The sequence below is a fragment of the Genypterus blacodes genome, unplaced genomic scaffold (assembly GCF_046128005.1).
Source record: "Genypterus blacodes isolate CSIRO-AG114 ecotype Tasmania unplaced genomic scaffold, CSIRO-AGI_Gbla_v1 ptg000152l_1, whole genome shotgun sequence".
NCBI lineage: Eukaryota > Metazoa > Chordata > Actinopteri > Ophidiiformes > Ophidiidae > Genypterus > Genypterus blacodes.
Window position 1 is genome coordinate 608053 of NW_027466954.1, and position 68612 is coordinate 676664.

A 68612-nucleotide genomic window follows, 5' to 3' on the forward strand; every position below is an offset into this window, starting at 1 on the left:
CCAGTGGAGCTAACAGGCGTTCGGACGGGAAAATGGGAGATAATTATTTAAATATCCTGTGTCGTTGCTGTTGGTGCCCGTTCCTTCCGCGTACATCCTTCTGTGGTGTCAAATGTTTTCCTCATGTCGGGAATAAGGCCCGTCATGTCGTTAATCCGCCATTGTCAGCCGCCGCAAACATTTAAGCTTCTACAGAAAAATAACGACGTTGCACACGGGCCCTGAAGTGACCACCGTTCCCTGTTTCCAGTGGTCGAGAGGGATCCGCAGGTGGTTTGACACAGGACGCAAACGCATCACAAGGTAAAGCACACGCACACACACACAGAGCCGCAATGTCAGACGCGCAGAGAGAAGCTTTTATTTTGAAGGCATGAAATGTAATTTATAAATACAGGAAGTTGGTCTTCACAACAACAATACAAGTATTAAATTGCAGGTCTATTTAATTTTAGTGTATGTACAACGGTAGTATTCGATTATTATTATTATATACAATATATTTGTATAAGTATTTAAAATAACACTGCAATTCAATCATGAAACCTGTCACGCAGTAATAATAGACTGAATATTCTATACAACTTCTGGCTAAGCGCCTCAAAAAAAAAGTGTAAAAGACGCAACATTTTTTTTTATGCAGACGTCTACACTATAATAACACAGTAATAACACAGCTACACCAGTAGATGGCAGCAGCAGCGTGTTGATCACCAACACTGCAATTTATTGATCAGCAAGTAAGGGATACATAATACATTACTACAGTACACTCAGAAAATCTCTTCTTAGTTTCAACACACAATTCTTTTCACCTATAACCTATAAATCAATTGTCTCTGACTTACAGATGTTATTTCCAAAGATCATATGTGATATTTCTATATCTAGGTAAATATAGGACTGCAAACTTCTAAACTTTATCAAGACACATGACACAAGAAAACTATGATTTGATTTGAAATTTTCTCTTTGTCTTTTAGGTCATACTTTACAAAACAAAATGAGGCAAATCACCACTTAAGAGGCAGATTAGATGTATAACATTATATTATATTCACATACAGGAATCCTCCATTAATTATTAATCTTCCAGCTCTTCATTCAGTGTCATTCCGACTGTGTTTTGTTGTTTTACTATTGTCTCAGCAATTGCAATCAGAAATACAGCTTTATTTTGTATATTTATTTAACCTTTTCTCATATAGTATATTTTTTTATATTCTTTCTGTTTATTTTCCATGTTTATATTTCAATAAACCAAGATTATTTGTCATACTTTTCTAGATTTTTCTGACGTATTTTCTTTTGCAGACCAGAAGAAATTTGGTAAAATTCCTGAAATAATTCTTCAATGGAAACTTTGTGCTAATTGGTGTTTAGCTATGGAAGAAGATGAAGTGGCAGATTTCAGGTTTGCAGTTTCAAACATTATTCCCCAGTTTGTTCAAACTCCGCCCAGTCGGCCTGGCAATCATCCAGCACAGAGGTGTGGTTCATCAGAACACCTTAAGTTGGTTTCCACTGAGATCCAGAGCCGCCACTGCTTTCTGTCGACAAAGCAAAACGCATCTTCAAAGGCTGAACGTCTTTGAAAAAACAACAACATTGAAAGTATTCCCAAATCAACTGAGTCAAACTTCAAATGACTTTCAAACAAAACTCATAAACTTCTGAACTGAACCAAGCATTATTATCTGGCTGCATGTGTAAACTAATTTCAATGTGATGCAAACATGTTTCAGGTCTTACTTGGAGCATCTTGAGTTGATTTTTTTCTTTGCTGTGATCCAGAAACCTGTTCAGACATTTTTGACATGTTAAATAAAGAGGCAAACATGACATCAGAGCTTGTGAACAACAAACGAGGCCTTAAAAAGATACATCTGCTCTGACAGCAACAGGAATTGATCCCAACAGATTTGGGGAGTTGATAATATGGCATGAATATGAATAAAAAACAAACTTCAAACTGCATAAACTCACCTTTTTCTTGGATCCTACAGCACTCAGGGCAGCAATTTTGTTTTCTAAATCAGACACCTGCAGAGAAAGAAGGAAATAACATGTAAACATTAAGGTGAAACTCTTATGTGTCGTCATCATCATCATCATCAACACCACTGCAGGAGCAAACATCCATCAGCTCAGGTCTGAGGCCACATCCACCTCGCTCTCAGCGCTCTGGACCCTGGCAGCAGTCAGGGCCACCACGTCCTCCAGCTCTGACAGCTCAGAGTCTGTGGTGCCTCCAAAATGGTTTTTGGTGTTCTTCTCCAGAATCCGCAGTTTGGTCTCTAGTTCATAAGACTGACCAGCTGCTATGTAGACCTGTCAGGGAACACGAACCACAAAGACCAACGTCACTCAAACAGCTGTTGATTGCTCGTCTGTCCACTCATCACCAGGGCTGGGTACCATGGTGATTATTCTAACCTGGATCCCAGGGTTGGTTATTGGCCATTGGTGTTAGCTAAATTTGGTACAAACATATTTATATGAACGTTTACAAAGGATGATGACTCTGATAGCCAAACCTACAACAGACTTCAAACACAGCAGCCAGGGAGAATGAAAGCCAGAGCAGACTTTGGTTCATGCTTAAGAGACGAGTGGCTGCGTCAAATGCCTCCTACACACTACACCACTTTCAAAGTTGTTCGCCGTATGTGTCGGTGTCTTCAAGTCATAAGGTTTTATGCCATGATCAGTAACACGGAGACACCCAATGCAAGATCGCTCCCCAAGAGAAAGCCTTCATTGGCTGTCAGTCACAATGTGATTCACATCACATGTTGTGGAGTGGACATATTTCTGCGTTTCCCGGGATTCGGCAATGCCTCAGCGAGCCTTTCGAATCTCTTTGACCAATTTACATGCAAGGATCCAAGCAAGCATAAATTCAGAACAAAGTCGTGTTGTGTGAATGAGGCATTAGTTTCATCTGTAGACAAATGCTGGTTAATAGAAAAGAGGAATGAGGAGGAGTGTGCAATCTGTGAATCTTACATTTTCCTCAAGTTCCCTGAAAGCATCATCAGCTCGCTTTACGTCAGTCCCCACTAAGTGGGATCTGTCAATCGGCTCTGACAGGCCGTACTCGACCATTGCATTTTCTGTGGCATTAATGGTTCTCAGGACCTCAGTGGTGAGGTCACAGAGGGCAGCGGCGGTCGATCTCTGAAAGCCATGTAAAGGGACAGATGTTAGCAGCTGGAAAATAACCACTGGACCATGCAGCAGCTACCAGCCTGGCTGCCAAAACCTCAATGCACCTGGATTTGATTGCTCAGCACACCCCAGCTCGACCAAGCTTCAGTTCTCTCAACTCTCTGGAGCCTGAAGTCATTTTTGCAGGTTGACTTTGCATTGAATTTGACTTCAATTTGCCACAATTGTCTCTTTAGACAGAGAGAGAATGCTTTTTCAAACCCCTCACCTGTCCCAAATGGAGACACCATACAAGTGTTACAATGTCCTTTCACAAGCGACGTTCCCCATGGGGATGGACACCGATCTCCCACCTAAATAGTGTGAACTGACAAAGCCTTTCAGATCAACTCCAAAATGTATTCTTCTCTCACAAATCTAATGCAGTGATTTGGATTCAAATAGTATCAAAAGAGGCTGACGGAGGACGGAATCCGCTACCATGTTGTCAGAACAGCCTTATTTGAAACCACCTCAAATTCGTAGTCCTAGAGTTGACGCAGGGAAGAGGACCCAGACATAGATCTGCAGACAGCTTAATGCAAGATAGCCCAGCCAAACAAGATGGCTCCCAATCATGCAGGACCAGTACAGACCTCAGGCCTACCTTCTGAGCCTCGTTGGGCATCTCGTCACTGGAGGAGCTCACTTCTTTGTCCTTCTGAGCGTTGCTGCCAGGAACGCCGTTGCGACTGCCCTTACAGCCAGCTGCACCCTTGGCCCGGGGTTTCTTTATCGCCTCCTCATCTGACGACAGGCCTTTATCACCGAGGTTCCCTGCCAGCTCGGTCAGCTTCCTCCTCAGTCTCTCCTCTTCGTTTTCTTCGGCCGGAGACGTGGCCTGACGGGAAACGCAAGAACACACGAAAGAAACACACAGCTGAGAACAGTACATTAACATTAAAGGGATAATCCTCAACTGCTCCAAATTCTACATCTATTTTCCATGCTGTTTTTTGTTGGACTATGTCATTTATATTGATTGTCTCACTTCGTCAGTGGGGGTAGTCATCTTCTCTTCCAGGCGACTCAGGAGGCCCTCGATGGTTGACATGCGCTTGTTCAGCTCGTTCATCTGCAATTAAAACCCAAAGAGTTCAGGTAATCAGCAGTATTAGCAGTCGCAGCAGTTCCACACACACAGAGGAATACGGCAACGTACAGGCGGGTGCTGGCCCAGGTTCTCCTGGGACGAGGCTCTGCTGTTGCGGCGGCGATTTGGCGGCTGCTGGTACATGGGCGGGTAACGCTGGTACTCCTCCTCATCCGAGGTGTCCACATACTGCTGGCGGGCCATGGCGGAGCTGATCTTAGACAGGGAGGGTGTACGGACCATCCTGCTCTCCCCATAATCCTCTGCTCAGAAAAACGCAGTACAGATGCGCTGTTATGGAGAGTAAACTGGTGAACAAACTAGAGTATTCCTTTACTTATCATGGAATACACATATTACAGCTCACTATCGCTTCAACTAGAGTAAGAGTCTATATCATGAGGCTGTCACTTACGTCAATGCAAAAACCCTCAACGTCTGTCTAGAAATACTAAGTCAAGGATTTTCTATTTCAAAGTGTCTAATGTAAAGATTTCCTAAAATCGTAGCTCTTCAACAGGAATATGGATTGACCAACTTACTGACTGGTTGACTGTCTGACAAATACACCAGCCTATCACCAGCTTGCTTGTCTCTGGTCCCACCCTCAGCCCCTGCCTTACTCTTAAGCCGTTTGTGTGCAGTGTGTACTCGGTGTATTCACCAGGTCGCATGGCGTAGCGGTCCAGGCTCCTCCTGCGGTTCATACGGTAGTTGTACATGTCATGTGGATACTCCATGTCGTTCCTGTATCCACCTCGCTCCTCCTGCATGTACTTAAAAGGGAACACAAGAGCCTGGTTCACCAGTTCATTACCAATTCAGCCTGAATTCATTCTTCCCACACTTGTTTGTCAAGTGACCAGTTCCTTGTCTTTTTCTAACGATTCTAAGATGTATGCAACGCTGAACAACAGAAGGGATTGGGGTCGGCTTGGGGTTTGAAACCAGGACCTCCTGGCAGTGAGGCAGCACTAACCGTACCTTTACAGAAAATAACCATCATGATAGTACAAAATCCAATTTCATCAGTTTATAATCTACCATGGGATGCATATGATTGATTGCTTTCAGATTGTTGTTTTACTTTTGAAGAAAATGACTGAACATTGAAAGATACCCATGGCACAGAGTAAACCAATATTTTGAAAAAATCCTGTAAGTAGACAGCAAAGGTCTGGAATCATATTCATGTGATTTTTAAAAGCATGAATGTCTTCCATAACTTAGAAATACTTAGAACTATGAGGTGCTTGTAATGGCTGAGGGAGCAGTGAGCTCATCCTGTTTGCTGAAGTGCTCTAGAGAGCCTCTGGGGGTTTTTTTCAGTCACATGCTGCTGAGGTTGATGAGCATGCCAGACCAACAAGCAGAGCAGCTGATCCCAAGCATTAACCAGCAGCAGGGAGACATCAAGGAAGTCAGCTGCTCTGCTTCCTTTGTTTGGAAAGAAAACTCAGATTTGCACTATTGGAAGTTGAAGTTGTCCTATTTCTGGGAATTTCCTAGAATCAAGTAGAACATTAAGAATGATTTATTTTCTTCTTTTTTTTTTTAGAGAGATTCTTTTGCATATTTTTGAATCATTTTAGAATGTTTTTTGAGATTCCATCCTTGATTATTAAACGTTTTATGTTTTTACTTCACAATCACACGTCTAGAAATGGCAAGATTTTAACAAGCCAAAATTTACTGTTGCAAGACTTTTATTGTGAAATATATACAGGAAGTTTTAAAGAAATTGCAACTGGTCGGAATCAATGAATTAGTCATTCTTGCCTGGTTCAAAAAATATATTTAAAAAACGTTATTTTGATTTGGATTATTTTACATTAGAGCCTCTAGATAAACTGTAAATTGAATGAAGCAAAAAGAAAATTTAATAGATAATTTTTCTTTTTATAATCGGGCATGTTGCAGTATTCAGACAGTAAATGTGGGTCACTATGATGATAACCAGTCATTATTGTACCTGGATGGACTGTCGGCGAGAATGTGAGAAATATTCCTCCTGATCAAAGTCCAGAGGATGAACAGAGAGCAGGCGCTTATTCTTCCGCATCTGGAAAGAAAACAAGAAACAAAGAGGAAACAGGAAGTAAACCCTCTTCCTGCCTCTAGGAAAATGAGGTCTATTTTGCTTTCCTTTTTTTTTTTTTTACCATTTTGTAGCGCTGTGCCTCTGCCTCCATGTGGTCGTCCTCATTTCCATTATACATGTCTAAAGGAAATACAGGATTTTATTTTACCTAAAGGTCGCTGACCACTAGGGACGCTGTACAGTTTGTTTAATTTTGTTAATGCTGTGTGGTACAACTTGTGTTTTGTGAGTTGATTTTTTTTTAGTTTTCTCAGTGGCGTATAATTGTTGTTGTTGTTGAGTTTACTCACTGTTACGGAAATCCGGCATGCTCTGCGTGTCATCATCACGCCCACCTGGAAAATAAAAACGCCGTCTCTTAGCATGTAGCTTTGACAATAGGAGAATGCCATACTAGACCATTATTTCACGAAATCTGATATCTTGTTCCACTGTCATACTGATTGGCTAGCACTAGCTCATCTCCCGCCACACAATGCTAGTTGTCTAAATTAGATTTTTTATTAGAAATGTCTATGTAGTGCATTGGCGCCTCAGACTCACCGTCTCCATTTAACCTTTTGTACAATGATCTCATGACCTTTGCACTGCCGAATCGCTTGAAGCGGTTTCGTACATTGTCATGGTACCAACCCACCGTGCCGATTTTCAGCACCCTGCAGAAACACACAGTTAATACGCTCCTCCTTTGTACACGTTTGTGGATGGACACCTCCCCTGCCCCTTGTGTCTAACCTGGTCATGCGGCAGTTGTCGCACACCCAGCCGTGCTCCTTCTTGTTGTAGCGGCTGCAGGATTTGCACGTGTACATGTGGCAGTCCAGACACTGGCGCTTACTGCTGACCAGGAACTTGAAGGGCTGCAGGCAGCGGATACAGACGGAGTCAGCCAGTTTGCTCTGCGTACCCAGCAGTTCTAGCTTGGTGTCCTCCTTGTCAATCTTAGTCTTCAAATCCCTGAAATTGAAAGAACATAATGTTATATAGTAATATTGTGTCCCTCTGTTAAATTACAGAGGGACACTGGCTGACACAGTTCAGGAGTCCACTAGCTCCATCTTTTTTATTTGTTGTTTGTCATATTACCAAGGAAACGACAATTTCACCGTGAGGTTAACTCAAAATCTTTTGCTCAGTTACTGTGAAAGAGCAGTCTGTTCTCTGTGACAACATGTGACGCAACAAAACCAGGGAGCTGATGCAGACTTAACAACATAGCACAATGTCCAAGTGGACTTTGTTTAAGGCAAGTTTATTTGTATCACCAAATATCACATGCACATCCCCAGCCCAAAGCTCTCTAAGCTCTCCTGTCATGGATTTGATTGGCTCCTTGAACTCACGATCTGGCTTTCTTATTGGCCAGTTTGATATAGGAATGATTTCAGTTCAGTTCTGATCGTTGGCCAGGGCGGCAGTAGCTCAGTCGGTAGGGATTCCACTTGGGAACCGGAGGGTCGCTGGTTCGAGTCCGGTATGGACCAAGTAAGTGGACTGGTAGCTGGTGAGTTGCCAGTTTGCCTCCAGGGCACTGCCGAGGTGCCCCTGAGCAAGGCACCGAACCCCCAACTGCTCCAGGGCGCCGAATAATGGCTGCCCTGCAATAATTGGAAGTCGCTTTGGATAAAAGCGTCTGCTAAATGACCGTAATGTAATGTAATGGCCAGCTGATATTGGGTTTTTTGGACCAATAAGCACAGACTTGAGGTGCAATAAGTAATTGTTATAGCTAATAAAACACATAATTCGATAGAGAGAGAGATTACAGCTGTACATTACTTTGTCCAGTCCCTCGCCACTCGGGATAAGATATGACGTAAGGTGATTTGACCTCGACCCCGCTCTAAACAACAGCCTCGTTCTAGATAAGTCACACTTGTTAAGCCAGAGACATCCATGCGTGTAGGAAGTATTTCTCCCAGGGGTTGACGGGAGTTTGAGGGTGTTTTGGGAAGATGGTGGAGACAGAGAGCTCCTTTGTTATGGGAGAAGAATGGCACCTTCACGGCGCACGGTGGACCCGCTGCCTTGTGACCGAGCCGTGATCAGCTGTAACAACAGCCGGCATTCACGGTTGCATTCCTCAACGATTCACACGCAGACAGCTGATGGACGGCAAATTTGGTTTCGCTTCATTCACACATAGAAATGCTAAAAATGGCTGGAAGGGCGGACAAACTGTGCGGATGAGACGGATAAACATGAAAATACTTGCCGTGGCGCCACCTGTAGTTCAAATGGCAGTCAATTTTGTAGGATCACAGAACTGATATATGCTTGTTTAGACTTAATTTAACTTCGCCTACAGTGAATTTGCTTCTACAGCCAATTGGAATGGAAGGTATGGAAATTTGATTTGGATTAGTTGCAGAGTTTTGTGGTGTAGCTCTCTGGACCTACCCCAGCCTCTCCTCCTCTTTCTTGCGAAGGTTGAAGTCCCGTTGGATCACATCCCACACGTGTTTGGCCTCCTCGTCTGTGAGGCGGGTCAGGTCCAGTTTACGCTCCATGATGCTGGGAAACCACCGGGTTAACTGATCCAAGACGGGATGGGATGCAGCAAGAACTCACTGACGGCAGAACAAGAACACAAAAGAGATGAAGGATTGTGGACTCAGTTGGACCCTGATGCAGAGTCCAGAAACAATATAAACGAAAAAATGGCTGATAGAGGATTTTGCCTGGTCCCGTTTCTCTGGAATCTGGCGTCACTTTCTTGATTCTTCAGAAATTTCTGAAACAAGGTGGAAAACACCAGCCACATCAGATTTAGATTTCATTTGCACATTGTTGCGATGATTCCTGATCAGACTTTCAGGACTTGGTAACAACCAAAATGACTGGTGAATTCTTTTGACTGGTCTGATTCTTCAAAGCGATGATGTTTAATAGATATTTGTTATGTAAATGTGTCTGTTATCTTGAAACACATCTAATAATGTAGAAGAGAAACAAATTATCCTTGGAGAAGAAAAAAATCATCTTCAATCATATCAACTTTGTAGAATTCTTGCGTTTTTTTTAACTAAACCTAAATCAAACCTTTTTCTAGAATGTTATTGAAGGTCGAAATAAAGGCAAAATTTATTTTCCAAATGACAGTTAGCCACTTTTTATATTGATAACAAAAATAATTTTAATTTGCAGTGTTGCAAGCTGATTTTTGAGATTATTTTTAAATTAAAGTAATGAGAGACTCTTACCGCTCTTCCTCCTCCTTCACATCCTCCTCCTCTGGCTGATGTGTGTTTGTGCAGATTCCCAACCAGATAAATTCACCAGAGCTCATCACATGCCCCTGCCCCTCCTCCTACACACACACACACACACACACACACACACACACACACACACACACACACACAGGAAAGTAGCAATACCACTGTGGATAAATACGCCATTATAAGTAAAACTCCTACAATCAAGCGATCATGATTTTATTTGGGTAACAGTAGAAGAATTCACAGTGAAATGAACAGGAAAACGTATATATATTAAGATAAACATGTTCCAAAAAGTAATACTGGATTGCATAACATTTCTGATAAGTTTTTACATGTAGATAATGTAGTCACAGAAAGTCTAGATTTTTTTTTGCTGGTTCCCTCAAACCTCCTCTGTAATTTCAGTTTGAGGGGTCATGTTTGCTGTTCACATGTTTGTCAGAAATATCCAGATTTCCACTGAATAAAAGACAGACTGGCAAAATCAGTAAAAGTAAATGACCAAACTGACTTTAGTGGAGCTTTTGGCCCTGAGGGGTGCACTGTAGTCCAGGCTGGCTCACATGGCACAGACGGTTAATACCAGCAGACCTTTGGAAAGAAAAACCCCGTTGTGAAAGGGGACCCTGAAGAACATTAAGTCCTTCACACCTCAGACACACAGCCACTACACAGAGGAATTTACCGAAATATGAAGGAAAACAGGGAGGTGTTGTTTTATTTGTAATCCAATGTGAATGAAAACTTGCTTTCCCAACTCTATTATCTATAAAGCAGATAATAAAGTTCATATCCTCATGGGGTGAACGTCTCCATGTGACTGGAAGCTCCATTAAGCAGACTTAGACATGGTTTATCATCCCTTTATGCTCTTTAGTGTTGTCGCCCCCTATTGTTCATTGTACGTCATTACAACCCCATCTTCCTTTTTATTATCTGCTTTTTCTCAATTACTCAGTTAAATCTTTGTTTTATGGATTTTTATTTATACGTTCTTTGCTTGTCTGTTTAAAGTTTTGTCCCTTTCGTTTGACAATGAATTCAGATTCCCCATAAGACTAGTCAGACAGTGTGTGTGTGGGGGGGGGTCAGAGGTAAGTCTGTCCTTCAGCAGCTGGGCCCCAGGCTGAATCACAGCTCTAAGTTTAGCCGGGTGGCTCTGAGCCAGGGGAAGTCCTGCCTGCTGGGCTCATTAGGCCAAAAGAGAAACCCACATCAGATCACTTCAGACTGTACCTGAGAGAGGGGGGCTGTTATTAGAAATGAGGTCACGTGTAGGGTGATAGCGACTCTCTCGGCCTCTCTTCTGCTCTGTGTCAATTTATCAAAGCATCAAAGTGTTTACAGGCCTCGTCCATGTTTCCCCTTGCAGACTCTCGGCTTGTTTCGGTTCATGAAGTCTCCTCTGAGCCTCGTGACTCTGCGAGGATGATGATGTTTCTTTCACGTCAAACATCTTCAGACAAACAGCGCATCTTCAGGATGGGAGTTGAAGCTTTAAAGGGTGGAATGTGTTGCTGTATAATCTCTGAAGTAGAAGGGAACCAATGACTAACTACACACATTCAGATTTACACAAACACACACATCATCCCCCAGCCCCCCACCCTCACCCTGTGACCAACATTTTCTGCAGCTGTTTTGTTGTCATTAGTTGGACATGCTTGTGATTGTTGGGTTTGTAATGAGCCTTACAGCCTCTGGGGGGGCGACAGACTGCATACGGGCTTTGAGTTCTGTCAGATTTAGTTTCAAACTGGTGCAGACTGATTCAGCAGTCTGTCTCTTATTTTGACTCGGCATTTCATGATGCATCTCTGGTCTCAACATGTGTCCAAGTCTTGTGCTCCTTCTGCACGTTTGGTAGAATGTGAGCGTGCCTCACCCCACCCAAGGGTGTTCAGTAATATTTATGTGTGGTATTGACATCTGAGCCAAGCAGCCATATACATGCTGAACACACACACACACACTGGGGGTTAAGTATAGTGTACCTGCTAAACTTTGTGTGTGTCAGTGTCTATGTACTGTATGTTTGCCTCGTCTCTCTCTCTCTCTCTCTCTCTCTCTCTCTCTGTCTCTCTCGCTCTCTCTCTCTCTCTGTCTCTCTCTCTCTCTCTCTCTCTCTCTCTCTCTCTCTCTCTCTCTCTCTCTCTCTCTCTCCCCCCCCCCCCTTTATCTTTACTGTGAGTGTGTTTCAAGTGATCCTGACAGGCTGTAGGTTTATCGCCGTCCCTAAATCCCCCTCGTGGTCTCTGAGTGCAATCAGCTGCTGTTGTCGAGGGCAACAAGGTCGTTCCCACAAAGGACAACGTCGGCATTTGCTTTCCTCATTCCACGTTTTAATCAAAGATATTTTCTCTCTTTTCTTTGACTCGATGAAGTTTGTTTTCAAAGATCTTCAGTGAAGCGATTTAACACACTGAAAAAAAAACTTCTGTCCTGAGATGGAGCCTCTGTAGCGCCACCTGTGGGCCAGAGGACATAAGATTTAGCAGGATATCTCCGATGGCACTTGGTTTTTAATTGTTATTGTGTCATAATTTGAAGTTTGGATGACATTTGTTGGAGGAGCGGTGGAGGAAATGGGCGTGGCCTTGGCTCATAAGAGATCCTGGGGTCCTCATGACCCACATGGTCCCCATATGCACACAAAGACCAATCACTTGTTCCATTATTGGGGATTAGATAGCTACAAATAACAAAGCTACCAACTTCACTATGTTTTTCAGTAGCTTGACAGTAGTACAGCTATTTTTCACAAGTAGCTGCGTGAGAGTGTTAATGACGCCCTTTATCAAAAAAATAAGAATGACATACATTGTGTTACAGACAACGTTTTGACAACAGCTTTCATCTGAGGACGGCGTCAGAGCCAATCAGGTCCCAACAGATGTAGACTTGGTCTGTTCTGGTCTAGTCCTGCTCCAGTCTGAGCTTATCGGACTCTTTGTGAGTGTGACTTGATGCGGAGATGGAAACAGGCCGGCGGTCAGCGGGTTTGTCCTGTTTGTCTGTTTTGGTGGTGGTGTTTGCGTCGCCCTTGGCACCTCTACATTCGTGAAGAGGCCTGATAATGGCGACGGGCCCCTCTGACCCTTTTTCCCAGGAATACTTCAAGGCAGCTGGGACGCTTTGCTGCTGGGTCAACCTTCGAAACCTGACCACCACCACCGCCACCACCACCCTATCTCACCACCGCCCCTGCTCTTCAACACAGCTATTCCAGTCCTCTCACCCAGCTCACCCATTCACCTCGGTAAAAATAGACGCTATTTTCACCAGACACAAGACTAAGTAAGGCCAGGAGGCATTTACTGACCTATGTAAATATAGGAAAACATTCACTACGCTAAATAAAGAGCTTTGAATGAGTTTTTCATTTGGGAAACTCCCTTAGAAATGATTAAGAAAATGAAGAGGAGGCAGGAATAACAATCAAAGTAAAGTTAAACTTTATTCACACTAATGAAAGACAGTACAGATGAAACAGCAGTGCACAATTTGCATTTCAAGTTTTCAGTTGTACAAAGAGACAAAGACACAAACACAATAAATGTATCGATTTCTATTTTTTCCTTTTCCTTTTTTTGTGGAGTCTAGACTTGAATGACGTGCGTGAAGAAAAACCATTCAAGTGTAAACGCCAATGTGATTTGGGCTCCATCAGAATGACACAGTGCAGTAGAAACGTCTAGGAAAAAATACAAAAGTATAAAAAGAAAACTCAAAATACAAAATCATTTGTTTTGTACGTGTAAAAAAAGCTTTCCATTAAATTGCACGGCTCCTTTTCTCCTCCTCCAATACCTGAAGTTACACTTTCTCAAAAAGCAGCATCTTCCTCTCCTGCAATAGAATCTCTATCTCCTCAGCTCGTTTTTGCCGTTTTCCCTTGAGATTATCTCAAACTGATACGACAGAAACAACTGAAGATTGAGATTTGTTTGCAGCGTCATCTTTCTCATTTCTCCTCTGTTCATCAAAAGTCGTTATCTTATTCCTGTTCCTCCCTACGTTTACTCTCTCCCCACACCCCCCTCTTCCTCGTTCCCATCCTGTCCAAAGTCGATCTGAGCCAGCAGAGCTTCGACATCCTCGGTGTCCACCATCAGGTGGTCCATGCTTTCGAAGCCCGGCTCGGGCCTCTGCAGCTGGGGTCCCCGGGCCGTCTCCTTGGCCTGGTCGATGAGCTCCTTGGCGCTGATGAGGAACTCGGCCATGCCGGTCTTCTCCATGCTCTGCGACACCTTCTCCTTCAGCTGGTTGCTGGCCAGCAGCTGCTCCTTGTATCGTTCAGACATCAAACGCAACGCCGCCACCTTCTCCTCCTCCTGGCGGCTGATCTGCTCCAGCAGGTGGCCCTTGCGTTCCTCGAGGATGGCGTAAAGGAGGTCGAAGCTCTCGCCCAGCCGGCGTTTCTGGAGGTCTCCGTTTTCCTTGATGACCTTGCACGTGTCCTCCATCTGCGCCATGACAGCCTGGATGCAGCTGTTCCCTGTCGCCAGCATCTCCACGGCGTTACGCAGCTCTGACTTTTGGCTCTGGTAGATGGCCTCCAGTGGGGAGACCTCACAGTCCTTGTGCTGCCCAAAGACCTGAAGATGTAAAGAAAACATTCATTTATATAACACAGGATGATGCTCTTTGCTCAACAGAATCCAAACAGACACGAGTCACAGTTAGCATGTGAGGCTAATTGTAATTGTCTTCCTAAAAAACAAACTAAAACATGAATAATATATGATAATAAATTCAGCTTTTGTTTATGTTTAAACTGATTTTACTGGTTTTAGTTACATTCAGTCAAATTTCCCTGTATTTGATCGTCTGGCGGCTCAGAATGTGGAGAGAAAACAAATATCTTATGATGATGTATAATATGAAGATATGTTACCTTGCACATGGAGCAGGTGGGCACCTGGCAGGTCACACAGTAGATGTTGATACGTTCGTCCTCGTGGTCTTTGCATTTGGGCTCATTGGTGTCTTTGTCCTTCAGCGGGGGGTCCAGGGAGTCGCCACCGCCACCCTCCTGCTTCTCCTGCTGCTGCTTGTAGATGTCAATGATGTTCTCCACCAGCAGGTTCCTCTGCAGCCCGTAGACGCCATGGCGGTCCAGCATCACCTCAAAGCGGCACGTTGGGCAGCGGAAGGTCCCTCCCGTGTAGTGGTAGGGGTTCTTGGACTCATAGAGGTCATTGGCGCAGCCGCGGCACAGGTTGTGCTGGCAGGGCAGAATGACCACGGGTTTGGTGAACATCTCCAAGCAGATGGGACAACTCAGCTGCTTCTCCAGGCTCTCCATAGCGCTGACAGGATGCACCACCTGGCCTGTCTGGATATCCATTTTTCGGGTCCAGTTCTTCTGATGTGGTTTTGTATCGAGCTTTCTCTCTTATTTAGGTCTGCCCGGCCGTGAGAAAGCCCCCAGCATTTATACCCCCAAGGGTGAGAAACCTGATCCCTGCCCGACCAACTGAGGCACACTTGGCTTGTTTGTCAGACTGGATTCGGAGAAAATAGATGCCCCCCCGCCCCTCCCGCCCTGCATCGGCACATGCCATACTTAGGCCGAAGCTCCGCCCCTGTCACCTCCCTGCCTTTTCAGACACAAACAGACCCCCACCTCAGCCCCCGTGATGACACCAGAGGAACAACATGTTGCATGATGTGGAGTGTGTGTTTACATATTTGAGCCTTTACTTCCTTACTTTCTTTTTAAAATTATGAAAATGATAATCTGAAAAAATCAGTACAAGTCTGTCACTTCTATCTGTCATATTGTTCTTGATTCTTGCAGAGATCTGTTTTATTCTCTCAAACTTCCTAATACAACTTAATTTGTATTAACTTGATCAATTAGAGATTTTCAAGTTCAACCTCTATTTAACCCTAATTGTGATTGAAAGTTTGGACCAATTTGTTTTTACAGAGAACTTGGATCCAGTAGCACCATCTTTTGGCCAGTTAGAGGGGATTTTGACAACAGAGGCGTGTGTGTGTGTGGTTTGAGCTGTGTGACGTCTGTTACTCAAAGGTTTCTATTATTTGTTTTTGTATTCTGTTATTTGAATTTGACTCAATAGTTAATTGAACCAACAAACCAACAGCTTCTCGGGGTTTTCTGCTGGAGAGTGTGTATGTTTGCCCATGCATACCTACTCTACGTATTCCTGTGTGTGTGTGTGTGTGTGTGTGTGTGTGTGTGTGTGTGTGTGTGTGTGTGTGTGTGTGTGTTACACAACCACAGCGTGTTGTCCACCCGTGTGCTGTAAACACTCAAAGTCATGTGCTCCTGTTTGTAAGACCTCAGCTTGTGCAACAGTGAGAGCTGCTGCGATTCATGGAACTGAGGGTCAAAACATCAGCTGCATGTGTGTTTGTGTGTTTGTGTGTGTATCTGACTCACACAATAGCTCCCCATGGCAGTGAGGATGGAAATATTCTTGTTCTTTTCATTAGAAAGCCAGGTAATGGGCCATGGAAGAACAGCAAACATCACCATCATGTGGCTTTCATTGTTAAATATATTTTAACACCTGACCTATTAGATATGAATTCCTATTCCTATCAGAGGAAGTGATGATGTAATATCTATTCAAGTACAGGCTGTACCTTGCTGCTTTGTCAGAAGACATCCTTGGAATTTCAGCTGGTCCAGAAATCACTTTCACACTCTGGAGACTTCACTTACATAACTGTGACAACCTTTGACCCTGAGCGACACACACACAGACGTACACTCGCACACACACATACGCACACACACATACATACACGCACAGGTACACACACGTTTTAATTTGAGAAATTAAAGGAACACTCGTAAATGTGTTGCCCCGCCCACCAAACTGAAACCTGTCAGTGCTCCCAAATACACTCACACGTGCAGAAGAACATTTTTTATTATTGAACGCATGATGGTACTTCTCACTTTTGACCACTAGATGTCGCACCTTTATAACATTAACTGCCTTCTCTGCGAGTTTAAAATAAATTATATTAACCACACTGTCACAGCAATACAGGTGTTGACTGAAAAATCGTGAGCCTGCCACATAACAACATAACCCTGAGTAATAGCCTCGAGCAAACGATTTCAAAGTAAAAGCCTAGATGTAGCTCGGCATTATTGTGACTTGACAATACATCAATCATACGTTTCCAAATTAACCGGACAAATTACAACAAAAACAACATAACGGGGAAATGGGTTCATATATAAAACTAGAAAACAATTTTTATAAGTCGATATATTCTTTATATTTTTCATTCCAGGGCACATCAATCACACAGTTTGTTACTTTTGGGAGTTTTTATTTGTTTGTTTTACTCCAACATTAATTTGACTGCTGCGATATTTTTATTTGGGCCTTTCCAACAACTTTCCTTCGTTCATCACAGAATGGAGGCGCTGGTTTTGATTGTACACTGTAGTGATTCTCTACAAAAGTCACAAAACAAAAGGTTTTCGTATTTCTTCATTTGCAATGAATTCTAATCTGTACACGCACAACTAAAGGAGTCTAATATGAACTAAAACATGTGAGAATGTGCAAATATGTTGATATGTAGATGTGAAACACGAGACTGAATTGCAGACACAAAACTTAATATTGACATAAGAGTCAATCAACACAGATCATCGTTAAAGTTCGTGTGAAAGAAAGCGACGCCGCCGAATATTATTATTATTATTATTTCTACATACACACACACATCAGTCCTTTCTCTCCGCCTCTTTGGGTCACAGCTCCTACATCAACCCCACACATGACCTCTGCGCTGACATGTCTGCAGTGTCTCGGGAGATGTTTGGAGTCAAATGTGAACGGAAACTGGCAGCAGCTGCGTCATCGGCGCAGCTCAGGTGGCGCTAAAGCTGCTTAGCGCGGACTCAGAGACGAACAGACGGCAGTGAACGCACCACTCCGCTCATCGCTCCGCTCTCCTCCTCCGAGCAGAGCGGCGGAATCACGGCAGCACCGGGACCGGGCCAGCCAACCCCGCACGGTCCGCTCCGGGTCCGGATCCTGGGTGCATGGTTCGGGTTTAGGAACACCAGAGCGCGGCGGGAGTGTGTGTGTGCAGCCGGGTGGAGAGCAGCAGCAGGCGGACAACAAGCGGTTTATCCTCCGGTAAGACGGATTCATGTTCAATCTAGCGGCGGAGCTCACGTGCTTCGCTGTCCCGATACATTAAAAGTTCATATCTCATTAATCTTTAATTGTAGTAATTAATGGAAAGAGTGCTAAATCCTCATTTTAATCTGAAACTAATTACATTTGTCTTAATTACAGACAGGATCGATATGACATCTTAACTTCTTACCAGTCTGAGTTATCTTTTTACATGCAAAACATTTTTGTCAAAGATCCATTATCAGAGTGAGGACAGCTGCAGTACTAGAGGAGGACAGTTGACTGTAAATAATGATTTATTATTAGAGATGAGTTACAGTAAATCATATTTCTATGAAAATCCGCATTTACAAATGTACAGCACAGTTATGCTCGTATACACATTTGTATTTTTAATGCACAAAATCCAAATCTTAAGGGCTGTTCTATAAAACTGTGAGGTAAAGTAGCCAGTCTAGAGTTCATGAGTTCACCTTTAGGCTCTTATTTACATTCTCTATACTGTTTTTATCTGACAGCTGGAGTTGCTACTTACATTTAATTACTTGTTTGGGATTCACATTTTCATGCACTGTGAGATAAACATGGATGTATGCTGGGTAAAACACAGAATAGAAGAAGATAAAGTCCAGTCTTTGATAAAATACTATAGAGCCAACAAACACTGAGCCAGGGCACGAGGACAACAAGGCAATAAAGAGTAAAGTACAAGCTCAGAAGTAAGGGCTGAAACAAATGAAGCAGCAGAGACACATGTATGTCCAAAGAAAGACAGACGGGCAGATAATCCACAGAGCAGGCCGGAGATAAAAGAGACAATCTGAAGACGAGTGGACACGCAAACGTAGACGCCAACAGGAAGCAGAGCAGAGCGAGGATCAGAACAGGTGTGGAGCCGTAACAAGTCAGAGCAGCTGGTTCCATGTAACATGTAACGCCACCTACAGATCCTTCCAAAAGCATTCCAGATGTACACTCAAATCTGATTGGAACCGAAAACTGAATTTAAATCACTTCTAACACCTGATTGGCCGTTTGAGCCGTTAATGAGGAGCGATTCCAGGAAGTTCAATATGTGAAGTAAATGTTTGACTCCTTAAGATAAACAGTGTTCAGATATGTGATCACTTCCTGTACAGCGCCATGTGTCCATGGTGATAAGGAGTTCACGCTCACGTCATGTCGCACCCACAAAGTACTCAATGTGTACTTTGTCTCCTTTGCTTCTTTCTTTATGTGTCCCTCCTTCTTTCTCTCTGTCCTTCCTTCCTTCCTTCCTTCCTTCCTTCCTTCCTTCTTTCCTTCCTTCTTTCCTTCCTTCCTTCACAGTGTTTCTCCTCCTTTTCTCGCTATCCTTACTTCCTTCTCTCTGTCCTAATGTTTCTCCTTCTTTCCTTCTGTACTTCCTTACTCCTTCCTCTCTGTCGTCTTTCATTTTCCTTCCTTGAATCTTTCCTTTGTCATTTCCTCTCCTCCAGTTTTCCTTCCTTCTCTCCTTCCCGCCAATGATGTCTCTCCGCCTTTCCGTCTGTATCTGTATTTCTAGCAGCTTGGTGTCTAGTTTTCTCTTGGATCATAATAACGGGTCTCAGGAAACACAGCAGGGTGCGGAATTCTGATTATATTGGTTTTCCAAAGAGATTATTTTAGCAAGAGGAAAAAATCTACACATTAACTTTGGGCATTTTTGGAAACCAGAGCCACGGATTTGTTTTATAACTGTGTCGACTCATAAGTCCGACTTCTGTTGAGGAGAAGCAGCAGGAAACATCCCTGTGGTGTGTGTGTGTGTGTGTGTGTGTGTGTGTGTGTGTGTGTGTCCGTAACCCAGTAGTGGAAAATTAATTAGATGAGCCGTATACATTTTTGCCATATGCTTAATCATGCCTCCTGTGACCTAAACATCACATGTTACTTATCTGAGCAGTCGAAAACAAGCCTTCAGCATCCTGTTCCCTGGGAAATGTCATGACACACGCACACGCACACGCACACGCACACACACACACACACATAGTGCCTCTGCTTTCCATTCAAACTAGCTCTCAGCTGCTTTGCTTGAAAAGATGTTTGACATCATTGGAAGTGTTTTTCTTCCAGTTTTGCTCCACATTATCATCCCTCTCCTGCACTGTGAAAATCTGAATACATAAGGAATGATAATCTGCCGTTGCTGAGTCACAGCGCCAGACTGTGTAGATTCACACACACAGAACATCTTATTAATCATTTTAAACTGAGCTCTAAATCCACAACCTAATGGTCACTAGTCTTATGTTATTAAATGGCTCTCTGTAAGGTGCAGTTCTGGTTGATCAATCTCTTAATACTGTGTTTGCTGTGTTCACTTATGTTTCACTATGCTGTTGCCAGCAGCTAGCCTGCACTCTTAGCTAGCCAGAGAATAAAACAGCTACCAAGGTGACAAACTGTACAGCAATACAATGAAACAAAGAGACATACAAATGTAAATGTCTGAATAAAACAGCATCCCTGATTCTGCTGCCATTGTATATGTAGCTGGATAGTTGCAAGGCTAGCACAGAGGAACAGCACTCTTTTCTCAGTGTAAACTTGTAATCAGTCCTAAATTCATTGAAATGTAATGTACTTCACTTCGCTTCCTAATGGAGAAAGTAGCTAATTAGTGCTAAAGCTCAAGGTGGACTGAACTTCATTTTATAATTTTATAACTGTGTGATGAGGCGTCAAACAAAATGACACGTTGTTGTTTGGTATCATGGAGCAGATACCATTATGTAATTCTGCAGTGCTGACGCCAAGCATAAATAAAGCCTCTTGCTGCTTTGTGTGTGTGTGTGTGTGTGTGTGTGTGTGTGTGTGTGTGTGTGTGTGTGTGTGTTTCTGCTTCATGGGGTTTAAGAGCAGCGTTGCATGTGACTCCCAGTGGATCGAATGCCCCTGTCAGTTCATATCAGTGTTATCCTGCGCATGTGTCTGTCTGTGTGTGTGTGTTGCATGGTGACGGGTGGACACGTACATACACGCGTATTGTGTGTCAGATAAGATTTACAGCTCCTCAATCTGGTCCTGACAGTTGCAGCAAAGTCCAACAGAAATCTTCTTCTTCTGTTATCTTCAGTAGAAATACAAAGGAAACACATGCATGTGTGTCTGTGTACCATTCTCTTAGCTGCTTCATGTTAAAAGTACAGATGATTCAGGGTCAAAGGTCACAGTAAAACACTTTCCAACACACGGTGAAGATATATATTATCTAACTACGCTCACAGCTTCATATGGAGCATTGCGTTTCCAGATGTTTCCACCTGTTCTCCTGTCCGCTCCTCCTTGTTCTTCTCTCCATGTTAGTTCTCAGTTAGCTTCTTGCCGTTTGCTTGTTCCAGAGTATCTGTATCCTAGTTGTCATTTTGGGCCGAAGCCACGCGACTTAGCCAGCTGCTAGCATAATCTAGTTTGACTTTCCGGCTGCTACTCTTAACACAAAGCCACCACACTCACTGATTTTAAGTCCATAGAACAGAAGTCTTCAACAAGGGTTCCGTGAAATTTGTGGTTATATGTGGTTGATTTTCATTTTATAAATTTTTTTCATATTATATATATATATTATTAATTTTTTTTCCCCACAAATTTAAATATTTTTAGATACACATTAACATGAATCCAACATGAGGCAAATTGGGGAATATTGACAAAATTCGGAAAAAGTTGACCCTGAGGTCATCGTTTTGGAAAAAATTGAGAAAACTTGAAAAGCTCATATCTTGGACAAGCAACGAGCTAGAGGGCTAAAATTTCAGACACAACACCCAGGCTACCATTGCATCAATTGGTGTAAATTTGGGGAAAAATCTGAGAAAATTCAAAAAATTCTGAAAATGTTTACCCCGCGGTCATCGTTTTGTGAAAACTAACTAATTTCAGCCACAGCATCCAGGCTGCACTGGCATCATCTATATGGCACTATGATCATTTGCTGCAAGTTTGAGGCAAATTTAAATTTGGTGAAAAACATTTCGGGAAAAATTTACTATATGTATGTTTATACATGGCACTAGGCCCAGTCGCCACAGAATTGGCAACAGCAACTGTCATTTTACGGGGATAAATGAAGTTGTTAAGTTCAGTAATCGATTTTGACAGTCTGGTATGGCTGTGACAGAAACGTGTGTCGCCCCCCCCGTGCTGTGTGTCCTGTAGTGCACCGACATAATTGGACGCTTTAGTAGTTGTTGAAGGTTAAAAGCCGCCTGTGGGGACGGAGCTGCTGATGAGTCAATAACAGCTTCACTCTTGAAATACGCCTTAACTCTAATTTTACACGGCTGTTTAATCATCGACTCCCTCGGTGCTCAGCTGCTTCTCTGCCCCACATTGAAGTCCATCATGCCGCTGCAGTGCCACCTGCAGGCCAAAGGATGTCTTACTTAGCAAGATCGCTCAGGGTCGATACGTTCATGTGTCGTCTAAATCTTATATAATCTATTTATGATTGTACAATGGTTTCAAGAATCAAACAGATAATGTCAGGTTGATAAGTTCTGAGCCTGCTGTATTTATTTGCCCTTGATAAAGGGAAATACCCCTTGAGATAAACCAAGGTGGGCGGAAACATAGCAACATATGACAAGGACTTGAAGGAAGAATGCGTCAATTAATAATTCATATAATTCCTGAGGGTTCTTTTTTCTTATCTGAGGTAATTGATTCTAACTTCCTGAGGTACCCAAGGCTGTGCCTTTAAGACGACGCCAACATGCATTGATTATATACTTGGTGGCTGCTAACACTGATTGTGACTCTGTGATTCTGAGTTGGAGCGGCTCACTACTTATCAATCAACTTGTTTCCCTGGAACTTGTGGAGGTGTTAAGTGTCAGAGTCAAAGTGTTGGTATCACTACACAACTTCATTTGCGCAGGATTTAATGTGCATACGTCTGTGTGTGTGTGTGTTTGTGTGGGGGGGGGGGGTGTCATACACTCCTGCAGCGAGTGTATGACGTCTTTGATTGAAGTCAACTCTGTGGGCAGCACTATGAGTCACACCCAAGTATTCCAGCTTCATTATGCTGCTGTATGGATTTAGCTGTCAGCTCCTGAACCTTCACAAACCTTTTCAAAAGGAATCGGCTCGGCTCAGTCGGCAGGGAGCAGATTGGATCTGATTACTTGTTATGTGGGTGGGAGCTGTCGTCAGGACAACAGGTAAAGCAGATGTTGTGATTGGCCGGGGCCTTGAGAGAGTCAGTCTGGCAGGGGTGGGGGGGGATGCATTAATACATCTGATGAACCTTTAAGAATGTGTGCAGCATTGATGTGGCTTGTGATGGCATTTCTCTTCACATTTGCTCATTTCTCTGACACCCAAGCACCCAATGCATGAAAAGTGGTGCATTCGAGGGAAAACGTCAGAACTTTACTCTGGTGGGAGTCAGACAGACCGAGCGGTGCTGGAATGTGTGGGTTTTGATGGAGCGGGGAAAGCAAGTGGTTTCCCCTCAGCCTCCAGTGTTCAGCTCAGCTTAGTGGCTTATCGGTTCTTTGGTGGAGGAAATTTGAACATGATGTCTGGGTGAAGGCCAGGACAGATGTTACTTATCGTGTTCATTTGCTTCTGTATTGCATCAACAAAAAACTTGGTCAGAGCTACTGTAGACCCTGGAGCCACCTATGTTGCCTCACACTTCAATCTCGGTCTCACCAGAGGACTGAATCTCGTTTCTCATTTCCTGAGAGTCTTTTACTAAATATAAATAGATATCAAATAAATATGAGGCCTCCTCTGGAGCTCTGTCAGAGACCACCGGGCTCTCTGTGACCAGGACCGATGACTTGATGTGATTTGATGGGACTGATTCTGCTCTATGCTGTACCGAGTCGTGTCATGAAATCAGATTGAAGTTCTCAGATGTAGTGGACTGCTGGTTTCATTAAGATCAGTTCCAAAATAGTGACCTTTGCTAAATTAAATTGTCTCTACGGGTAAATGGTTTATGTAGTGGATGATGTTGTTTGTCAGTTTGAGGGAAGAGTTGTGACGTAACGGTCATGCTTGTGGAGGATTGTATGGCCCCTGTAGTTTACACTTGAACATGAATGGGTCACGGTAGACGACGTGACTGGACGGGTCACTCAGAGGTCCGACCAGTCACGTGTAAATGCTTGTTTGCGGGCTTTCCCTCGGACTGATTGAATGAGGGATGTAGTGATATGATTATGATGCGCAGGGAGGAGGGGGGGGGGGGGTAAGTCTTGGGGGCAGTCTTCACAAACGCTCTTTCTTCCCTCGTTGTCTGAATTATCCGCATGACCGTTTGACGGAATCTCGGCCAGACCAGAGTTTGTCGCCAAACTTCAATACGATAACTGACGGAAGCAAGCGCCGACCTTCTGTGTGTCCTGTCACCTGATGTTTTTTTGATGTCAGCGTGAAATCCATTTGTGCGATTGGTTTCAAAGGACAAACGCTGTAGAATGGGGGAAATAAGTGTGACTGTAGAAATAAGGATTGCAGTGTTTTATGTGGTTTGTGCAAATTATTGTAGTCTGCATGGTTTCAAATTGCTTCATTTAGATGTTTCTTTTGTAATTTATTATTTTTATTTAGCCTAACTCAACTATTCAGATTACATGTTTTAATATTTACCGTATTTAAAAGACAGTCTATATCAAAGGTGGCTTCTAATGTTAGCCTGTGCATTTTTTGTACATTTTTGCGCCTTTTTTCTGTCTTTATGTGTCTTTTTGTGCCTCCTTTGTGGCCAAACTGAGCAGCAGCTTTAGGATAAACCCTCATCAGGTCCTGTTTTAATCCCCACTGATCAAACCAAAAGCATTATTCTGGGTGAGATTGTTGGGTTAATGCAGGATGCTGCTCTGTGTGCGTGTGTGCGTGTGTGCGTGTGTGTAGTCCTTCTTCACGCAGATTTGTAAACCTCTAAGCTGCCATGTGACTTTGTGACTTCCACTCCTCTTCTTGTACTTGGACTTGGACTTTCCATCCGTGCGTCTTTGCTTGTTGTTTACCATCTTAACAGCTGTCAGCAGCTGTATTAGTAAATTAACATGCTTCATATTATTTTCACACTGTAATCTTATTAGTTCCACATCAAAGATCATCTGGTGCATGTTTCCACACACATTTACTTCACTTAAAATCCCTAAGCTTAAAGGCGTCATTCAGTCTGTATAGTACACTGGACCTGCAGATGCATCCAGTGAGATAAACCCCAGAGTCCTGACTTCTAAGCTTTGTTTTTTGGCTGGTGCTTTACTTCTGTAGCACATTAAAGTCAATGTGTAACATGTTAATGTACCCAGCTACACACACAACCACAGGCCTGGTGCATCTGACCAATCAGAAAAAAGAGAGGGGACCTGAAAGCAAAACGTAGCATGAACACAGGCTGGTCACAAACAATTCTGTAGATATTAGTGAAAGATAAGTGTGATATATCAAAGCAAATAACTTTTGAAGGCAACAATGAACAAGTGAGTATCTAACCAAACAGCCTTCAGAGGACTGCAGCCTGGTAAGTGAATGCCAAATACCTCCAAAACGCACAGTGATGCTGCTGCACAAAAGAGTAGAGATGAATTAATGTTTGCTTTGCAGGTTGAAAGCTTTACAAAGGTTTCAAAATAGAGCCAGAAAATTGAAAATAAGACCTTTTATAAATCTTGATTATGTCACCTGTCGTCAACAATCAAAGCCAGACGCTTGAAAGAGTTCAATCAAGTGTCAATCAGTTTCTCTCCTCTCCTCAGTCCTGCTTCTGACTCTCCTGAGGAGCAAGATACTGTATTAAAGTTGTATATGCATTATAACGATAATAATAAGTGTTTAGAAATGATTCAGATTGTTAATGATATGCTGCTCATCTGGACTTATGGATCCACATGTTCAGTGGTCTCTGACTGATCTGGACTAAGCTAATTAGTGTAATGAGCTTCCAGTGGAACCTTACAGCCTGGAGATGTTTCAGCCTGATGAGCAGAATTATTCACGGTAAATAATCACAGAGGGACATGTGGAGACTTGTTACGTACAGATCAACGGTTTCATTTGGTTATGCTGTGTTATATGCGGAGTAATGTGTCTTTCCTCACAACTCACAAGATGCGTAGACATATACATCATGAAAAAGAGCACCAATTAAAACTAAATGAAAATAAAATGTAGTTCTGTGGGAATGTAGTTCCAATAAAATACAGTTAATTTAATTAAACTGAAACAAAGCAATAATATAAGCTCAAATAATATGAAATACCTAATAAATAAATACAACACAAATATTGAATAAATTATACAACTAAAATGTGAAACAATCAAATGAAACAAAGACAAAATTAAATGAAATGCGGTCTTAAAAAAACTTCCAGCGTTTATTTCCTAACAGGCTGGGAAGTCATGAGGCACTGTTGTTGTTGTTGTGGTTCACGTTTATGTTGTTTGTGTGTTGTTGCTAGGGTGACAGAGAGCGGCAGGATGCTGTGGCTGCTTCACGTTCTACTCCCTGTCGTCGGCTGCAGCGCCGCCTTCGCTCGGGACGCCACACACAGTCACGGTCAGTCCCTGTGTGTGAGTGTGAGTGTGTGTGATATGGGTTTGTTTTGTTCTCATCCTTTTTTGATGAAGCCTTTGTTCAGACTTTGCAGCGTTTGTTCCGCATGGACAGACCGTGAACCTTTTCACAGTAAAGGTCACAGTGAATCAGCTCATGGCTTTAGATCCTCAGTGTGCGTGTCTGTTTGTCGTCATCCAATTTAGTAAAGTGAATGGACGTGTCACATTATTATTACATAGCCACATGTCTCTCGTTCTCTCTCTGTCTCTCTCTGTCTCTCTCTGCCTGTGTGTATGTGAACACTTTTTCTCTCATTAGAGGATTGATGATTGTTGCTGTGGAACATGTGTCTATTTTTGGTTGAAAGCCAGTAAGGAAAACAGCTGCCTGACTGTAATAAAGGTCAGGGGTCAGTTGACGGGAGGTTATCAGGTCTTATAGTATCAGTTGGGCTCTGACAGAAATACAAATGCAGGCCATTCCTTTCTGGAGCCTTGCTCAAGGGCACCTCGGCAGTGCCCAGGAGATGTACTGGCATCTCTCCAGCTACCAGTCCACCTTCCATATTTTGATGTGTGACGCTTTCATCTGCTTTTGCTTTATTGTTTACATGACTAACACAGCTGAGAAGCTCTTTTTTACCTCACCTATTTTCTTTGGTTTAAAAAAGTAGTAATCACTACTCCATCACCTGCTTGGGCCCTCTCTCTCTCTCTCTCTCTCTCTCTCTCTCTCTCTCTCTCTCTCTCTCTCTCCTGACTCCTCCATTACAAAGCGGCGTCTGTTACTAATCAGAGTCGCCCAGTTTACTGCTCCAGCCTGGAGGGGAGAGACGAGTGTTCAGATGAGCAGCAGCACATGATTCTGCCCTGCCGTCTTCTCTTATTGTCTCTGTCCTCTGCGGTGGCAACATGCAAGTTAGAGAAGTGAGATGTTAGACGATAAAACAATCTAGAGGAGAGTGTCTTAATTTCAAGGATACCAGACTTTATTGGTGCTCATAAATAGATTGTCAAGTTTTCCCTCAGCATAGGATCTTCCACAGTTATCCAATAAAAGTTCTTTTCACGTTTTAGTGTGTTTAGTGTGCATGTTGTGCCAGGACCATCATTTCCAGAATCCATCACTTTTCTAGTTTAAAATCATAATCTCAATCATATACTATTTTTCAAGGCGTGTTTGTTTGATATTTGTTGTTCACTTGACTGTCTGTGCAGTACTTTTATTCCAGCCCAGTAGGTGGCAGCATGCACATTTTTTTATACGTCTGCAGACCACAAACAATGTCAACTAAAAACAACAAGGAAAAGGGAGAAAACTTGTTTCTACACTTACAAAAAGAAACCGTATGTAAAGAAAACGATGTGGCCAATTACCTAACGAATGAGATTAAAACAAGTCTCTGTTTGTGTGAATAGATGTTTTTGCGTGGACACGATGATGTCTCAGGGTAGCAGCGGTTGTTGAGTCGTTTTGCTCTTAGTTTGTGAGCCGCTCGCCAATGTGTGCAATCTAATTATCAGTGTAACGCCCTGCTGGACACACACTTACAGTACTGCAGCTCCCATCCTGTGATAAAGAGGAAACCACGGGGGAGAAGAACGTCTGAAAAGGATTACTGCAAAGCTGTGATTGGCTCATTCGTGATGGTTGCCAGGTAACCATCACGCGCAACAAGAAAAGTTTGTGAGCGACTTCAAGTCGTAAGCAACCTGGACAAAGAAGCTCCTGTTGACGAATACAAAGAGACGGTGTATGATATCAGAAGGAACATGGGTGGGTTGATTGATAAATTCTGAGCCTGACACACGGAAATGAGCAAGAAAGGAATATTGCAATGTCTGATTTGAGCTCAGTGATTTGAACTTAAATATTGCAAAGGCTCTGTGAGTTGACAATAGTTCAATCAATCAGGCCAACATGGAATCTTTATGTACTTGGCAGCCATCTTATGGGGAACCTCTACAACTCCCCAAGAAGAATCCCAGAATTTGCTGATGATTGATGTGTAGGTCATTTTATAGAGGATACATTCATGTCCGTCATTATACATTTAGTGGAAATTCAATTCAGAGTCGAGTCAAGATCAAATAAGATAAGCAGATGGGAATGTTTGCTGCTTGCTAAACCCTTGAGTTAAATACGTGACAGATTAAAGTATTTCATTGCATTGAAATTGTAAAGCCATGGCAACGCTGTCACTGGTCAGCAACAAATAAGCACACACACACACACAGCACCACACACAGGAAACACAAACCCTGTGACGCTTTCATTTCAAACCGATTAAAGATTTATGGAAAGATAAGGGCAGATATTTACTTCTTACTTCCGCAGGATACTTTTGATGAAAGGCTCGTATCTCCAGGTTGTCATCAGCTGAAATGGAAATAAGAGCGTAGTGATGAGTCAGTTCCTCAGCAGGTAATAAATGAGATACAGTCACTCCGGCCTCAGCCAATCAGATTTGCCGCAGTAATAAATCAGCCCTGTGGCTTTACTGCCGTGTTCTGAGAAGGATTTTTTTTATCAGAAAATCCAACAAGTGTGTATCACTGAGCTTCTTACAGTCAACATAGAAGGTCTTTGTTTTCCCACCGTCTTTAAACTACACGTCTGCACATTCCCTAATGGATTACGGTTCTGCGCTCAGTGGGTCCTGATTTCTGAGGCACTCATGATTACTGAGCTAGTGTACTCAATTGGATGAGGTCCCATGGTTTCGGTTTGGAATGTGGAATGTAGGACATGATGACGTCTTCATGGGACAATAAAGTTCATGTGTTCACCTCAGGGCCTCCTTTATGTGCATCTGATTCATATGACACTGATGCAGACATTTCCTCGGAAAACACCAGGCTTGTGCGTGTGTGTGTGCGTCACAGTGGTGAGTCACAGGGTTTCCACTAACATGACATTTGTTGATTTCACAGATGTGGTCACCACGACGACAAGGCCTCACATCTACTTCTGCCGCTCACCCAACATGGAGGACTTCACCTGCTGGTGGCACCCACTAGCCAATGTGACGGACAGAGAGGAAGTCACCTACATCCTGACGTATTCCAAAGAGTACGTATGAACTCTGAGGTTTGTCTGAAAGACCCTAGAACCTCAATTAGAACCTTCTATCAGCTATAAGGGTCCACCTGAACCTGCTCAAGAGTCATTTCAATGTGCTGAAATAAGCCCAGAATCTACAACCAGACTACAGGAAACTCTCAATGACCTCTGCAACACCCATTTGAACCACTAGAACTTCCTCAGACAATCTCCTCGGTGACCATTAGAACCTCCCCAAGCACCGATAGAACTTCTTAAGAACTTCCTCATCTGATCTGATCTGATTCAAATCTGATTTTTCTGTTTGCAGTAAGGGGCCCAAACATGTATGCCCAGACTACGTGACCGCCGGCCCCAACAGCTGCCACTTCGACAGCAGCCATACCTCCATATGGAAGATCTACTGTATGAACGTGACCGCCGTCACCGCCCGCGGGAACTACATGTCCCAGGAGCATTGCTTGGACGTGGCAGACATCGGTAAGAAACAAGCAGACGACTGAAGCAGACGTCATGAAGTGTTAGTTTGCGTTACAATTCTGATCAAATAGTTGAGGGTTGACAGTTCTCATATTCGCAAATGGAGCTGCTTCCTCCCATGAGATGATTTATGGCAGCGTCTTTTTTACGTTCCATAGTGCAGACAGAAGCTCCTGTGAATCTGACCTACGAGCTGAGGGATGCTGGCGGGCACGAAATGGGTCACAACACTCTGCTTTCCTGGATGTACCCGGTGCCCTCTGACCTGCAGTACGGCTGGATCACACTGGTCTACGAGCTGCAGTACAGACGAGTCGCTGAGCCGGACAACTGGAAGGTAGGGGCGCTGTGAGAAGATGAAGCCCCAGCGGTTCCAAGTCAACACTGGAGCAGTCATTGCTGTTGTGTGCAGGTGAAACAACCTCTGCGGGAGTCTCACGTGGAGCTGCTCGGTTTGCCCGTCGGCGACTACGTGATCCGCGTCCGCTGTCGATCGCACAACTACGGCCTGTGGAGCGAGTGGAGCTCCACGCTGCTCATGAGCGTCCCTGCCACGCCGACTGCAGGTACGTCACGTTGGGGGGGACTGGACTGTACCAAATGTTTTTGGCAACCTGATGGAATCTTCTGGAACTCTAACACAGATCACAGATTGTTGCATTAAGAGAGTAACTGTGCTGTGATTGGTCCATCCAGGTAAACTCCTGGTCCTGATCCTGGTGACCGGCATTGGGGTTGTGACTCTGCTCACGATTGTGTTTCGGATCATGTCGCAGAGCAAGAGGTAAGACACGCACGCACACACACTCACACACACACACACACACACACACACACACACACACACATTCATTGTTACGCTGAATGATGTGTATGTGCAAGTATGTGCAAGTTATGTGTTATCTGTAACCTTGTGGCCTTGTTTTCCTCCCACACACACTCTCTCATACTACGCTCACTGTACGATGCATTTGGTCATTTGGTTTGGATTCAGCGTTCCCACATAGCGACGGGCTCAAAACAACTGATCAGCAGCCTGGTGTGATTAATCCCAAAGAATGTCAGACAACTTGAGGATCACGCATACTGTGGACATGCACAGATTTGACAGCTTAAATGTGGCATTTTCATTTCCAGTGAATTTAGTTTTCATTGCACCCTCAGAGTAAAACACTACTTCCTGCCGCCCATTCCCAAGCCGCGGATAATTGGCATCGACCTGCTGCTTCTCAAGGTAACACACAAACACACACACACACACACACACACACTTCATCCCTCCTTACGATGCCACCTCCATCTTTTTCCTGGTTTCTCCTTCCCATTCCTCTGGCCCTGACCTTAAACCTCATCCCTGCCTCTCTTCTTCCTCTCTCTCCTTTCTCTCCGCAGAAGGGAAACATAGATGACATTAACCGTCACTTTAGCAGTTTCCATAGTTACAGCCCTCCTAAGTACACAGAGGAGGTTTGGAACCAGGTCAGTGCTGACGATGTGTGTCTCAACCCGCCAAAGGACGACTCGATGGACCCTACAGACCGCCCAATGGTCCTGCGCAACCCCCCACCGGCAGCCACCAATCACGCTCACTCGACCCATGATGTGGCGTCATACGTGCAAAGCCTCCCACCTTACTGCGCGTTTCCCACGGAAGCCTCGGCCACGTGTCAAGACGCTCCTCTGGCGTCTGCGCTGCCAATTATTGTCTCTCTACCCGGAACAGACTACAGTATGATGGGACATCCCGTCTTACCCGTCCAACCACCAGAATCCGTGTCTGCCGCCCGCCCCCCGCAGGATTTCTACACCTGCGTCCAGCTAATGAATGAAAGTGGCGAGGTGCATCTGGTGCCGTGCTTGCCCCCGCCACCAGCATATTCCCCGTCTCACCTGATGGTGCCGTCAGAGATTGGCAAAAGGGAGGAGATGGAAGAAGAAGTTGGCGGGTCCAAGAAGAACGTCGTACTGAAAGAGGGCAGAGAAGAAGAAGAGCGAAGTGAGGACGCTGTACCACTACTTCCTGTGGACAACAAATGCTGAACACACACACGCGTGACCATTCAAACACAACATACAAAGACAGAGAAAGCTGCTGTATGAAATATTTTTCCGCATTCCGCCAACTGAGAAACTGAAGACGTCGTCTTGCTTTGCTCCACCGGCCCCCTAGAGGTCATACACAGTAGGACCACTCAGAGTATATTTATCTGTCGAGTGAAAATTGAGCACAGATCACAAAAACAGAATGCCAAAAATAAGTGCTCAGAAATGTGATGGTTCAATAAGGGTTGAAGTAGGAAGTCATCGAATCCCTGAGATGTCATTTGACTCTGCAGGAAATAATCCATGAGAATATGGAACGAAAACTTCATTCTATAAACACTATACAATGATATATATATAAAACAGTGTACAGTAGTATCTATTATCCCTCTTCAGTATTCAGATTTCTAGGTTTGGTCCTTGTTTTTTCTCCAGCAAAGCTTGAGAAAAGAAGAGGACCTGGACCTGCGGAGCCATTTTTGCTTGAACAGCCACAGGCTCCAGTGTGTGTGTGTGTGTCTGAGAAATGACACTCCACTCCTGCAGATTGAGCGCAAGGCACTCCTGCTGGTTTTGGAAAAGCTGTTAATGTGAAAGTACATACAGTGTTTGCCAAAAATGTCCCACTGGTTGGAAACATACTCTTCTTCATTCCTCTTTTAACTTCAGCAACAACAAACAAACTCTCCGTCCAGAAGAAGCAGTCCAAAGGCATGAGTGTGAGTGTGAGTGTGACTTCTGTTGAATTTTGTTGCCACATGAAGGCAGCGTTTGTTCCAAGAAATGAATAGAAAATTGTCAAAAATGTCTGCGTCAGTGTGTGGAAGCAACATAGACCAAGACACACATACGTATATATAAATATCAATATAAATACAAATATAATACTACCTGCTGTAGTCTAGCACTGTGACATTTTTAAGATTAATATTTTTTTCAGAATTTATTTTTTCCCGCCTTTTAACGCATTTTCAGGAGATTCCGAAATAAACCAAAAAGAACCAGGCACCCCTCAGGAAGATAAACTGTGAATTTAAACTCCCATTCCCTCTCCTCACGTCCGCGCTGCGTCAGGAGGTTTGTTACACTCGTAGCTGGAGTCATTCCAGTCATACATGTCAAAATATTTAATGACCGATGATTTGATGTGTATTTGTGGAATGATTTGGGTGAAAAACAGCGATAATGTGATGTAGCATAAATATTTGGATGTGTTTATTCTGTCAGTGATCTCCAGGTAGCGCTGTAATTTGACTGTTGTGTGTCGACCTCAGCCACAGTATGTTTCTGCTGTACCATGTGACAAGCGTGTGTCCATAAACAAAAAAAAATCACAGATGGCTGCAAAGCTAAATTGAGGAAGCTAACTTGCCGAGGTTGTTCCTTTCCTCCTCTTCCTTGCCTTTTCTTTGAAGAACATAAGCAGACATTCCATCATGGTGTCACTGTGTCTCTTGTGGACGTTGTAGTTGTCAGTCAGTCGTTGTGCTGTTATAGATTGATGAAGCTGTGTGTGCCTTTTCTATTCCCACAAATTATTGTTTTTAGAGAGCCTAAGCCCCACCTCTTTCTCTGACCCGCCCACGTTTCGGGTTTTCGGGTTTCGGGTAATCCAACTGTTTGTCATGATGGTGACCCTGAACATGATGATAGGTTAGCTAGGAGAAGGGGCAGGGCTTCAGCTCTTTAGCGAAGGATGAACACGTGCCACTCAAATGTATGGAAATATTTCCTTTTTGGGCGAAACGATTGATGAGGTCGTTCGTGACAAATCCATTACGTTTGATCTCCTTTTCACCGTTTACTGTGAAAGAACCGCCAGAGAAACCAGGAAAGATTCATTTTGCCTTAATTATATCGGTTGTTTTGTTATTTAAGCATCTCAAAATCTTTTTACTTTCAGTAGTAAACGTGAAAAGGAAAGAAACATATGTGCAGGTTTTTATCACTTCTAATGTGAACAGTTCAGAATAAGAAGGAGAATTCATTCAACTTCCATGAAGTTGTTAATATAACTATCCAAAATGTAATTTCCTTCCTCATTCATGGCTGCGGTGAGGATGTCATAGCACTTGGACAGAATGTTAAGTTTCCCCAGTGGACAAAACAGACCAGAAACACAACATTTGAACAGAAATATGTTTCAAATGATTTGGCATTACAAACAAAAGAACTATTAGTGTTAGTATGATTACATTTACATTGTTTGCAGGAGAAGTGATTAAACTTTACATTCTAAACACAAGCATGTTAATACTACATCTATTCAGTTAGCTTGCTAACATTACCATCACGTGCAGACAACAGCTGAGCTAACAGTTAGCATGTTAACATTCTGTTGCAGACACACGTTAGGTTCTTTTTTCCTCACAAAGGGGTTGCAGATTGCTAAATTTGATATGAACCAAGAGTTTGAGATTAACTATAATAAATAATCTCTGACATGAAACTCTGTTTCTTGTGTTTATGTTTTGTCCTTTTAGCCGCCAACCGAAAGATAAAGTACAGAAAAAAAGTTTATTGGTTTTCTGCTTGATGCACTTTTTCAATATCATGAATAAAGTCTGTTCCATTGTAGAATTGTAGACTGTTGTTTCTTACACACACAGACCACAGGTAAAGATGCTGTATAATTGGATGTTGTGTTGGATCATATTTGTACATCCAAATCTTTTTTCTCATTTTTCTTTGCTTTTGTATTCTTTCTTTTTTTTTCTTCAAAAAGAGGTGAAGAAAATAAACGAAAGAATACAAAAGCAAGAAAAAGAGTTGAAGAAAAAGAACAATGGAAAAGGAAAAGGAGAAAAAAGAGGTTAAGATAAAGAAAGTCAGAACAAGAAAAAACAACTAGACTAGCCGGACTGAGCTAAGCCTGATTAATGCCTTAGTCAGACTGTTGCATGCAGTGACATGATCATATCTTGGGCTGAGTAATGGTGTTTGTCAGACTCTGCCATGCATGTAAATCAGGCTCTGGCTCACTGTCGCGTTCCAACACATAAACTACAAACACAAATTGGAGGTGGAATATACACATTCAAACATCACGCAGACTCATTTGGCCATCTGACACACACAATGAGGGCAGAGTTGCATATGAATTTGAGGACATCTTTGCAGACGGTCAACAGCCTGGATCAGGTCTAAGCTGTGTGGAGCCGTGACATCACGGCGGTGTCGGGTGTCAGGGTGTTCAGAAAGGCCTGTGTGGGTGGGGGGGTGAGGGTGGGTGTCACTGTAGCTGAGGGGTCTCTCTAAGTTTAGGTCCTGGTCTCAGTCCTGCTGATACCGACGTGGGCGAAGTGCTACAGAAAGACAGGAGACCATCACCGTTCTCATCATCTTCATCAGCGCTGTCTGTGGGGAAGGTGAAAGAACTTTGTGTGTTGTGTGTGTGTGTGTGTATGTGTGTGTTAAGTTAGTTAATGTGACATTGTGTTAAAAGCTCATTTCAGATCAGTGTGTTAGTATAAGTGTGTGTTTCCATCAGGCCGCAGCTCTCAGTCCTGACAGCTGCTCAGGATAAATATAGACACACACACACAGACACACGCGCGCGCACACACACACGTTTGTGAAATGTGTTTTTTAAGCTGAATGTGAATTGACAACAGAGCAACAGATTATTTTATCATGACATTAGAATTGTTTGAGAATATGAAGAAAGTGTTTGTTTCTATGTGTGTTAGTTTTTTTCTTTCTACCTTTCTTTCTTTCTTTTATTTCATTAATTGGTTTTGTCTTCCGTCATTCTGTCACATATTTGTAGAAGGAGAGAAGGAGGCAAGAACAAAAGTAAGTGGGACAAGGATTAAAGAAAGAAAGAAAGAAAGAAAGAAAGAAAGAAAGAAAGAAGAATAGATAGATAGATAGATAGATAGATAGATAGATAGATAGATAGATAGATAGATAGATAGATAGATAGATAGATAGATAGAAAGAAAGAAAGAAAGAAAAGAAACGGGAAATGTCAAAGGAAATTCTTTCCATGTCAGACAGAACGATCTGTTGTCTGGACAGGGATACAGGAATCACAGTTGCCATGGCGTCGGCCAACGAGAGCCCAGAGCTCAGGAATACGAAAGTTCCTGATGGAGACGAGGAGGAAGAGGAGGGGGAGAGGAACGTCAGTAGTGTCCAGTCTCATTACCTCCGATCTCCTTCTCCCAGCAAGTGAGTGGAACAACATAATGAGGCCAAATCTAACTTTGAATTTTCATGGAATGGGTCATTCATCTCATTCATCTCATTTATCTCTCTCTCTCTCTCTCTCTCTCTCTCTCTCTCTCTCTCTCTCTCTCTCTCTCTCTCTCTCTCTCTCTCTCTCTCTCTCTCTCTCTCTCTCTCTCTCTCTCCAGTTTGTCCATGCTGTCCGAGTCCAGGTTCTCCATGATCTCTGGATCTGATGCTGCCAGTATCTTCATGGAGCCGATCCACCTGTCGTCGGCCATCGCTGCTAAGCAGATCATTAACGAGGGTCAGGGATTTTTTTTACTTTCCTCCTTCTTTAACTGTTCTGTAACACATTCTGAAGCCTTTTACTTCGGGTACTTTGGTACAACTTTAAACCTGATCTACTTTAACTCAGTAGAGAGTTACATCTGAGTACCTATGCTGGTGATAAAGCCGCAGACATCATATCAGGTCCGTGTCCGTGGACATATTTCTACAGGACTCATCTGAATGCAGCTTTTGTATTGCTAATAATGATGTGAGTCCATATTCAGCAAGTATAATCAGGTCAAATATTGTACCATTACTGCACGTCCATCTTTCAGTCCTCTGGTTCATCAAATGCCTGACGCGCTCAGAGTCAAACTGATTGAGGGAATTTGCTGTGAGTCATATCACTTGTTAAACAGATGAATCTTCAGCTCCTCTGTGACGCCGCGTTAAGCGTGAAGATGTTTGATCTCATTTTACACTAATGAGCTCCTTTTGATGCAAAGCTGATGGCATTCACATCAAGGTGTGTGCGTGCGTGCGTGCGTGCGTGCGTGCGTGCGTGCGTGCGTGCGTGCGTGCGTGCGTGCGTGTGCGTGCATGTACCACATGAAGGAAGAAGTCAGTAATACTAAGCAAAAGTACTACAAGGGGAGAATAATAATTTACAAATAAAACCATATTGGAACTGATTTTTAGAAATACATTTTCAGAGTATTTCAGAGTAAAATTATTCAACTGAGAAGAAATCACTTTTGAGCCACATGCCTTCCACCATGAATATTGTGCCAGTTCAAAGAGAATTGTACTGAATCATTTGGACCACTGGTAATAAAGCATTTGCAGAAGTGAGAAGTACTTCCTGGGACTTCTCTGGGAATCATCAGTACCGTCACTCCTCATGTCAGCATTTTAAAACTCGTTCTCATTCTCAGAGCTGCCTCCTCGTGGTGTTCGGAGCGAGTCCATCCCACAGTCCATGCTGGAAAGTGCGGAACAGCTGATGGTGGAAGACCTCTACAACAGGGTCAAGGACATGATAGACGACCGCAGCCCCTACAACACTCCGTGTGTGCTAGACATCCAGAGGGCCATGGTCCAGGACCGCCTGGAGGCTCCACTCAACCCCGTGGATGAGGTGTGGCCCAACATCTTCATCGCCGAGAAGTGAGTGCATCCCTCAGGCAAGATGTATGGTGGCCCAGAGGGGCTCCAAGATACATTTTTGGTCAAATCAGCACTACAGAAATAGAAAGACGGTGTGTGTCTGTACCTCAGTTCATAGTGAAACGTCTCTGTCAGATCTGTAGCTGTGAATAAAGCTCGTCTGAAGAGAATGGGCATCACACACATCCTGAACACCGCTCATGGCACAGGGGTTTACACTGGAGAGTCCTTCTACGCTAGCATGAACATCCCGTACATGGGCATCGAGGTGGACGACTTCCCAGATGCCGACATCGCCACACACTTTAGATCCACTGCTGAATTCCTGGATGATGCTCTACTAACACACAAAGGTCAGAAGTCAAATCTCTTCTTGGGATGAGTCAGTTTTGTGTCTGTTCACTACTGATAGTTAAACGTTTCCATCAATAAAAAAACAGATCAGTATGACCCATTAACTGTGCTGTGTACCTGCAGGTAAGGTGCTTGTGATTTCCATGATGGGTGTGAGTCGCTCTGCAATCCTGGTGGCGTCCTACCTGATGATCTTCCAGCACATGACCATCATGGAGGCCCTGACTGCCATGAGAAAAAAACGAGCAATCAACCCCAATGAAGGCTTCTTGAAGCAGCTACGAGAGCTCAACGAGAACCTGTTGGAGGAGCGAGACGACGATGACGAAACACTGAGCCAGTGCTCCGTTATCGATGCGCGCACACGTGCTTGCATCTTCGGTGAGTGCATCAATGACGAAGATGATAACGAGGCGGATGAAGCAGAAGAGCGGAGCATGATTGGGGTGAAAGCGCAATCCATCATGATGGAGGAGGAGGAGGATGCCGCCAGTGTTATGAGCAGTGTCGCCTCCTCTGCAGCCACTGCAGCACTCAAGAGCGGATTGATCGGAGCACAAAATGGGCTCCACAGTCAGGGGACGGCCGGCACAGAAAAAGAACTTGACCTACCTTCACAAGAGGGTGGGGAAGAGGGGGAGGACGAAGATGGTTTGGATAGCATGATCCATGAGTGGCAGAGGAGGAATGAGAAATACCAGAACGATGATTGGTGGGAGGCGCAGCTGAACAGTGATGAAGAAGACGGGGACTTACTTCCTAGAAAGATAAGAAATGGTGGAGATGCCGATGTAGAGAGCGTCACCAGCGAGGATGTACGGGCTGTGAAAGAGCGGTTGAAGCGTCGGAACAGGCAGCCGCCCTCAGATGCAATGTCCACCTCCAGCTGCATGAGTTACTCTGATCTTTGGAAACAGCGCCTGAGGGAGATCGAGGAACAGGCGGCCGCACGCTACCGCAAGAAGGAGGACGATGAAGCCAGCGAGAGTACCAACGCAGAAGGAGAAGGAGCAAAAAAGAAGTTTGATGAGGAAGTAGAGAGCATTTTCTCAGACACCACTTCCATGTATAACTTCTGCCAGAAGAACAAGGAGAAAATGACACCTTTGGAGCGTTGGCGTGTCAAGCGGATCCAATTCGGCTGGAACAAGAAAGATCGGGAGGATGGAGACAAAAGTTCTGTCGGAAACGGAAGTGGCGGAGATGGTGAAGAAGCCAAGACACCATCCTTCCAAGATGTCAACCTCACGGCGTATCAGTCGTGGAAGCTGAGGCAGCAGAAACGTTACGGTGAGGAGAACCCCGATGAGATTCTGGAGATGAGTCGCGGGGAGGATTCTGCAACTGTCAAAAGGAGGCAGAGACGTGAGGAGATTCTGGAGCGATCCAGGAAAAATTTAGAAGACAGTCAGTCGTTGTGTGGATGGGAGACAGAGAGCTGCATCAGCGGAGGTACAATACCTCTTTCTGCATTCTGGGCCGGCGCTGGGGTGACGAGCACACCAAGCATTGCCAACGATGACAACATGTCCATGATCAGCGGACGGTCGTCCAATATATCATCTGTTTCGCAGGCTCGGAATAACAGATCATCACATTCTGCGTTTCCACCTAATCCTGTTGCCCCTGTTCCTCCCATTCTCCCAGTTCCTACTGTCCAGGGCCCCGGAGGTGAACCCATGGTCAACTTAGCAAGCATCCAAAACTGGATCGCCAACGTAGTCTCTGAAACAATCAAGCAGAAGCAGGGCGAGATGAGCTTACCACCTCCTTCACGTGCAGGATCGGAGATTAGCTTTGGAGCTGCTCCGAGTGTGATTTCAGCCCGAGGCGTGGAAGACGACAAACGCTCCACTATGAGCGCCGCTTCTTATTCCAGCGCGCTTTCGCAGGGTCGTGGCAGGACGGGGTCCATTCTCTCAGGTGGTGGGTTGACCAGCCTGTCAGGATCTTCACTAGGATCTAAGAGAAACAAGATCACCACCACTAGTGTTCCCCTTTACAGCCTCTTCCAGGACCAGGTGAACCTGAACAAACTGGACATGATCGACAAGGAAATCAAGTGTGAGATGAGGGATAAGATGGCTGTCTACGAAAAGAAGAAGATCCTGGAGGACAACAAGCGCAGCACGCTTTTCAAGAAAAAGAAAACAAAGGATGATGAAGATGAGGAGGAACAGGAAAAGAAGAAGTTAGAGGAGGAGTTTCTCGAAGAAAACAAGAGAAAAGCAGAGAAACCAAAAAGGACTTATGGTCTTTCTGGGCGGCTGAACCTTAACACAGCTCTGGAGAAAGACAAGAACATGAACATCGACGACTGGCTGAAGAGCGTCCGGCCTCCGACAAAGAAATCGCCTTCTTCTTTCAATCTTGATGGAGCAGAAGAATCAGAGGATCCCTATGACGACATCGACGCCTCTGCATCAGAATTTGACTTTGACTCAAGCCGGAGAGCCTCCTATGCCGCTGATGGAGAAGACGAGGAGGAATATGGTGTCACGTCCAGGTACAGGTCAAGATTACGCGAGGATCTGTCTCATCATGACAATGGTCCCACACGTCCTCACAGATTAACATTAGACTCAGAATTTAACTGTAATGGATTTGCGCAGTCACACAGCTACAGCCGGGCAGGGAGGTCGTACGACGACGAGGGCACAGAGAGCAAGAGGACGTTCACTCATCGCTCACAGCACGAGAGCAGCAACACAGAGGGGAGCAGGAGGAGGCGGGAGGAGGCCGATGAGGAGGACGACGACGTTGCTGCCTTCATCGCTCAAACCAGGCAGAGAGTCCGCGCTCGGGCATATGCAGAGGCAGAGGACGACGAGGTGCTCGTGGCTTGGAGGGCGCAACAGGAAGCGAAGGCACAGAGCAGAAGTGAACTGTAGAAAGAAACACGGATTCTTACTCACGAGCCATTGAGTCAAAACAAGATCTGGTTCTTTATTATCTCGACAACACAAACATTCAGATGCCAAACATCCTGCGGGACACATGATATGAATCCTGCACTATCCAAAAACATTGTTATTTATAGCTCAGTCTCGTGTGAAGCTGCAGTTCAAATACATATCAACAAGGAAAACAAGCACCTTTGACTGTCCAGCAACTGCAATAATACAGTTTATACTTAACTTAACTTAACAAAAAAGTCATGTTTAAACACAATTACTACATATTTTCACGATGTGCAAATTCATGATAAATCCAATCCCCCTTTGTACTCTGACATGATTTTATGATTGAATAAATCTTATGATGAATCACGTCTCAATCTTACTAACTGTGGGAAAAAACAAGAAACATGAAGAGTTTTTATGTGTGAATCTGGGAAAAGAAGTCATTCGAAAATAATATTACCCAATGTGAGTCACGTCATCAAATATGTAAATAATACCTACAAATAATATCTGTATATATTTTCCTGTAAACAACTTTGTGCAGCTCTACAGCGAAATATAAAGTGAATATACTATAATCACATCACTGATATAACCGCTCCTCCTTTATTCTGTATGTCACAGCGCCAGCTGGTGGACAACCTTACACACAGCAATGCAATCAAATCAATGTGTGGGAAGTTTGTGAATAATTATAGCAATAATAATCTATAAAAGTATAAAAGTAAATAAAAGCAACTCTAGTAGGAAAATTCTAGAAAATTATCATGTATTTAAACAACTACAGAAATAGTAAAAATTAATTAAAGAATTATGTGACATTCTTATGTGTGTCCTTCATAGTCATTTTGTTAACAAATATAGGTTAAGTGTGTGTGTACCAGTTCTGAGCAATACGCTGCTGTGTGACTGATGACGTAATGGTGTCACGTGCAGAGGTGATGGTGAAGCTTTACAGGAATGTTGATCTCCATGTTGTTTACGCAAAGCTTCACTCTGGGACACAACAGAAGACGTGTTTCCTGCTTCTTGTTTCATTTTAACTCGAAGACAGTCCAGAGTCTATATTCTCAATAATATTCTCTCAAATTGCAAGAAATATTCCCTCTCAGAGTCAATCGCAACTTCCAGAGAAAGAAATATACGAAAGGTATTACTCTAACTAAAGTGAAGGAAATGTACTTGCATCAGTAAAAAAAGAGATTAAAGTATTAAAATGTGCTCACATGGGGCTGAAACGTGGCCTCTGCTGCGACGTGTGATGGATTTCTGCCAATCAGGATCAACCAAATCCTTACTTGATCCTTTTCTTTGAGCCAGAGCTCCCAAAGTTTCATTTCCTCACGTCTGTCCGCTCTCTCTCTTTTGGTGGGGTAATGTCACGCTGGTGGACGGGGGTAGACATGCTGGACAGTCTGGACCTGGAGGAGAACTCCATCGTGTCCCGGGTGATCCAGGCCGTTGGACTGTTTGGAGACATTTTGTCTTTAGAGGACGCTATGGAGCCCATGGATGTCAGAAGAGATGAGGAGACGGATAGACGTCCTGTGGAGGAGGAAGGAAAAGCTCATAAAAACGATGAGGTGGAGACGCAGGATGAGGAAGGCGTCGCAGTAAAACAGGAAGAAGAAGAGAAGGAAGGAGAATGCAGGGATGAAGAAACAGAGAAAGAAAAGCAAGAGGAGGTAAAAAGTGATGACATGGAAGAGGACAAAGACAATAGAGATGAGGGGAGGACAGAACCAGAAACAAACAGGAAGCTGGAGGACGAAGGCGAGAAGAACGAAAGAGACGAGGAGGTGGTAGAGTTGGAGGGAGGAAAGTCAGAGGAAAAGAATACAGAAAAGGAGGAAGAAAGAATAGAGGAGGAAGAGGGGGGTGGGGGAGGGGCGAACACAGAAACACAGAAGGAAGAACAGGTAGAGAGAGAGGAAGGGTGTGAGGTTAAGGGTGAGACAAAAGGGGAGGAAGATGTAAGATCTGAGGAAGAGGCAAAGATGGAGAGGCGTGAGGAAGAAGAGGAGAGGGGAGGAAGAGAGGGGGAGAGGGAGAAGGAGTCAAAAGAGACAGAAGAAAAGGGAGTAGGAGGGAATGCGATGAAGACACTGGGAGAGGAAGATGATACAGACAAGACAAGAGGATGTGACGGTGGGGAGAGAGGGATGGAGCCAGGGGAAGAGGAAGATGAAGGTGAAAGAACAGAGGGGGAGGAAGAAAAGAGGGAGACAGAAGAAGGACGGACAAGAAAAGATGAAAAGGGAGAGAAAGTGACAGTTTGGGTGAGAGAGGAGGAAAAGGGCGAAGATCAAGAGGAGGAAGAGGAGAGAGACGACCAGCATATCCAGTCAGGCTCCCCAAAGTCTCAACGGTCTTCCTCTGTCCCTCACTACCCAGAATCCCCTGAAACATCGGTTCAAGAAGACATTGAAATCGATCAGGTTGACCCCAGAGCAGAAGGTCAGAGCACCTTAACTGAGGACGAGGACGAGGACGAGGACGAGGACGAGGACGAGGACGGGGACGGGGAAGGGGAAGGGGAAGGGGAAGGGGAAGGGGAAGGGGAAGGGGAAGAGGAAGAGGTCTGTCGAGCGCTTTGTCCTCCAACGGAGACGAGTCCTCACTCCAACCTGAACAGCCCCACGGAATCATGTGCAGGACAAACTCAGGACTTAGACACGCCTCCGATGACATCACTTCCTGCTCCAAGGCTTCAAGGTTACTCCGAAACAGCTGGACTAACAGAAACAGACCAGGAGCAGGAAGCTGCAACTCAGAGAGGTAAGAAACGTTTGTGTGGATGACAAACTAAACTATTCTCTACTTGCTTCAATTTCGGATTTTGGATTTTTCTCTTTTTTATATTCTACAAAAACATTTTAAGAAACAAGAGAAAAAAATCGAGAAAAGCTTCTGGTGTGACGTCATAGTTAACCTGTTTCTTCCGGCTCCAGGTTTCTCCTCACCCGACGGGAACGTGACCTGGATCGACGCCTCCGTTCAGACGCTGGATAAGGGCGACCCCACCTACGCCTCCTCCCCCGGGGGCTGCGGGGGTGTGGAGGGGGAGGAGGGAGAGGTGGGGCCCGCTACCACAGACGAGAAGAAGAAGAAGAAGAAGAAAAAGAGAAGCTGTGAATCGTTTAGGTACAAGAGTCTGTCGTACCGGAGGATCCGCAGAGGAAACACCCAGCAGAAAGTAGATGGGTTCGAATCCATGATGAACTTCTGAATGCATTTGGTTCGAGTCACTGAGACCTCCTTGTTTGGGGGGCGAGGCGGGGCGGGGTGGGGGTTCGCCATCCAGAAACCTTCGAAAAATCATTAAAATCGACAAGAATATGATGAAGTAACACATGTAGACACTGTGGATGAGTTTAACAAAAGTTATAACTCAAAGCACAATAATTGCAGACATCGGCGTGTGGTTGAATAACAAAGTGAAGCTTACTGATTGAAACGCATTAAAGGAGCTTAGTGTGACTTTGTTTATGTGATTTTGTTGTCATTTCAGAGCCGCACAGGTAGATTTATTTTAAAATGTTTTAATGTTTTATTCGTATTCTTCATAAAGGCAATTACAACAATGAACACGTGAGATATAAAAAATATGGCAAAGACAATAAAGTCAGTAACAAATGAAGATAAAGCACCGCGGAGATTACACACAACAACACTGATGGAAACACTTTGATTTAGTCACTTCTCTGTTTTGTTTTTCACAATAAAACTAAGCGCAGGATGTTTCGTCCTTTTTCAGAAACATAAAGTACATTAAGTTTGGTCAATGTTCATCATCTGTGACCTCCTCAGACTCCTCCTCGGATTCGTCCTCCTCCTCATCCTCCTCATCCTCGTCCTCTTCCTCGTCGTCCTCCTCTCTCCTGGTCTGGACGAGGGGTCTCTGCGGGTCCAGGTCCTCTTCCTCCTCCAGGCCCTGGATGCTCTGGTAGGCCAGCGTGTAGACCTCCAGCGCCTTGGCGTGGAACGACATCTCCACCAGCGTGAAGTCGCTGAAGATGCTCTTGATGTCCCGCACCTTCAGCTTCTCGAACTCGTCGATGGTCTCCTCCAGCTTCCTGGTGGTCCGCGTGGCGTCCATGGTGGCCCTGTGGAGCTCCGTCTCTGCTTTGGAGATGGTCTGCCGGTCTGAGGGGTTCCTCATTCGGGTCTTCTCCAACTGAGCCCTCTGTTTAGCCTCTCGGACTCTGGCGATCTGGGTCGTCTTCAGGTCGTCCCTCTGCCGCTTCACTAAGGCCCTGTAGCTCTTTAGGGGCTCCAGGACTTTGGCGTCCAGTCTTTCCACCTCAGCGTGGCGGTAATCCTGAATCTTGGACAGGTGGTCTGTGAACTGCTTCATGCTGTCCCTCAGGTTGGGGGTCTCTGTGTCTGCGTACAGGCCCAGCTCTCGGACCAGCATGTCCCCCTTATCCCGCAGTCTGGCGGTCTTACGCACGTAAGCAGCGAACAGTTGGCACATCTCTCCAAAATGTTTCTCCACGTTGGTGATCTTCTCCTGGATCCTCAGAGTCTGGCTGTCTCGGGTTCTGGCGTCCGGGGTGAGATTCATCGCGGCGGATAATCGCGCGAACTTGGGCTGTTTACGGGTTAAGGTTCGCTCTTTGCTTCGCCTATGCTAAAGCTGCTAGCACGCCATTTTGCCGTTTCCATGGAGTCCCACAATGGTGACGTAAACCCGGAAGAGCATCGCTCTCCGAGCCAAAGGCGATTTCGGAAATTGTGATCTTTCTTTCTAATTCGGGGCTTTCGGGTTTTGTTATAGGTAATTGTATTGGTCAATAGCATGTTAAGATGCAATTCTTTATCTTAAAGTGGACAAAATACATGACGTTAAAAACTTCATTTGCCTCACTTCCGGGTTGGTTCATGGTCATTTTGCGATCTTTATTTTTATTTTCGTTATAACATTCTGCAGAAACGTAAAGAGCTGAAACTCAAAGAACGCAGCATCCAATGTAGCATTTCTTAGTGTATAGCGCGTTCATACGCTACAAAGAGAACATTAAAGCCCTCCACCTATCTTACGGGTTGTGACAGAAGAACTACAATCGTGTATATTTCCGTCTAGTTTTGAGGAAACTTTCTTATCGCAATGTAACGTTTAACTTATTCCAGAACAAGGAGTTTATTAACACATTCATCACGTTATACACCCAGACGCACATATATTAAATGAAAATGAAATAAAATACTGCAGTATACTCCAGTCTTGTAAAACAATATAAGACTGGAGTTACTTCGTTTTTCAGGTATATTCAACATAATAATGGCATTTTTTCATCTGTGTACATTTAATGGATTTTGTGTAACACTTAAAATCCTGCATGAAACCCTGACAACATGATTTTCATGAATTTATGAGGTCTGTGAGCTCACAAGGACCACATGTAGCAGAATCCTTCGCGCCTATCAGTGACGTAAGAGCATGACCGGCGTGTGATTGTTTTTCAAATCGTAGGCTTGTATCGGGCACGTCGTGGATATTCATGATGCGCGACCATAAATGCCACTTCCTGATTGGCTGAGCAGAGACGTCGGCGCGTGCTTGATACCCGAATATTACCAATGAACTGAACTCAACCAGAACATTTGACTAACTACAGTTACTACTAAATTACTGACCATAACTAGGTTCTTACAACAACAACCAAACATAGATGTGTCAGGTAATTTCCATTTTGTTTAATTAGAAAACACAAAGTCAATTGTACAGTAACCGTCTGACACACAGTGTTGCCAACAACAGTGTCAGACTCTAAAGCTACTTTAATAAACGACAGTGACGTCATTGAAGTAGCAAAGTACAACGTTTATGTCATCCAAACTAACAAAGGTACAACTATGATGTCATACTTAAACGTTACTGAATGTACTTATCTTTGGTTCTCTTAGTGGTCGAAAGTTGACAGAAACATTTTTCATTTTTTTATTTTTTTGTAATTTTCCTTTAATGAGGAATGACCAAGTACAATAAATTCATTTATTTTCATTCCTCTTTTTTCTCTAAATCTCTTTATTCTCTTAAATCTATTAATCTAGTCTGGTCTAACTATATTATACCAGCTACACTATATTATACTGTAATCCCACTTCAGCACGCCGATTCTGGTTTCAGCCAATCACTGCTCACGTTTAGCTCACAATGATGAATATTCATGAGCCAGGCGTGCGCTTGGAAGATGTCTCCTCTCAGCCAATCAGGACGTGCGAATCTTGGTCGAGCCTCAAGAATATTCACGAGCTGCCCGTAGCCTACCTACTACTTAAAAAATTAGCGACCGGCGTATCAGCGTTAGCGGTGCGCGCTTAACAACAAAAGAGCATTTGTGAAACAGTCACTGAGTGTTTGGCGGCTACGGAGAACGTTACGGCTGCGTCACAGGTGAGTTAAACCGCGCGGTGACGTCTGCAGTGAAGTTTTGAATTAAAAAGTAGAATTTGTTCATATAAGGCCGCGTCACTTTTGAAGGGTGAAGTTGAACAGCTAGCAACATGGCTCCGTCTATTTACCGCAGAACAACAACAAAGCCTATAACGTCATGTCGGCTGTAGAGTGTGTGTCAGGTTATTTACCACAATGTAGCGTTGGGTTAAAGCGTGTGTGCGCCTAGAGTTAACCGGTGAGAGCGCTTAGCTGTGTGTGTAAACATGCTGTGGTCGGGCGAACCCTCCCTCCTCTCCAGGCAGTAGTCTACAACGATGACACCGCCGCCGCCGCTGTCTGTCGGAGGAAGAGGAAGAGGAAGGAGATGATGATGATGACATGCAGCTAGCTGGCTGCCTCACGGACGGACACAAGCCGACCTGTGTACGCTGCGCTGCCCGCCAGTGTCGCCTCGAAACGCGGAGGATCCGTGAGGAAGAGGGGCGAAGATGCCGCGGAGGAAACAATCCAACCCCCAGCCGGTGAAATGTGAGTTTCAAGTCGTTTTAAATCTGCATCTGATCACTTATTAAGCCACAAATCTGATTCAAACTTTTAAGGAAGTGTTTCAATTCTCCTCCGCAGCCTTGTTAGATGTGTGTGTGTGTGTGTGTGTGTGTGTGTGTGTGTGTGTGTGTGTGTGTGTGTGTGTGTGTGTGTGTGTGTGTGTGTGTGTGTGTGTGTGTGTTTGTGAACGTGACATATTTACTGAGCAGGCATCCTTGTTCAATGTTGTCGAACCAGTTTAACGTATTTACTGAGCGAACTAGTTCTGTTCTTCACCGTGTAGGGGAGAGGAAGACAAAGATAATACTGGAGACATGTTGTTCTTTCTGTGTGTGTCTGTGTGTGCATGTATGTGTGCGTGTTATCTCATCCTGAATGTTTTGGCTCCACTTCCTCTCTTCCTCCTCTCTGCTTCCTGTCTCCACTTCCTCTTCTGAGACGGCCTACCTGACCTCCCTCCCTCCTCTCCTTCCCGTCGCCCCTCTCTCCTTCCCGTCTTTCTTCCTCTCTTTCTGTGCTTCCTGTCTTTTGTTCTTCCAAAATCGGAAACGTCCAACTTGATTAGTTTGAAATGAATGTGTTGATTCTGTGTTTGGACTCAGCTCTGTGGCTTCCATCCATCTACAGAGAATATATATGTCATGTAGTTGTATCATAGACTTATTGTGTGTGTGTGTGTGTGTGTGTGTGTGTGTGTGTGTGTGTGTGTGTGCAGTGGACCTGGAGGATGTGGCCGTGGTGTCTGAGCCAAGCTGCCTGGTTTTGGAGAGCGACTTCCTGCTGAGTGGAGAGCTCGAGTTTGGAGACTCTGAGATCATGGGGCTGGACAGAGACAGTGGTCAGTGACACACACACACACACACACACACACACACACACACACACACAGACAGACCTGTACGTTGTCATCAGGCTGTCTCTCTGTTGTGTAGGTATGAGCGTCTTCTCCCTGAGCGTTGACGACGACCCTGCAGCGCCCACAGACTCCGCCTTCCCAGCATTCCTCTCCTGTAAAGGCTGTGGCCAGCTGCTTGGAGACACGCCTCTGGGGGCGGGGCTAGATCTAGGTAACAATAATATGGAGTTATTATTCATCGTAATCGTTGCCTTTCATTATCTACAGTACAGTACAGTACAGTCTAAAGTATGGAGTATAAATTAAAGATTTCATTGTTTTGATGTTGAAGGGGCGGGGCTGGACCTGGGGGCGGAGCTTTACTGCCTGACATGCGAGGAAGGCCTCCAGCACGCGGCGACGTTTGACCTTTTGCAGGAAGACGAGTCCAACGTGACGGACGAACCCGTCGGCTCGGACAGGAAGAGGCGCGGCGTCGCTAAGGCAGACGAACCCGGCGACGTCCCTGCCAAGCTGTACGCCTGCTCGCTGTGCGACTTCTCCTCACGCTACTCCAACCACCTGAAGCGACACATGCGTATCCACGACGGCCAGAAGCCGTACCGCTGCCCCGCCTGCCCGTACGCCTCAGCGCAGCTGGTCAACCTGCAGCGGCACGCCCGCACACACACCGGAGAGAAGCCCTACAACTGCCACCAGTGCAGCTACGCCTGCAGTTCCCTGGGCAACCTGCGGAGGCACCAGCGCATGCACACACAGGAGCGACCACAGCGGCGAGAGAAGGAGAAGAGACGAGCCCGGAGGAAAAAAACAGCAGAGAGCGAAGAAGGTGCACACACACACACACACACACACACACACACACACACACACACACACACGCACACACACACACACACACCTCCTTCTCTCACCAATTCTATTTTTAAAGGAAATGAGCTCATCAAACTGTCTGTGATGGAGAAGGTGGAGTTTATGAGGAAGTAAAAAGTGGATCGTTGGTTTATAATCCGTCTGAGCAGAAACTGCCGATGATTTAAAGCAACAGCAGAGAATTTGTTCTTTAATTTTAGCGCATAAAAGAGGAAGTGATGAATGGAAACTGAAAGAGCTGAAAAAGAAGAAGAGGAGTTCTCTGCTTGACTGCTCACTGACCTGAACGTCTCTCTGGATTCACATCTCTTCATGTTGCTCCTCACAGACTCACTATTCTTCAGTTGAACTGTAATAGAAAGTCAAAGTCAAGTCGTGACTCGTGGTCCGTTTGTCTGTTTTGTGTGGATGTCCGTCCCCGGTGCAGTCGTGTCCGACCTGACCCTGCGCCTGTCCCAGGACTCGGGTTACCTCCAGACACTGGGCGGCCTGGCCTCGCCGTCCGGCCCGCTGCCCGTGCTGCTCTTCCCCCTGTGCTGCCAGCTGTGCGGCCTCACGCTGGAGGAAGCAGACCTGGAGGCGGACAAGACCGAGGGGGACGAGGGCGACTCTGAGGGAGGACAGGTAAAGACACTGAGGGAGGACAGGTAAAGACTCTGAGGGAGGACAGGTAAAGACTCTGAGGGAGGACAGGTAAAGACACAGACTCTGAGGGAGGACAGGTAAAGACTCTGAGGGAGGACAGTTAAAGACACAGACTCTGAGGGAGGACAGGTAAAGACTCTGAGGGAGGACAGGTAAAGACTGAGGGAGGACAGGTAAAGACTCTGAGGGAGGACAGGTAAAGACACAGACTCTGAGGGAGGACACGTAAAGACTCTGAGGGAGGATAGGTAAAGACACAGACTCTGAGGGAGGACAGGTAAAGACTCTGAGGGAGGACAGGTAAAGACACTGAGGGAGGAGACGGGTAAAGACACTGAGGGAGGAGACAGGTAAAGACACCGAGGGAGGACAGGTAAAGACTCTGAGGGAGGACAGGTAAAGACACTGAGGGAGGAGACAGGTAAAGAAACTGAGGGAGGAGACAGGTAACGACACTGAGGGAGGAGACAGGTAAAGACACTGAGGGAGGACAGGTAAAGACTCTGAGGGAGGACAGGTAAAGACTCTGAGGGAGGACAGGTAAAGACACAGACTCTGAGGGAGGACAGGTAAAGACACTGAGGGAGGACAGGTAAAGACTCTGAGGGAGGACAGGTAAAGACTCTGAGGGAGGACAGGTAAAGACTCTGAGGGAGGACAGGTAAAGACACAGACTCTGAGGGAGGACAGGTAAAGACTCTGAGGGAGGACAGGTAAAGACTCTGAGGGAGGGCAGGTATAGACTCTGAGGGAGGACAGGTAAAGACACTGAGGGAGGAGACAGGTAAAGACACTGAGGGAGGACAGGTAAAGACTCTGAGGGAGGACAGGTAAAGACACAGACTCTGAGGGAGGACAGGTAAAGACTCTGAGGGAGGACAGGTAAAGACTCTGAGGGAGGACAGGTAAAGACTCTGAGGGAGGACAGGTAAAGACACTGAGGGAGGAGACGGGTAAAGACACCGAGGGAGGACAGGTAAAGACTCTGAGGGAGGACAGGTAAAGACACTGAGGGAGGAGACAGGTAAAGAAACTGAGGGAGGAGACAGGTAACGACACTGAGGGAGGAGACAGGTAAAGACACTGAGGGAGGACAGGTAAAGACTGAGGGAGGACAGGTAAAGACTCTGAGGGAGGACAGGTAAAGACACAGACTCTGAGGGAGGACAAGTAAAGACACTGAGGGAGGACAGGTAAAGACTCTGAGGGAGAACAGGTAAAGACTCTGAGGGAGGACAGGTAAAGACTCTGAGGGAGGACAGGTAAAGACACAGACTCTGAGGGAGGACAGGTAAAGACTCTGAGGGAGGACAGGTAAAGACACTGAGGGAGGAGACAGGTAAAGACACTGAGGGAGGAGACAGGTAAAGACACTGAGGGAGGAGACAGGTAAAGACTCTGAGGGAGGACAGGTAAAGACACAGACTCTGAGGGAGGACAGGTAAAGACTCTGAGGGAGGACAGGTAAAGACTCTGAGGGAGGACAGGTAAAGACTCTGAGGGAGGACAGGTAAAGACACTGAGGGAGGACAGGTAAAGACTCTGAGGGAGGACAGGTAAGACACAGACTCTGAGGGAGGACAGGTAAAGACTCTGAGGGAGGACAGGTAAAGACTCTGAGGGAGGACAGGTAAAGACTCTGAGGGAGGACAGGTAAAGACACTGAGGGAGGAGACGGGTAAAGACACCGAGGGAGGACAGGTAAAGACTCTGAGGGAGGACAGGTAAAGACACTGAGGGAGGAGACAGGTAAAGAAACTGAGGGAGGAGACAGGTAACGACACTGAGGGAGGAGACAGGTAAAGACACTGAGGGAGGACAGGTAAAGACTGAGGGAGGACAGGTAAAGACTCTGAGGGAGGACAGGTAAAGACACAGACTCTGAGGGAGGACAGGTAAAGACACTGAGGGAGGACAGGTAAAGACTCTGAGGGAGAACAGGTAAAGACTCTGAGGGAGGACAGGTAAAGACTCTGAGGGAGGACAGGTAAAGACACAGACTCTGAGGGAGGACAGGTAAAGACTCTGAGGGAGGACAGGTAAAGACACTGAGGGAGGAGACAGGTAAAGACACTGAGGGAGGAGACAGGTAAAGACACTGAGGGAGGAGACAGGTAAAGACTCTGAGGGAGGACAGGTAAAGACACAGACTCTGAGGGAGGACAGGTAAAGACTCTGAGGGAGGACAGGTAAAGACTCTGAGGGAGGACAGGTAAAGACTCTGAGGGAGGACAGGTAAAGACACTGAGGGAGGACAGGTAAAGACTCTGAGGGAGGACAGGTAAGACACAGACTCTGAGGGAGGACAGGTAAAGACACTGAGGGAGGACAGGTAAAGACACTGAGGGAGGACAGGGAAAGACACTGAGGGAGGAGCGAGTAAAGACACTGAGGGAGGAGACAGGTAAAGACACTGAGGGAGGACAGGTAAAGACACTGAAGGAGGAGACGGGTAAAGACACTGAGGGAGGACAGGTAAAGACACTGAGGGAGGACAGGTAAAGACACTGAGGGAGGACAGGTAAAGACTCTGAGGGAGGAGACAGGTAAAGACACTGAGGGAGGACAGGTAAAGACACTGAGGGAGGAGACAGGTAAAGACACTGAGGGAGGAGACAGGTAAAGACACTGAGGGAGGACAGGTAAAGGTTACAGTCAAACGGAACAATATTAAAACATTTCTCCTCCTTCGTTTGTGTTGCTGTTTGGACATGGTGGTAACCGGTTGCTATGGGGACACGGGAAACCTGCATACATCTTTGCCTACTTTAGTTGTTTCAGTGTAAATAAAGATGATTGATTTCTGATGCGCTGTGTTTGATCTAACTTGTTTTGATGTTCAGGTGTGTCGGCGTTGCACACTGGAGCTCCTGGCCAAAGATCCGTCCCGGCCCCCCTGCAGTCCGGAGGGATCCCAGGGGTCCCGGAGAGCCCGGCGGGGCACCAAGCTTTACCGCTGCCCTCACTGCCCCTTCCTGTCCCACTACCCCAACCACCTGGCACGCCACGCCCACACCCACTCCGGGGAGAAGCCGCACCGCTGCCAGCACTGCACCTACACCTCGGCGCACCTGGACAACCTGAAGCGCCACATGCGGGTGCACACGGGCGAGAAGCCGTACCAGTGCCCCTCCTGCAACTACGCCTGCGGCAACCTGGCCAACCTGCGGCGCCATGAGCGCATCCACTCGGGAGCCAAGCCTTTTCACTGCGGCGTCTGCGGCTACTCGTGCAATCAGAGCATGAACCTGAAGCGGCACATGCTGCGGCACACGGGCGAGAAGCCGTATGCCTGCGCTGAGTGCAGCTACACCACCGGCCACTGGGACAACTACAAACGCCACCAGAGGAAACACGGGCACAACACAGACAGCTGGGACAAACACGCGGCCAACGGCGACCTGAGCATGAGCTGGGACAAAGACACTCAGGACGGCATGAGTCAGGGACAGGACGCCATGTGTGAGTGAGAGAGTGAGGGGTAGAGAGAGACTCAGTTAGTGAGTGAGAGACTGTGTGTGTGTGTGTGTGTGTGTGTGTGTGTGTGTGTGTGTGTGTGTGTGTGTGTGTGTGTGTGTGTGTGTGTGTGTGTGTGTGTGTGTGTGTGTGTGTGTGTGTGTGTGTGTGTGTGTGTGTGTGTGTGTGTGTGTGTGTGTGTGTGTGTGTTAAATCCACTGGTGAACCTGCAGCCTTCAGGTTGGATAAACTCAGGTGCCTTCATGAGACTGAACGACTGTAATACTGCACTGATTTTATACAAGGGCATTAAACCACCAGCGCGTGTGTGTGTGTGTGTGTGCCCAGATGACGCCAATCCGATGAACTGAAATATTTTTTTGACAGATGTATATTTTGTAAGTGTGTGTGTTCTCTTGTGAATACTTCCTATCAGGCTGTCATCGTCTCATCTGGTGGTTGATTGAACTCGAGTTTCCACAAGAATGAAAAATGGTTTTGAGTTTTGAGTGAAAATAAAAAAAGTACAAACTAGTTTCTCTGCTTGTGAAACGTTGTCTTGTTGTTTTTCCAATGTAAATATTTAATAATAATTGTAAAAAAAAATTGGAATAAACAAACACACATGAAGCTCAATCACATCACAACCAAGCTGATGATCACAGGAAACCAGGGACAGGAAGCACCTGCCACACACACACACACAGACAGATAGCCACACACACACACAGCAAAGAGTTCAAGACAGAACCATGTTAAACTCCCTAACACCTCCATGCATCCGTACATGCATGGATTGGATTGTGCTCGTACAATTATCTAGTGACAAGTCTTCAAATATCTCCCACTGGTTTATACACACACACACACACACACACACACACACATACACACACACACACACACACACACATATCCTTATCCCACCATCAGCAAAGGTCAACGTCCCAAAACACGAGGGTTCAGTCTGCCGTGACCTTCAGTGAACGCACCGTTAGCTTATCACATGGGACACACCCTGTATGTAAAGCAGATGAGCTTCGTGTGTGTGTGTGTATGTTTCGTTTCAGACTGAACAGTTGATCTCATGGGTTCGGTGAGTGAACAATCTCATGTTATTAGTTGTATGATTTAATTCAAGGTAAAATACAAATCTCTTGTTTATTAACTTGATGGTTCTCTTGATCATAAGAATGAAGGTTAATAAAGAATCTTCATATAATATATAGCAAATAAATTCTGAAAATTTCTCTTGATCCAATTAAAATATTAAAATTGCTACTTCAGTTTTATTAATGCCTACACGATGCTTTCTGTGCTAAATTTCAGGCAAAACTGTTTATTTTCCAAATACACATTTTAAGGACAGATTTATTATTTAAGAAAATGCATTTATAGAACTTTTCTAAACAAAATATGAGGTGCTTTCAATTTGAGAAAGTAATAAGCGGTAAGGATCACTTCTTATTTGTTTCATATTTTTACATTAACTACTCCTTTAAAAGACGAAGGAAGTCACTATCAAGCTGAACAAACGCATTGTTTTCATCTTTAAATCCATTTGTAACGATCCTGTGCTACATGAGTCGGTGCCGTCTCACACACCGTCTTGTGTTGTTGTATCAGTGAATACACAGGCTGTTGTCCTGTGTTGTCAATGTCTAATGTTTGTTTTCTACCCTTTTAAAGACAAATCTGGCAAATAAATATCTAATAGATGTGGAACATGGATAAAATGACTTCTACCATCTATGGCTGGAACCCAAACAAACACTTGTTTACTTTGTAGAAAAATTCCCATCCTCAGCTGTTTCCGGGAGACATCGTGGAGTATCCCAGGAACAGATACTTCTCCCACTATGCTGTCTACTACGGAGAGAGAGACGGCGTTCCCTACGTGGCTCACCTGACATGTCGAGGTCGGTGACATTCAGCCCGACATTCACCTGCAACCACGGACCCGTTGGCTCCATTTAACACTGTGCTGTGTGATTGTGTGTGTCAGATTCAGACTCCAAGCTCCTGCTGTTTGGCAGAGCTCTGAGGTCAGAGGTCAAACTGGATCCTTTAGAGCTGTTGGGGAAAAAGTACAAGGTAACACACACACATACACATACAGAAACAAGCACAGATGTTACTGATGTTGAACAGAGGCATGATGGGGATTATCTGCTGCTCCTCAGGTGAACAACATGCTTGATGACGCATTTCCACCCAGAGATTACCACAGCGTGGTGAAGACCGCCATCGACGACATGCTGGGCCGCGAGGTCACCTTTGACATCCTGTTCCACAACAGCGAGCACCAGGCCACACTCTTCAGATACGGAGTCAAAAAGTCCGAACAGGTGTGTGTGTTTGTCAATCTCTGTAGTCCTCCGTGGCCACAGGCGAGGTATTATCGCCACCTACTGTCAAAGAAGAGAGTAGCGGTCATGTTTGTACGTGTTATGCTTTCATTTCAGACACGTGTAAAACAGAAAATGTGTGTGTGTGTGTGTGTGTGTGTGTGTGTGTGTGTGTGTGTGGGTCTGTGTGTGTGTGTGTGTGTGTGTGTGTGTGTGTTACAGATAGAGAGAATCTACAAACACATCATGCCAGCATGGAAGAAGCTGTTCGAGCAGAAGACGCTGTGAAAACCGTCTCTCACCCTGCTCATGAACGCAGCATTACATCTGGTCGTTATCCTCCCCAACCACTAGAGGGCAGCATTTCTGTCCCCTCGCTTCAGATGTTGGATTTTATCTCAGCTTCATGTCATAATTTCCTCGCCACTTTTATCTTATTATTATTTGGGGTTATTCCGTGCTGGATCCCTGTGGTTTTTGCTCTGAATTTTATATTTTATTTTTTATAATTATAATTCTGCTTGTTAAAAAATAAATATGGGGATAAATTCCTACAAATGTTGTCAAAGTATTTATTGTACTTATTTTGTGGATTTGTAATATTTGAAATGGAATTTAAATGTGTTTGTTATGTTAACACCTGTAGGAATATGTAAAAAGAAAGAAAGAAAGAAAGAAAGAAAGAAAGAAAGAAAGAAAGAAAGAAAGAAATGTAGAAGTGGAGAAGTGGAGAAATGAGGAAGGAAAACGAGGGAAGAATTGAAAAGATGAAAACAGAACTAGTTTGGACACTATTGACACTAGGGGGCACTGTTGCCACACTGCTGCTTCTCTCTACCACACGCACACACACGAACGAACACACGCTAACACACGAACGAACACACACACACACACACACAAGCAGCTTTTTAGCAGCAGAATTTCGAGCTATTAAGGGGAGAGCGAGCGAGAGAATGTGTGTGTGTGTGTGTGTGTGTGTGTGTGTGTGTGTGTGTGTCACAGTGCCAATTAGTGGCTGACAAGGTTAGACCCAGAATAATTAGCGCACACACGCACACACTTGCACACGCAGGAGATCACATTAATCTCCATTCATTAGTGTGTGTGTGTAAATGTTTGCGTGTGTGTTTGCATCCGTGTGTGTGTAGGAATGAGTCTTATGGTGGTGTGTGTTTCTTCATGCATGTCACTGTAAATTAAAGGTCAGAGGTCAGCAACGGTGGGGGGGCGCAGAGCAGTGGGGTCACCGTTTATATGTGTGTGTGTGTGTGTGTGTGTGTGCTGAGTGTTCATGAGTTGCAGTTTTAATTGGTCCTTTATTAGAATTTGGTTTATGATCATCAACTTCCCTTCAGAAAAAGTTAATGAACAATAAACAAATAGTTTCTTGCGTTTTCCTTTACAGTTCACAGAATCCTGACGTGCTTTTGTTAACCCTTTGCATGCATAGTTTTGGCATATTGTTGTGATTCGTGCGCTGTGGTTGACGTTTGTCTGCGTGACGTTGCGTGACGTCACCTGGTCGCTATGTACCTGCGGTGCGTTCAAGGTCCTGTGGTGCATGTGGTGTATTCATCTTTCTAAATGCTGGATTTGAGACACTATTGTTCTTGAATAGAACTGTCCCTGAGCTCTCCAAAATCTGTGTGTCTGTGTGTGTCTGTGTGTGTGCGCACGTGTGTGTGTGCATGAGCGTCTACATTTACATGCCATCTCACCCTCAGCGTGTGCGTCTGCATGCATTTCTGACAGGCAGCTCCTGTGAGCGGTTTAATGGCTTGTGTGCATTTTTCACCGGTGTGTGTTTCTGTGTGTGAGCGTGCGCGCCTGTGTGAGAGATCTTGCCACCCTTGTCGACGCTGTCAGGCCTCGTTTCCGTGACGATCAGCGCTACAGCTCTGATTATTCACCTGTCACATCACTATCTCTCTCTCACACACGCAGATACACACACATGCATGCACACACACACATAGCATATGCTGCGACCTTTTCTCTCAGTCGTAGCTATGGTTACGACGGTTTTGATGGATAGCTGTTGTGTTAGGAGAGCTGGGTCAGAACAACAATGCCTTGCGCAGCAGCACTTCAGCAGCAGAGACCAGAGCCTCAAGCTTATCATCAACGGAAGTCAAAGTCACAACTCTGATTTGTAAGCAATCGTCGCGACATCTCGTGTGTCTGATTTCATAAACGTTCTAAAAGGCCGATGGCAGCCCGTTGTTTTCTGACTCAAGCATTCAGAGGTGGATGCATCTAATTATCAATCAAGTACTCACTCATTTGTTTCTGTTTCTGAACGCTTGAGATGTTTCAGGATTAACTGAAGTTTGTCACAGTCTGGAGCTTAAAGATGGGGCTTGAACTTGTTCATGTACTTCTTCTTTCGAGGCAAATTAATGAAGAAATTGTGTTGTATTTATTGATGTAGCATTAGGATCACATTTACTACCTCTTACCATCCGTCTACCACTCAGTGATTAGTGTCCAGGCATTTCACAGCCGACAGTCATCAATCTATTACATCTAGACAGCTGTGACCTTGTAAGAGTTTAAACATTCTCAAAATCCTAACTCCTTGACTTTACAGATTTCTTGGTTGATCAATCCAGAGCTGTTGTGGGGACAGGATTGGGAAGAGATGCACATGTATGCTTAGGTTGTTTGGAGCACGTAGCGGCTCGTCTTTAGCAATCGCTTGACTGAAATGACTCGAAGTGCAGCTGTGCCCATTTACATCGTCAGCGTCTGTCATTTCCAAGCTAAATTCAAGAAATGTGGTGATGCGAAACTGCATAGTTAGTTCTGAACTATTATTGTGATTTAGACAGCAAGAATTCTCATTACACAACAGGAGATAAGCTTGATTACAAACAGATTTTGAAGACTATAGGTGGCGCTACAGTGGCGTGGCGAAACTCAATGTAAACGTCCATAACTGAGAGTTCACAAGGCTGTGTCATAGTAAATTCAGCATGATTCATCCTTGTGTAGAATTCCATGTATTCCCAGACAGGATTCAGGAATTCTCTAAAAATCACGGCTACCATCAGCCAAACACAATGATTAACTATCACAGTGTATTGATGCAACACTTTCATTTATGATGTGTGCATGTGTGTGTTTGTGCGTGTGTGCGTGTGTGTGTGTGTGTGTGTGTGTGTATGAGAGAGAAGTGATGCATGGTGGGAAAATCGTTTAGCGCCCTCGCCGGTCCTTGGCGACAGCCCCCGGCGACGGGATGAGAAACGAGGCGGCAACGAGGATGTAATTTGAGAAGGGGAGAACGAGGGGGAGGACGGAGTGACAGATCGGAAAAAAGGAGGAGGACGCAGGGAGGGAGGGGGGGGGAGTTTGAGTGACAGAATGAGAGAGAGGGGTGAGGGAGAGGAGGAGGAGAGCGAGGAGATTGTGTGTGACAGAAAGTAAAGGAAAAGAGGAAGGAGACAGCAACGAGGGAGGACGGCGAATGACAGAAGGAGGAGGAGGGAAGGAAGGATGGAGGGAAGGAAGGAAGGGAGGAAGGACAGATTGAGGGACATCTCTTTGTTTCTCTCCCTCTCTCTCTCTCTCTCTCTCTCTCTCTCTCCCTCTCTCTCTCTCTCTCTCTCTCTCTCCATCGAGGCGTAAACAAGGCGAGCACCGCGTTTCTCCTCCGAGCCAATTTGAATAATGAGGCAGTCTAATTTCCTGCACACACACACCACACACACACACACACACACACACACAAACGCCCCTACACACACTCTCACCCATACACACACTCCCTCCCTCCCTCCCTCTTTCAGCTTTTCATGTGACGCTCTAATTGTCTCCGTGTGTGTTTGTGTGTGTGTGTGTGTGTGTGTGTGTGTGTGTGTGTGTGTAAATGCGCGCACACGAATGTTTTTTCCTCTCACGCTGCAGGCGATGCTTGTCTCTGCTTTTCTCCCTCTCTCCGTGTGTGTGGAGTCTGTGTGCGTGTGTCACTGTTTGTTTTTCCTCTCCGCGCTGTTGCCTGCGTGTGTGTGTGTATGTGTGTGTGTACGTGTGTGTGTGTGTGTGTGTTTGTGTGTGTTTGTGTGTGTGTGTTACCGCCTGTTTGCTTTAAGTGTCGCAGGTTTGACTGCAGCTCTGTAAAGAAACTAAACTAAAAGTGTGTATTGCTCACAAAACCGTTCAACGGATGAAGAATTGGTATTCGTCAGGCTCAGCTGCTCTCAGAGTTGAATGGTGACAAGCTGACAGTTAAGATTTTTGTTGTTTTGCTGCGTAATTCTACACATTTTCCACATCATAACATCATGGGTCATGTGATATCTTGCTTATATAACGCTGCTTGAGGCTCTTGACATCAAGGTAATCATTCAGAACAAATCCTCTAATATGTCTGGCAAGGAGGGACTGACTTTGACTTTGACTTTCTTGAATGCTCACGAAATGCAAGTAAGGCTAGAAATTAATGAGGAATTTTGAGAGGTGAGGTCTGCCTACCATGGGACTAATATCATGATATCATCACGCTGACCAGTAAGCCACATGCAAGTTTCACCTTAGAGGATGACCAACAGTGGCAATCTGGAAACATCTTGCAGGTGGCCAGAGGAGTGGGTGTTCTGCCGGCTTCCCCTGCTGTCTGGGCAAGCCCTGTGTGTGGTCCACTGTCTACCACCATCATCCAAGACCCAGACCGCCAGCCTCCAGAAAGCCATTCTGGTTTGGTTGCGCACATGAAAAGCGGCATCTTCCCCTTCTCCCTATCTTAGCAGCTGCTATACCAGGTGAGGCTCTCATGGTGAGTGCCACCAGCCCTTTGGTTTGAAGGAAGAGAAAGTTACCCTGGTGGAGAACTACTTATCCCTGGTTCAACACAAGGGTGAGGGTCCCTGCTGGTCCAATAGCAGATATCAACACACAAACCCATTCCGAATCCCTGCTGCCATCCAAATCCCTCTACTCTTTACCCTTCTTTTCCCCACATCCTGCACCAGTCAGAGGGAACCTTACAACCTGGGCAGGGTGCTGGCAGAGTGGGTTGCCAGATGATGGAGGTAAGATAGGGGATATGGGCTGTAGGACCATTGGCATCCTTCCCTCATGAGAAGGGGACATACTCAGTTCCTGTAAGTATCCAGGGGTTAGAGATCAGGCTTTGCTGGTATTCTGACTGTATGCAAAACATGATCCACCAAAAGCTGGTGAGACCTGGATGCAGGCCTGGAGGAAGACCACATTAGGCCTCATCCAATTCCTGACTTTGCTTGTTCTGAAATCCACCACTAACACAAAATGATATCTTTGAGCACAGCCCAATGAGGTCAGTGTCAACTCTATCAAATGAATTTAATCAAGGACTACTGGAAGATTCCTTTGTCGCCAAAGCAAAAATGACTTTCTCCGCCTTACAAGGTTTACATCAATTCACTGTACTTCCTTTTGGGTTGTTTTGAGCCCTTCCGGTGCCTCTGGGGCCAGGTTCTGTGGGTTCATATATGTTGCTGCCTATTTAAACAATGTTATTAAGCTGACAGCCGACAGCAGCAAATGCACAGAGTGGTGGCAGTCCGGGAGTCCCAAAGGAAGGTGGAACTCACTGCCAATGGAAAGAAATGTCTAATCAGATGGGGGAAGTACATATCTGCCCCTGGCCCACCATGTGGGCCAGGGGCAGATATGACTACAGGTGGATAATACCAAAGCCAATGTGGCCTGCCTGAGGCTCCAGTCCAAAAAAAGACATCACACTGCTGGATAGTCCATAACGGAGATTCACTTCCAATTTCGCCACACTGACCAGCCCGACCAGGCTGACCAGATCTGGTCCAGAGGATGGAGCTGTGCTCGCAGGCATTTGAGCAGATGAGAATATCCCTCTGTGTTGGGGGGGGCTGGTGGCCTTTTGTCCCAGGGTGGTAGCGCAGATCAACCAACCTTGAGTGTACATCAACCAGAACCTTACACCAAGGAAGAAGATGTGTCTGGACATCCAGTGGGTGGAGGTAGTCCTCATTGTGCGGCAGTGGGGGCATGAAGTAGGGGGTGTGGTCAAGCAAGTGTGTTCAGCTGTGGCTTGTGGTGCAGCTTTGTCTAATTAACAATCACAAATGCAGGAAAGCAAAATGCCGACACTGGACACATTTTGATTAAATATAAGGCAGACTTTAGACCAGGTGTGGGGAACCTCCAGCGGCAAGGCCGTTTGTTCTGGCCCGCAAGAGAATTTTGGCTCTTTCGATGACAGCATCGAAATGATTATACTGTGATCATAATCCCCTGTCAGACCGGCAGATTGCAGCGCAAATTTCGAAGCACCCCGTCAACAACAGCTTTGTGTTCAATCGCAGCGCAGATATCGAAGTGTTCCCCACCCCTGCTTTAGACTGTAAAGGCTAACACATCCCCAAGAGGCAGCGGACTTGGATCGGGCATTAAAATCAAAATAATACATCGTAGTAGCTCTGAATGGTCTCTAGATATCAAAATCTCTACTGCGTCCAACCAAAGCAAACACTAATTTCCATTTGTCTTGACCTTTGTGTTCCAGGTGGTGGTGGACCAAACTTTCACTCCTCCTCCTTGGACTTGACATAGAGCACATCATTGAAAGTGCACCGTGTGAAAGTAAATACGAAAGGGTCATCGGATAGAATCCTCAATCTCCTTTTTAGGAGGTTAGGGAGGAGGAACCAAGGTGAGAAGGAGGTGAAAAAAGGGGTAGCGCATGGGGTCTAATTGATTTCCTCATTTTGCTTTCCCTAAAAGGAGAGATGGGTCAGACAAGTGCAGGAGTGAGTGAGTGAGCATGTGTCTGCATTAGAGAGAGAGAGAGAGCGACGGAGAGAGAGAAAAGAGGAAAAGAGAGCGCTGAAGGCTTTGGCACTGAAGCATAAAATGTGTGTGCGCGTGTGTGTGTGTGAGAGCCAGAGCGAGACTGTGTCTGACTGGGCGTGTGTGTGTGTGTGTGTGTGTGTGTGTGTGTGTGTGTGTGTGTGTGTGTGTGAGTGTGTGAGAGAGGAGAGCGAGACAGAGAAAGCGGGCGAGCGAGCAAATGGAAAGGGGAACCTTGAAACCGTCTTGAATCCCTCCTCCATTATTCTCTCTCTCTCTCTCTCTCTCTCTCTCTCTCTCTCTCTCTCTCACACACACACACACACACAAATTCATGCTTGCTCGTCCTTGTGTGCACCCATCTGAACATATCTCTCTCTCTCTCTCTCTCTCTCTCTCTCTCTCTCTCTCTCTGTCTCTCTCTCTCGCTCTCTCTCTCTCACTCTCTGTCCCCCCACACACACATCTTTGGTCGTCGTACTGCATTCCCCTATACCTTAATCTCTCTCTCTGTCTTTCATTCTCTTATCCCCTCTTTTTCCTTCTCTCATCCCCTCTTTTTCACCCCGCTGTATAAACTGATGCTTGCCTTTCCCTGTGCACTGATTTGAACCTGTCTCTTTCTCTGTCTCCTTGTGTGTCTCATACTTTTCAACACCTCTGCAAAGGTCGACCCCACTGATCTTTGACCTCTCACATGTAAACACTAAACAACACCCCTCTCTCCCTCCTTCTTTCCGTCTTTGTCTCCTTCCTCCCACATAATCTCTCTCTCTCTCTCTTTCCCCATCTCTCTCTGTCTTTCTTTGTTCTCTCTCTCTCTTTGAAAGATGAGAGCTGAGAGAGGCAGCAATTACTCTGCCAGCGTGCAAGAGCCACACATGTATTTGTGTGTGTGTGTGTGTGTGTGTGTGTGTGTGTGTGTGTGTGTGTGTGTGTGTGCGTGTGTGTGTGTGTGTGTGTGTGTGTGTGTGTGTGTGTGTGATAAAGTGCCAGCGGATTTCTGTTTGACAAAATCTTTCTCTCACTATGATTGATTTCCATTCATTCCAAATTCCAAAGATTCACAGTCAGATTCCAAATTCTGTAGATCCTGGCTGGTAATCTGTCTTCCGCAGAACTGGACTCACATTGCAAATTTCCGAAGATCCTAAATCAGGTTTAGACTTCCTCCGACGCTCCGCAGATCCTAACTCGATTTCAACTCCATGGATACCAGCATTGCCATGCAGTCTGACTTCTTCACATTCCAACTCTCATTTGACTTGACTTGATTTTGTGTCCCATTTGGACGAGTGTTGACAGGTCAGTAGAGGTCAAACGTGCCATGGCTCCGCTAGTCAGGAGGAGTATTCCAAAAATCTAATTTAAAAGTACTCACTGGTCAAAAACTGCTTCAACTACATCAGAAACAGCCGATTCCCCTCAGCACTGGCCACTGGCTACTACAGCTGCTACAACAGGGCTTGTTGATACTTACTGATACTAACATTGCTTACTAGCTGTGAGAGATCGAGAACAACGAAATCAAAGCAGAAATCACAGTAACCACTTAAGCAGGCGCCATTTGAGAGGAGGTCGAAGAGGAGCTCTCACTGAATGAAGCCAGACCCGACCAGCCTGACCTTGATATTTGCAACACGAGGAGAGAGGAAAGAAAATATGCTCTAGGCTAGGCGATGGCTAGCAGGATGTGGTGACGCTAACCATTTAGTTGCCCCAGCCTTGATGTTGCAGTGGAAAACAGTTGACTGAACTGTAGAGGGAGGGATGATGCTCAGACTTAGCTAATGCTGTGTATTGCCCTTGTGTAGAGTCCGAGTGAATTGATTTAATAAACTGGGCAGGCTTTGTCAGGACGCCTGTGTGGGGAGTTCATGTCGTTTAACGAGCAGGATGTAAAGAAGCTAAGAGAGTTGGATAGTGGAGTGGCAGGTGCTCACTGCCATTATTTGTGGTCTTGTTGTTATTGTTTGTGGAGTCCGATTTAATGGAGGTCCTGGTTCAGAGAACATTTAGATTTAACTTACACAAATGTTTCTCTAAATTTGAGGAAATAGCACTAAATCTGGGGGAAAAAACAAGCCCACCAAAGGCTAAAGAGACACATGGAGCCCCGAGACAAGGATCTGGACTCCTGCTCATCCCAACTTCATTTTGACTCATTCAGAAAGATTTGGAATTGTGCGAAATCTCAAATAGTCATCTCGCTTCAATGTACTTCAACACATCCGGAATATTACAGATTCCGTCTGCCTCACAAATGTGAACTTCCTCAAATTGTAAATTGAAATCTTCTTTCCACAAATCCCAACTTGATTTCCTCTAACTTTAGGAAATCCGACTTCTGCAGAGCGAGACTCTCAGTAAATCCACAAATTCAAACTCACGATCAGATTTCTGCAGATTTTGCCTCGCGTTCAGACACACACACACACACACACACATGCACGCACACCTCCAATGCTGTGTACACAGTCGAGCTATTCATCTTTCCCTTCACCAACATCAATAAATGATGGCCTCTCTCTCTGTTTAAATATTCATCGGCAGCGCTTCTCGTCTCGCTCGCTAAACAGCCTTGCTCACTCGCCCAGCCAGACGACCCACACACACACACACACACACACACACTCACACACACACACACACACACACACGGTCCCTCTGGCGCATTAGCAATTCAATCCATCGTCCTGGGCATCAGCGCTAGGCAGCCACACACACTTATGAGCCACACACACACACACACACACACACACACACACACACACACACACACACACACACACTCACACATTAAAGCATTTATACAGGCACACACTCAGTTACACACTCATTATACACACACGTTTCAACGGAAAAACACACAAACCCACACACAGAGTGGAGACAATAAAACAGACAAGCGAGGGAGCTGCTGTTTCGACTGCGGCGCATAAAAGTGTGTGTGCGCTCTGTGCGTGCATACACACTTGTGTGTTTCCTGCAGGTGGTGGCGTGGACTATGAAACCTGACACCGCTGGATGCCCTGATTATCCTGACTTAAAGGAACAGTCCAACATTTCAGAGAAATCCCCCATGTCCTCTGTAGAATCAGATCCACCCTTGTGTCTGAAGTTATTGGACTCGGTACTTTGGTACTTTGGTAAAGTACCTATTAAACCTGCTAAAAGAAGAACATTGTTTATTTTAACCGGTGAATGGAACATTTTCTGAAAATGTGAGGATTTTCAATATTAACAAAGATTAAGTAATGATGTTGTTTTTGTGCTACTATAAATTGTTCAGCGGCAGGAAATCTGGCAGAAGTTCTTGGATCGCACATGAGGAAAAAAATCTGATATTTAAGACCAATCAATCAAATTATTCAGATTATTTTAATGGGAAGATTTGATCTGATGTCATGTGGATTCTAATGGAGTCGCGCATCCGACTCTCAGTCTGCATCTCCTCACACACACACACACACACACACACAAACATCAGAGAAGATTTGTAAATGAGCATAACCATGATTTATTATGAATTACAACCATGTTATAATTAAGTTAAGAGTTAAGTGCACGTGAGCCAAAAGAAACCTTACACCCGAGTTACAACTTTTTAGAGGCTTAGGTGGACTAAAGACCCAAACTGATGTCATGCCACTATGCTCTCAAGTGTGGTGGGGAAAATAACCAATAACAAATGACAATGTCAGTGAATACAATATAATGATTAATAGATTAATTATATACTCAGTCCACATTTTCTCCTTTTTATATTGTTGTTGTTCTTCTTGTATTTATCAATAGTTTGTTCTCCAGTAAAAGGGCACAATTGTTTTGTTCACTGCTGAGAAGGAGCCCTTGAACGCTTCCTATGTCGAAATTTCAACCTTTGAAACGGGGACTGGGAAGAAGACTCCATACAGGCAACCTCCGCATGCATTTCCTGCTGCTCTGACTACACAATGCCTTAACTGTGGAATCCTATTAATTCCGTCCGCATACATCTTACTCACATTTTTGCCTTACAAACATAAAAACCCAGAATCCAGAGTGTGTGATTGGCACAGCTGAAGCACCTGCTCCCACATCATGTTTTTCATGTAAGCTGTCATATCCATCAGCTGTTCTGTCAAACAAACAGTAATAATGACCTGGTCTCCATGGCAACAATTTGTTTTAGCGGTGTCTTTTCGCTTGACGTAGGCTGCTTTGACGCAACCTGAAGGTGCAGGTTGTGTGTATGAGGTGTAAAATGCACACACACATGTGCACAAAACCCACACACACATTTAACAAACCATGGTTCAGACTCCCGCAGTGTTTGCCAGACGGTGTGTTTGTGTGTGTGTGTGTGTGTGTGTGTGTTTGCGTGTGTGTGTATTGTATTGCATTCGTTTATGTGTTGTGTTTGTGTAATGAAACGCGACGCTGCAGGACGCCCTGTTTATCACAGTTTAACCTCTAAACACACACACACACACATACACACACACACACACACACACACAGATTCATACACAGCGAAAAAGGGAGAGAAAGAGAAAGAGAGAGAACTGATTGAAGCCCCCTGTGAACTCATTCATATTTCATTAGCGCTTGCTCTCTCTCTGTCTCTCTCTCTCTCTGTCTCTGTCTCTCTCTTGCTCCGTCTCTCGCACACCGTCCCTCTCCCTTCATGACTGATATTTTTCTTACTCTCTATTCAACTGTATCTCATTCGTTCTCTCTCTTTCTTTTCATCTTAAAGAGGGAGATTTTCCCTCTCTAATTAAGTCCTTTGGTTACCATGGAGTCACACAATGACTGTGTGTGTGTGTGTGTGTGTGTGTGTGTGTGTGTTGTCCATTGTTATAAGTCATTGAATACCAAACTGTGAAAAGCAACAACACAAACACGTGCAAACAGGGAAAAGTTTCACCAATTAATTTGTTATTCAATCAGCTCATTAAACAAACTGATGGTACTAAACAACAACCAGTTTCATCGTCATTTATCTATCGTTTTGTTTTCTGTTGACTTAAGCAAATCAAACCAACCAACCAAAGTAAAAACCTGACCAAACAACCAACCAACCGTTTCATCAGTGCTGTATGTGTGTGGCTTTAGCACCTTCTCTGAGTGGCTGCTGGCTGGCTGGCAGTGGCAGCTGCGTCTAATTATCAATCAAGTACAGATTTTCTTTTTGTTGCAGAAGCTGGAGAGGATCCCCCTCTGAGGCACAGAATGTCAGAGAATGAGAGAGAGAAAGACAGAGAGATTCTGGAAAGCGCTGCTGCTGTCTTCCCAGACCAACTACATCCTGGATAAGCTGGGAGTCACGGAAGAGAAGAACCATAGCTGGTGCTATAGTCTGTATATAGATCAGCAAACCCTCTCAGTATCTGCTGTTGTAGGCGAGGGGCTGCCTGTGACTGGATCGGCAGACAACAAGATTGTCCTGGAGCAGCTTGTCCATGTGTTCCCTTGACCCTGGCACACTACTACCAGGTACACTACCAGGTACACTACTACAGAGTACAGAGTCAAATCTTCTATTTCTACCTGCCACATCCCCAGAATTTTCACCCACACAGCAGGAATCTCAAGGGACTGGGCAGGAGAGCTGGTGTTGTGTTTGGCCCAGGCACTGCAGTGTCCATTGATAAACGTGGGACAGTTGATCCAGGGTGTGGGACCACCAGCCTTCTCCCATAATCAGGAGGGGACCAATAAGGTGTGGTAGGGATCAGAAGCTGTGGGATAGATAGATTTTGTATGCCTCTGTGTTATGTTTCTGCAAAGAATGTCACATGGGTATTTTTCATCTTGAGTCAGAATCCTAAAAGAACTTCTGACCCTGACCCTAACCCTTGATCAGTGCATGTGCTTAAGGCCATGGTAGATGCACAACTTTTATGGG

The 68612-nt window shown here is 45.1% G+C and overlaps 9 protein-coding genes across 13 annotated transcripts in view; 5 read left to right on the plus strand and 4 right to left on the minus strand.

The window, feature by feature from the left end:
- Positions 1-212, minus strand: part of lrrfip1b (leucine rich repeat (in FLII) interacting protein 1b) — a 17862-nt gene extending 17650 nt beyond the window's left edge. For all 4 annotated transcript variants that reach the window (XM_076165859.1, XM_076165858.1, XM_076165856.1 and 1 more), the window contains exon 1: positions 1-212. This exon is cut by the window's left edge and continues 308 nt beyond it. The gene's annotated coding sequence lies outside the window, so the exon portion shown is untranslated.
- Positions 213-511: 299 nt separating this feature from the next.
- Positions 512-8942, minus strand: mlpha (melanophilin a). 2 transcript variants are annotated; one of them, XM_076165910.1, is made up of 14 exons: positions 8805-8942; positions 7140-7361; positions 6948-7060; positions 6695-6739; positions 6466-6524; positions 6276-6365; positions 4968-5079; positions 4373-4566; positions 4202-4285; positions 3818-4051; positions 2170-2331; positions 1987-2043; positions 1753-1798; positions 512-1550 (listed from the first exon to the last, which is right to left on the minus strand). In XM_076165910.1, exons 1-14 carry the CDS (start codon positions 8912-8914, stop codon positions 1510-1512), a joined length of 1569 nt encoding a protein of 522 aa, XP_076022025.1. In that variant the 5' UTR covers positions 8915-8942; the 3' UTR covers positions 512-1509. The 2 variants fall into 2 exon arrangements, with proteins under 2 accessions (XP_076022025.1, XP_076022024.1); XM_076165909.1 differs by lacking the exons at positions 6948-7060; positions 7140-7361; positions 8805-8942 and adding an exon at positions 3010-3180 and having other exon boundaries at positions 6695-6734.
- A 4124-nt stretch (positions 8943-13066) lies between these two features.
- On the minus strand, positions 13067-15128 carry trim63a (tripartite motif containing 63a). The gene is made up of 2 exons (XM_076165903.1): positions 14526-15128; positions 13067-14226 (listed from the first exon to the last, which is right to left on the minus strand). Exons 1-2 carry the CDS (start codon positions 14976-14978, stop codon positions 13648-13650), a joined length of 1032 nt encoding a protein of 343 aa, XP_076022018.1. The 5' UTR covers positions 14979-15128; the 3' UTR covers positions 13067-13647.
- A 14109-nt stretch (positions 15129-29237) lies between these two features.
- crfa4 (cytokine receptor family, class I receptor 4) lies at positions 29238-34447 on the plus strand. The gene is made up of 7 exons (XM_076165842.1): positions 29238-29402; positions 29704-29869; positions 30028-30206; positions 30282-30435; positions 30566-30653; positions 31034-31103; positions 31262-34447. Exons 1-7 carry the CDS (start codon positions 29238-29240, stop codon positions 31907-31909), a joined length of 1470 nt encoding a protein of 489 aa, XP_076021957.1. The 3' UTR covers positions 31910-34447.
- Positions 34448-35954: 1507 nt separating this feature from the next.
- On the plus strand, positions 35955-40767 carry styxl2 (serine/threonine/tyrosine interacting like 2). Its single transcript, XM_076165843.1, has 6 exons — positions 35955-36085; positions 36271-36389; positions 37291-37522; positions 37658-37875; positions 38000-40426; positions 40463-40767. Exons 1-6 carry the CDS (start codon positions 35955-35957, stop codon positions 40765-40767), a joined length of 3432 nt encoding a protein of 1143 aa, XP_076021958.1.
- A 955-nt stretch (positions 40768-41722) lies between these two features.
- On the plus strand, positions 41723-44241 carry LOC143012624 (uncharacterized). Its single transcript, XM_076165849.1, has 2 exons — positions 41723-43557; positions 43731-44241. Exons 1-2 carry the CDS (start codon positions 42156-42158, stop codon positions 44006-44008), a joined length of 1680 nt encoding a protein of 559 aa, XP_076021964.1. The 5' UTR covers positions 41723-42155; the 3' UTR covers positions 44009-44241.
- A 111-nt stretch (positions 44242-44352) lies between these two features.
- On the minus strand, positions 44353-45639 carry cibar1 (CBY1 interacting BAR domain containing 1). The gene has a single exon (XM_076165851.1). It carries the CDS (start codon positions 45344-45346, stop codon positions 44561-44563), a length of 786 nt encoding a protein of 261 aa, XP_076021966.1. The 5' UTR covers positions 45347-45639; the 3' UTR covers positions 44353-44560.
- Positions 45640-46781: 1142 nt separating this feature from the next.
- Positions 46782-53736, plus strand: LOC143012625 (zinc finger protein 513-like). Its single transcript, XM_076165850.1, has 7 exons — positions 46782-47179; positions 47481-47710; positions 48444-48566; positions 48661-48795; positions 48916-49413; positions 49885-50081; positions 52946-53736. Exons 2-7 carry the CDS (start codon positions 47671-47673, stop codon positions 53570-53572), a joined length of 1620 nt encoding a protein of 539 aa, XP_076021965.1. The 5' UTR covers positions 46782-47179; positions 47481-47670; the 3' UTR covers positions 53573-53736.
- Positions 53737-54561: 825 nt separating this feature from the next.
- plaat1l (phospholipase A and acyltransferase 1-like) lies at positions 54562-56468 on the plus strand. The gene is made up of 5 exons (XM_076165852.1): positions 54562-54654; positions 55348-55477; positions 55564-55652; positions 55742-55906; positions 56129-56468. The coding sequence occupies exons 1-5, from the start codon at positions 54646-54648 to the stop codon at positions 56192-56194; spliced, it is 459 nt and encodes a 152-aa protein (XP_076021967.1). The 5' UTR covers positions 54562-54645; the 3' UTR covers positions 56195-56468.
- The last annotated feature ends 12144 nt before the right edge of the window (positions 56469-68612 follow it).

What these genes read in the sequence shown, in the direction of transcription:
- crfa4 (XM_076165842.1), top strand. Translation starts at nt 29,238, where the DNA reads ATGACATTTGTTGATTTCACAGATGTGGTCACCACGACGACAAGGCCT. An exon ending in CCCTGCCACGCCGACTGCAG is followed by an intron (nt 30,436 to 30,565) that starts GTACGTCACGTT and finishes TGGTCCATCCAG; the next exon opens with GTAAACTCCTGGTCCTGATC. An exon ending in TCGACCTGCTGCTTCTCAAG is followed by an intron (nt 31,104 to 31,261) that starts GTAACACACAAA and finishes TTCTCTCCGCAG; the next exon opens with AAGGGAAACATAGATGACAT.
- trim63a (XM_076165903.1), bottom strand. Translation starts at nt 14,978, where the DNA reads ATGGATATCCAGACAGGCCAGGTGGTGCATCCTGTCAGCGCTATGGAG. An exon ending in CCACCTGCTCCATGTGCAAG is followed by an intron (nt 14,227 to 14,525) that starts GTAACATATCTT and finishes TTACATCTTCAG; the next exon opens with GTCTTTGGGCAGCACAAGGA.
- plaat1l (XM_076165852.1), top strand. An exon ending in TGTTGGGGAAAAAGTACAAG is followed by an intron (nt 55,653 to 55,741) that starts GTAACACACACA and finishes GCTGCTCCTCAG; the next exon opens with GTGAACAACATGCTTGATGA. An exon ending in GAGTCAAAAAGTCCGAACAG is followed by an intron (nt 55,907 to 56,128) that starts GTGTGTGTGTTT and finishes TGTGTGTTACAG; the next exon opens with ATAGAGAGAATCTACAAACA.
- LOC143012625 (XM_076165850.1), top strand. Translation starts at nt 47,671, where the DNA reads ATGCCGCGGAGGAAACAATCCAACCCCCAGCCGGTGAAAT. An exon ending in GGGGGCGGGGCTAGATCTAG is followed by an intron (nt 48,796 to 48,915) that starts GTAACAATAATA and finishes TTGATGTTGAAG; the next exon opens with GGGCGGGGCTGGACCTGGGG. An exon ending in GCGACTCTGAGGGAGGACAG is followed by an intron (nt 50,082 to 52,945) that starts GTAAAGACACTG and finishes TTTGATGTTCAG; the next exon opens with GTGTGTCGGCGTTGCACACT.
- cibar1 (XM_076165851.1), bottom strand. Translation starts at nt 45,346, where the DNA reads ATGAATCTCACCCCGGACGCCAGAACCCGAGACAGCCAGACTCTGAGG.
- styxl2 (XM_076165843.1), top strand. Translation starts at nt 35,955, where the DNA reads ATGGCGTCGGCCAACGAGAGCCCAGAGCTCAGGAATACGAAAGTTCCT. An exon ending in TAAGCAGATCATTAACGAGG is followed by an intron (nt 36,390 to 37,290) that starts GTCAGGGATTTT and finishes TCTCATTCTCAG; the next exon opens with AGCTGCCTCCTCGTGGTGTT. An exon ending in AACATCTTCATCGCCGAGAA is followed by an intron (nt 37,523 to 37,657) that starts GTGAGTGCATCC and finishes CGTCTCTGTCAG; the next exon opens with ATCTGTAGCTGTGAATAAAG.
- mlpha (XM_076165910.1), bottom strand. Translation starts at nt 8,914, where the DNA reads ATGGAGCGTAAACTGGACCTGACCCGCCTCACAGACGAGGAGGCCAAA. An exon ending in AAAGAGGAGGAGAGGCTGGG is followed by an intron (nt 7,362 to 8,804) that starts GTAGGTCCAGAG and finishes TTTCAATTTCAG; the next exon opens with GGATTTGAAGACTAAGATTG. An exon ending in GACAACTGCCGCATGACCAG is followed by an intron (nt 7,061 to 7,139) that starts GTTAGACACAAG and finishes GTGTTTCTGCAG; the next exon opens with GGTGCTGAAAATCGGCACGG.
- LOC143012624 (XM_076165849.1), top strand. Translation starts at nt 42,156, where the DNA reads ATGTCACGCTGGTGGACGGGGGTAGACATGCTGGACAGTCTGGACCTG. An exon ending in GGAAGCTGCAACTCAGAGAG is followed by an intron (nt 43,558 to 43,730) that starts GTAAGAAACGTT and finishes TTCCGGCTCCAG; the next exon opens with GTTTCTCCTCACCCGACGGG.